This window comes from Myiozetetes cayanensis, unplaced genomic scaffold (assembly GCF_022539395.1).
Source record: "Myiozetetes cayanensis isolate MyiCay16 unplaced genomic scaffold, myiCay2020 scf1, whole genome shotgun sequence".
Lineage (NCBI taxonomy): Eukaryota > Metazoa > Chordata > Aves > Passeriformes > Tyrannidae > Myiozetetes > Myiozetetes cayanensis.
Genome location: NW_026086604.1, coordinates 121,598,775 through 121,654,923, shown reverse-complemented (window position 1 = coordinate 121,654,923; position 56,149 = coordinate 121,598,775). Strand labels below are relative to the sequence as shown.

Sequence of the window (56,149 nt, the reverse complement as noted above, 5' to 3'; positions counted from 1 at the left end):
TTGCCCGAAGAGTGATTTGTCTTTTTTTGATTGGTCAGAAAATCAGTATGGATCGCTGTTGTTTCCATCCTTAGGAAAAGTTAAATGGATGACTCAGAACTATAGAGGTTAATTAGATAATTAACTATGCACATTATACAGATATGCATGTACACATGCACATGTAACAACACATAGAAAAATAAAACCTAAAAGAAAGTTTGTAAAAATCTCTACAAAAATGTATTTGGAAGCTGTTACAAAAAACTGTGTTCATAAGCAGGGGTCTAAATCAGCATTTAATACAAATTCCAGGATTAATTAGTTGTGTAGACGTTTATTTTTAACTACATCATGAACAGCAATCATTTTACTTTCAGATACACATATAATACAGTGCAACGCTCAGGAAAATGAGACTTTTTTGGGTGCTTGCAAGGCCATTCCTACTGCTGTGCTGTCTGCAGACTGTCCTTCTGCAGGGAGGTCAGTGTGATTCTGTCCTCAGCAATATATGATAAAACTACGGTATGTTCTTGGTGCATGCCTCATATATTTCAGTGAGATTAAAATCACATGTTCATGGGCAGTGAGTACTTAACATTACTCAGCTGGGTAGATGAAATCCATCAGATATGGATTTTCCTGTTTGAAATTCACAGTGCTCTCTGATGGCTGCTAACAGCACCCGTTTGTTACAAATATACTTAAGAGAATTAAGAGCTTTGGATCACAGTCTGGATTTGGATTTTTTTTTCTTTCATAAATAATTAGGAAAACATGGTGCAGAAGCCAGATGGTGAACTCAAGCTAAAAAAACACAAAAATTATTGCTGTTCCTTACAAATATTCAGTAGTACCATGCTTTACTTAGTTGCTTGACTTACAAGGGTGAAACCAAAGCTCACAGTGACATCAGTCATTTAAACTTCCCTTTCTGTTTCATGATACGTGTATGTTTTCCTGATAAAGAAATGAGAGAGTTTGCATATAAATTTCTTCTTCTTCTGCAGCACTTCTCCCTGCAGATTTAGAGATGTATCTTTTGAGCTTCTATATTGTCTATCCAAACCGCATCCACTCAGGTTTTCTTCCAAAAAATATACCAAAATAAGTTTCCAAGATATTTGGATATGGGACCACTCACTCAAACAATCAGGTTACATCCTTAATTCACCTTAGAATAGATGTAGAAGTAAACCTTGGATACCCATTTCTGAAATCTTTGTCTCAGCTCAGACAATTCATAATTGTAATTTTACATATTCTTGCTGATTGGCTTTTCAGGTCACACCTAAGAGCATTTTGTAGTTTTAAAACCTGGAACAGAAGTTCTAGTTACTCCCTGGTGATGTGAAGAGATAATGAGCAGGTAGGCTCTCACTCACACTTTTTTAAAAATTGGGTTTTGTCTAAAAATGCATCCTCAAAACCAAGCCCCCATGCACTCCTTGACTCCAGTCTCAGATGTACCTCCATTTGCTTTGCACCTTTGCTTTCTCCTGGTTTTGGGAGATGCTTTTCCACATAGCCTTCTGAAAGAATTATTTCCTGCAGGAAACTCAATAATTCAAATACAGCTACTCACAGGGGCTTCCCTGTTAGCTCAAACCCAGTCATCTCAATGCAGACAGTTAAACTTTTATCTAAGTCAACCTTGTGCCTTATTAATGAAGAGAGAGGGGAGCTCAGCCTTTCCCACAGCTCCCTGCTTGGACCCTGGGACTGTACCCAGACACTAAGTTAGCTTCTGGCAGTTTATAATGAACAACTTTCTCCACCTTACTGACTAAAACCTTCAGGAATTGCCTCAGAGAGCTTGGAACAAAATAGGACTATCCCAGAAGGTTTTTCCTCTTTTGCTATTAAGATACGCTAGACCCCATTACCATTAATATTTAAGACCTTCACAAAACTAGTAATTGGATTTTTAATATGATTTTGATTCCCCCACCTGAACAGGTGCCTTTGTTCAGTAGGTTATGCACAAATCAGCACAGCTTCAGGTGATTGATGTTATAGCTGTTTTGAAGGCATTCTCCGAAGTGCTTTGTTTTTCCTTGTGTTTTGTAATACATAAGTTTTAGAATTCAGTTGTTTCTCCTAATTTCATAATAAACACATGCTTCAAAGTCTTATGATCCAGTGCTCAGAATAACTATCAAAGCTTTAAGTTGGGTGAATGAGCAGTAATGAAAGAGACGTATAGTCAATCCCACACTAACAACGCTGAGTCAAAGCCAGAGACTGGGCCAAATCTGGGAATCAGCAAGCTTCCAGTGCTCCTAAAGTAGTAGTATATTGTAAGATACAGTGACTAAAAGCAGAATAAATTTATTTGAGAACCGGTCAAATTTCTGTTGTCAGTGCTTTAACAACATGAACTGATTAGTAACTTTTTAATTCCCCAAAAGCTCTTTGGAAGAAATTTGACTGAAATTTTCTGGAAAACCTTACAACCCAAAATTTAGCAGCTGAGACACCTCTGACACCTATGACAGATGGAGGTCCCATTTCATTTCTCTCTTCCCCTGAAATAAGTCAAATAATTCAATAATATCATTAATATTATAGGTAGGTGCCATCTGGATTGGGATATGCCATCATGTTTATGTCCCCAGTCATGCATGTCAAAACCGTTTCTTTTGTATAATAGCCATTTATGCTGGAGCAGGCACCAGACCCCAGATACCCCACTTCCCAGCTTAGCTGTGGTCTGTTAGGCAAGACAGCAATTTTTCTCACATTGTCTCAGGCAATGTTTGCTAATACATGCAAATGGAGTGCACACTACCAAGGGAGAGATTAGGAAGAACTTGGTGTCTTATAAGTGGTGAAGACATTCTCCTGAAAGATGGAAGACCATGGTTCAACCATCTCCTGTCGACTTTGTTTTCAGTACAAAGCCACATTTCAATATAGGGCTAAAAACTCAAAAGTTCTGCAGATTTCTACTCCTGAACACTTAATGGTAGTAACTGGAGTTCAGATAAATATCTGCTAAGAATCTGATGATTTGTCCTGAAGGATGATGCTTTCCCAAAATTTGTCAACCCAACACTTTCCTCTTTTGTATTGATTGAATTACTCAACTAACTTGCATTACCTGTAGTTTATTGGTAAGACTTTTCAAATTGGCTAGCAGAAGAGGTGGTAAGAATTTAAAATACGACATTCTGATCCTTAAATCTCTGCTCGCAAAATGAAAGACCATTCCATGAGGATTTCAATATCTCTGAAGGCATTTTTTTCACTTACATGTGGATGTTTGTAATAGAAATCACCACCACTTGATACAGGCTGGCATGGAAAGCGTGGGTTTATCATGTAACCAGTTCTTATACCATACTCTGTTTTGAGCTCTGGAGTACTGGGATGTCTGGGAGGCATTGCTGAATGACACGTTTTAAAATCACTAAGTCATTTGAAGACCCATATTAAATATACTTGCTCTTGCATTGTTTAATGCCCTTTTTCACACAATAAGGAAGCTGTCATGGTCTGTTACACCAAGGAGTGTCAAGGTTTTCAGCATATGTGGGACTTAATTGCTCAGCTTGTGATTACTAAGAGAAAGCCTGGCAGCATTAAGATTTAACTTTGAGATGTTTTGTTCAGTTCAACAGCAAGGCAGTGAATGAGTAAAGAGGGATTCTGTGATAAGAGGAACTGGTAAGGTGGAGGTCTACCACAGAATGTGAAGAAGACTGTTTATCTGGTCTTTCTAACTGGGAAAGTCAGTTATGAACAGCAAAGCTTCATGCCTGAAATTCTTGTACTTAAGTAAATGCATTTTAAGTAATTGAAATGACTAAATGTGTCTGAAACCAAAAAGTTTGCTGTACTCCAAGATTAAAGCCAATGACTCTTCCCCTGTCTGGGCAACTGATATTCAATTTTGAGTATTGCTTGAAATCTGTAAGCTAGAAGTTTCCTATTTTTGATATACACAATATATGACAATGGTGGGAAGACCTTAATGTTTTGGACAGCTTATTTTTGTACTTAGTATCACATGGACAGTCTTTAACAGACAGATTTTAATTAACCCCTTTCTGTTAGTTAAGCCCCCTTCTGTTTCTGGCCTGCTGTGGTCCTTGGATGATAAACTCTGTTACAGGCAAGTAGCTGAGTCACAATGTCCGTAATTCAGTGAGTCTTCTGGAGCTGCCACCTTGCTGTGATCTCTCTGTGTGCCTCCTTTGTATTCATTGTTCTTATTTCAAATTTATGTTTATTTATCTGTATCCCAAACTCTCTCAGTTTTCTAAATATTTTACTTCAAAGATCAGAAAACTTTGGTTTCCTCGTGAGTACCAGTGACACGATGTCCCACCTCTGACTGCAGAATTGGGTGTCCTTCAGTAGTAAGGGATAGGAGTCTCTTTATTCTTACTAACTCACCTGAAAGTTTGCAAAGATAAAGGATTCCATCCTGGTTTGGGTGGTTTTGGTGTTTTTTGTTTTTTTTTTTTTTTTTTTTTTTTAAATGAATGACCAGTAAATACATCTGCTCAGTGAAATGCCAGCTGAACCCACTGGCACAACTTCTTTCTTAGCCTCACTGCTGCTTGTGTGCTACTGTCACATTATTTAATATTGATTTTGCTTTGGGGTCAATATCCCAATCAGCATTACCTCTGAAATGAAGTGTATGTACATTCTGCCAAGTTTCTCTCTGTTCGTGATAGTGTTGATCTTTTCCTCCAAGCTGTGCAGACTCTTGTGGTGTTGACACCCTCTGGCCTGCATGATGTGCACCACAATACCCTCCATCTTCTCCCAGATTCTTGACATTTCTTGACATTGGCTTGTGTCTTTGTCACAGAATGTGCAGTTTCAGTCAATCACAGACTGCACAGTTTTATGGGACTCCAGTGTTGAGGTTCAGCCACCTTTGTGCAGCAGATCTCACAGTTGTCATGTCTCAGATGTCCTATCATGTGCCCATTCTGTCCATATCACAATACTGCTTTTTCCCTCTCCTTCAGTCTGGATGAGGATCTTTGCTTGGACAGTGCCAGTTGCCTTGTCAAGTTTAAAACTGGGATTTAGCAGTCTCATTTCTGAGTTGGATTTATAAGATCATGAATATTATCTTTTTTTTCTGCACCTTAGCCCCTGAGTTGTAAAACTAACTATCCAGATGCAGACCAGGGATGAACTTCTTTTTTCTTTTTCTTGTGTGTGTGTGTGTTTGTGTGTGGTATTTTGTTTGGGGTTTTTTGTTTTGTTTGTGGATTTGAGGGTTTTTGAGGTGTGTAGGAAATGTTTTTTTCCTTTTTTCTGCCCTGTCCCCTACAGTGCAGTACTCTATATTTCTGTCCAGTGTAACAACTGACCTCCTCTACTAAAATTCAAGAAGATGGATGGGCTTGTCCAATTTGTAGAGGAGGATGGAGGACTATATAATAGCAGCCTGCAACTACATGGGTGCTGTTTAGATGAAGGATCCAAACTCTTTCATCAGTTTGAGGACCATGAGCTGTGGCTTGGGAGGTTTGTAGTGCACACCAGTAAAATTATCTTCATGAGGAGGATAATGTAGCACTGGCATAAGTTACCCAGAGAGCTGGTGGGACAACTCTGCTCTCAGATTTCAAAGAGCTGTTTCAACAAAGTTTGATTATTAATGCCATTATTCAGTGGTCATGCAGAGGGATGGGGCTGGAAAGCGTACCATCATCCTGGCTGACCTTCAACTGTTTATAATGTGAACTTTGAAATAACACAGCAGCCTGCTACAGCCGGTTCATGCTGTGGGGTAGTTCCTAATGCAGGATGCTGAATGTACTTCTGAAGGCTTCTCACTACAATCCTTGCCTGCAAATATTGACATAATGTAGTTCCTTTTGTTACACAGTATCCTAATGACGTGTTACAGACCACTGCTTTGTCTTCCCGTTGCATAAAGTCATTCTATTGCAGAATGCCTCAAAATTCAGATTTTCTTTAGGTTTTTATTTTTAGGTTGCTCTCCTACAATTATATTCTGGCTCTTAAAATAATTGTTTATTTGCCAATTTAACTGAAATGTTAGGGACATATACCTTGAAAAGTTCTTAACCAAGATCACCTTTAGAAATCCCTGCAGAGTTACAAATCCTGACATAGTCCCAGAACAGAAATGCTCCTCTGTTTGAATTCTATGACTGTGCAAGTAAAACCTTTTGCTGAATTTTCAATGTTCCTCCTGCCTAAATCCCACTTACTGCAAAAATAGTCCATCCCAGAAGGCTGAGAACCTTTCCCTCTATTTCTTTAAAGTATAGTATTTTGCTGCTAATAATTTCTTAGCATATGTGACCCGTAAACTACACTGAGTTTCTTGCTAAGGAATGTGTTTGTAAAGAAAGCTAGCACAGGAGCAAGATCAATGACGGTGGCTTCTCAAAGACCATTTTTCTGGAAGGAACTGAGCCATTTTCTGAGTCAGGGAATGTATCACAAGACAGTGACGTTACATGAGAGAAGGTACATCTACCACAACATCACCATGGGAAAACCAATAAACTATGGACTAAGTAAGCAGAGTGACATGGACTGTTAGGGTTGTAATTGGCAACACACAAGCTGGATGCCAGTCCAATGGTGTACTCCAGGGGTCAATAGTGGAGCAAATATTATTTAATATCTTCATTAATGGATGGAAAGAGTGCACCCTCAACAAGTGTGAAGGTGACACAGATCTGGGAGAAGTGGTTGATAAAGGAGATGGTTGTGATACCATGCAGAGGGGCCTTGACAGCTCAGAGAAATGAACCCCATAAATTTCAACCAAGGGCAATGCAAAGCCCTGCATCTGGGGAGGCACCAGTGCATGCTGGGGATCAACCAGGTGGAAAGAAGCTTAGCAGAAAATGACCTGGGGTTTCTGGTGGACAGCAAATGGGACATTAGACAGTAGCACACCCTTGCAGCAAGACAACCAATAGCCCATAGGCCTGCATTTGACAAAACATTGCCAGCAGGACAGAGAAAGTGAGGCCACTTCCAGAGTGCTGGATCCAGTTCTGGGATCCCCAGTACAGGAGAGATATGGATATACATCTGAACAAGTCCAGCAAAGGGGTTCAAAGATAGTAAAAAGATGGAGCATCTGTCTTTCAAGGAGAGGCTGAGAAAGCTGGGGCTGTTCAGCCTACAGAAGAGGTGGCTCAGGGGATCTCATCAATGTGTATAAATAAATACCTGATGTGGCAACCTCCTTGTCTGGAGAAGGGACACAAAGATGATCATGGGGCTTGAGCATGTCTTTGAAAGGCTGAGAGCTGGGGTTGTTTAGCCTGGAGAAGGCTCAGGGAGACCTTATAGCATCTACCAGTACTTAAAGGGGGCCTACAAGAAAATTGGAGAGGGACTTTTTCCAAGGGCATGTAGTGATAGGATAAGGGAGAATGGCTTTAAACTGAATGGTTTAGATGAGTAGGTTTAGATTACATACAAGACAGAAATCCTTTACTGTGAGGGTGGTGAGGCTATGGAAGAGGTTGCCCAGAGAAGTTGTAGATGCCTCATCCCTGGAAGTGTTCGAGTTGAGGTTGGATGGGGCTTTGAGCAACCTGGTCTAGTGGAAGGTGTCCCTGCCCATTGCAGGAAGGTTGGAACTAGATGGTCTTAAAGGTCCCTTCCAACCCAAACCACTCTATGACATGAAGTGACAGGATGAGAGTTAATGAGCCCAAACTGGAACATTTAGGAAATTACATGCAAATATAAAGTAAAATTGTTTTTTTCCTTTTGTAATATGAGGGTGATTGAAGACTGGAACAGGCTGTCCAGAAAATTGGAATCTCTGTCCTTGAACATATTCAAAACTCAGTGGGGTACAGCCCTGGGCAACCTGCTGTAGGTGGTCCTGCTTTGAGCAGGGGTCTTGGACAAGACAGCCTCTAGAGGTGCCTTCCAAATTCAACAATTCTGTTATTTTGTGACTTTACATATGTAGTATATATGAAAGAAAGATTAAATAATATAGAGGTGAACTTATACCTGAACCCACACATATCCCACTCTCAGCTACAGCTGACCTGTTGCCCAGTATGAGCTACATTAATGGAAAGATGCCATACTACATTCACAAATGAGGATATTATTGCTGGAACAGTAATGAATGGTTATTAACTTTTACCCATGAGGTGCTCATGTTTCACCACTGTGTGGTCATACACTGTACAAATACAGTTGTAATATCCCTATCAGTATAGCTAGTTGGCTGTTCAGGCCAATCAGAGGGACTTAAGGCAACGTGTACTTAAAGTCTTGTTAAAACGTTATGGCCTGGACACGGTAAGCACACTCCCGCAGGTGGTGACACTAAATAAGCAGTATCAGTCACAGGGAGCTGATAGAGGATGGGTGTTCCTATTCTCCTGCTGGCAAAGTTCCAGCTGGTGCCTTGATGATAACGTGGCTCTATCTTGCCATTCACATGCACAATGCTCATTTAAAATTACTTTTTTTTTTTCCCACCTAGCTGGCATAAGCAATGCTATCCCAAATCTTGGGAAATGCTTAGGTTATAGTGGTGCAAGTGCTGAGATATATATATATTTCAGCTATGCTTAGCATACAAGCTCAGAAGCTGAAACAGAGCAGCTATATCTCATTTGGTCTCCCTCTCCATAAGGTGATTCCAGCAGCTGTGGGAATGACTGAAATAGAAGCAAGCTTAGACAATGTGGTCTTTTTGCATCCAGCTGTTCCCTGTATGTAGCTGTATCCCGTGGAGATTCCCTGGGAGGCAGGGAGTTCCTACATAGTGAAGGTGATTTAATCTCTGTATGCCAAAAAAATTATGTGGAAATAGATAGGGGTGGGAGTGTGATCTGAAAATAAACCACTTAACACTTCATGAGGAACCATACATAGGTAAAGAATGCACAAACTAGAGTTGCTGTGTCAGTTGTCTGTTAGGAGCCATTTCTGCTTTGAACATGTCTGAATGAGAAGAAGGAATGAGGTGTAATTTCTTGTTTTATCTTGAAGGATCTGTAGCTAACCTGCTTTGGCTAGCTGAGTTCTCAGAGTTGAGAGCATTGAGCCATCATGAACACCAGCAGGTTGGGGTTTCACTTCCTGCACTCATATTTTATATCATGCAGCTGCTGGAGCTGCAGACCAAACAGGCAGCTGGCAGAAAGCTGCCTGCAGCTGGTGGCCTCCTACATTCTGCAGGTGTTGCTGGGCAGAAATAACCAGGGACCAATTGGTAGCACCCACCTGCTTTCTGGCATGGGCGGAGGGGATATAAATCAGCAACAGAGGGGGAGTGGGGGAAGTGCCTGTCTTTGCTTGACTGTTGAGAAGGTCTGGTGTCTGCTGCTTTGGTGGGTTGGCTAGCAGTGCTGAATCCAAGTTGCTAATTCCATATACAGTGCTGCTCCATCCAATGACTCGACGTTTTAAATGTCAGATATCTTATCAAGAAGTTAAAAAGCAAACTGAAGGTAATGAATAGCAGTCAGGTAGATGATGTCAGTTACTTGGAGAGAAGCAGTTATTCAACGCTATACTCACATGGGTGCCATATGGCAAAAGACCACAGGCATGAGAGCCTGTAAGTAATATTATTATTATTTTCATTAAAGGTTTATATGCTAGGTGCTACTTTCATTCGTTTCATATGATGATTAAATAATAAACTGTAGACAGCTTGTAGGCTCCACCATCTGTTCTAGGTCCCCATACTTCCTATTTTAAAATCCTGAAAAGGTAAAAATTATTTTCAGTTTTGGATGAGCTTCGTGTGGACATTTGGACATTGGAAATGTCACACTTGTGTATGTGCAAAGCTGTTCTCTGTGGTTAGGAGTTGAGACTTTTGGCTTGATTTCCTGTAAAATCTTTCTTTTTTTCTACTCTTTTAGAAGATACTGAGTCTATTGGACAGTGGGTTCAACTAAGATGCCCTTCATTGTTTTGAGAGGTGTTCGTTGTACTCAGGTTTCTTTTCTCTGTTGACCAATAAGATTGTTACACCTGTCTTTCCTTGCAAACTTCCTGGTTGATGTGTGCAATAGATCAGCATCTAGTTTGCTTGACTTTGTCTCTCATGTAGCTGCTGTGCAGAACCAGTCCTGCTTTCCACTCTTAACTATCCTGGCTCAGCCCAAAAAATAAATAATGTTCTTATAAATGGTTAATTAAAGAAGAGTAATCATAAAAGCCTAAGAATTGATGTAAGCAGTAGCAAGCTGCATCTTGAACTATGAGACCATCCTTTTGGTGATTGACATTGCTATGTTACTGAAACTTGAGCACGAATGCATAATCATAATAAGAAGTTTCCAACTGTCTCTTTGAGGAAATCAGATTGGTTTTGAAGTATAACCACCCCATTTTTTTTCTGTTACATACAGAAAATGTAGGAATATAAAACTCCTAATATGAGTAGCTCCACCTTTTAACTATTTCAGTTGCAGGCTGTAAGAGTTTCTGGGAGCTGACATATTGTTTGAATCCATCTGTATGGGCTTGGCCTGCTAGAACCTGTGGTGTGAAAATGTCTTGTACTACATACATTGTGAGGTGCTCCAGTGAAGTCAGTGGGGCCATTTGTTGCACGTGTATTTGTCTGGTAGAGCTCGGGTCTGCATGACTCACAGTCCTTTTAGTTCCTTTGGACTTGGAAAATGAGGAAAATAAGAGTTTAATTTAACAAATCTTTTCCAGATAACTGACACATGCCTTGAAAGATTAAAGATACTTAAAGGGGCACATGATGTGATTCTTGTGGGTGTCCTGTTCAGGGCCAAGAGTTTGACTTTGATGACCCTTGTGGGTCCCTTCCAACACAGAATATTCCATGCTCATGTTAAAAGATTAAAGATGTTCATTTAAGGGAAGGAGTGTTAAATTTACAGAAGTCCAGGGAAAATGAAACCAGTGGTTTGTGTTTACAGGTAACTTAAATTAAAAAGAAAAAGTATCACAGGAGTATTATTTTTACTGCACAATCATGAGGATTTCTTCCTGTCATTAAAGTTGCTCATTAAAGCATAATGACTCCTTTTGCTCTGCAGCATCTGATTCTGTTAGCAAGGTGAATCTGTTAGCAAGGACCCCTCCAGGAAAGTCACAAGGGTTTTGCTTTCAAGAGAGCACACCATGTTGCCATGTTTCTTTCCTGTTGCCTGTTTGGTGAGCAAACAGTCCTTCTATGAGTTCATCCAGTGATCCGGTTCACACTAAGCAGAGAGACTTAACCTTCAAACTTCTATATCCAACTATCTCTTACATCTGTCTTACTGCATTTTCTAAAAATTTTAGATTAAAAACAAGCTCTGTTCTTGATGCCTTGTCAAAAGATCTGTTTTGTTTGGTTTTTTTTTTTTTTTTGTACAGGAATGCTACTGCAGTGATCTATTAGGGCACTTGAGTCCTGAAGCATCTCAGTTTTTACAGGTCAGCCCTTCTCAAGTGAACCTCAAACTGAATACCCTTTACTTTTTCTGACTGCACCAGCTAGTATGATAAATTCAACTTTCTTTGCAAGCTGGTTTATATAGAAACCAACCTTACTTGATAAAATGTTTTGGTTCAAGCGGAAGATACGTCATGGTGAGAGCTGAATTCTGTAAAGCCTTCTAGCCAGTTGCAGGACAGTGCTGCTCTCCAGTTTGCTCAGTTTCATTGGATTTTGCCTGGTAACTGAGTTTCACCCAGGATGATTCGCAGAGCTGGCGAGCAGGAATCTGTAACAGCAGCAGCCCTGGGTGTTGGTTCTCTGCCCTGTGGTACCATAGCAATTTGGGAGTGGCTTTGTTTAATTAATAATCAAAATATTTTACTTGCTGCCTTTAGTTTGACTAGGGAAGTGGAGAGAGAGCCTACCTGTGGCTTAACACAGTAATGGGGTTTAAATATTATAGCAGATAAATGGCAAAGACTTTGCTCTGTCCATTAAGGAAGACACCCTTTTCCTTTCTATGTGTGTGTTTTTTCAAGATAGTATTGCATTCTGAACATGCTGGAGAGAGCATCCTAATGCAGGAATGGAGTTCTCAGCCAGCAGTTTTGAGATGGCTAAAAGTTAATGCTGGGTTTGTTGTGCTGGTTAAACAATAGCTTGCAGCTAAGTTGTACAAAGAGTATGACTGCAATTCTTCTAACAGGAAGTGAACTGGATATAAAACTAAATGCAAATAAAAGCTCCACCCTACAGTTTTGGGTCTTTTGTTATATTATTCTATGTTTTTAAGATCGTCTTATCCTCCAGTTCATGCTAAGTCAGGAACTTAGGAAAGATTAATGAAAGACCCAGCAACATCTCTTTTCCCATTAGCTGCAGGTGCCAGTATTGATATTTTGGAAAAGAAATGCATATTTGGAAGCTGTAATAGTAACACTAGTTCTTTGTTTTGGTCAAGATACCCCTGCCCTTTGGCCTATTCATTCACCCTGCAAGTTCAAAATAACAGTGGAGTCAGATTCAGCCACTTTTTTTTCATTAATTCTTTTTTTTTTTTTTTTTTACCCAGACTTTTACAGAGGGATGAAAACTATGATTTAGGCAAGCTTTTTGTAAAGGGTGACTGTAGATCCAGAGTTATTTATTGTCAACCAAACATTTTAAACAAAATACCCCTACTCATAAAAAAACCCCAGTGAAGCTTTCCACTACTTACTTCACAGTATAGAGGTCCAGTCTGAAACAGCTTTACACTGGTATCACAAAAGTGTTTTGGGGAATACTAATATTTTTGTGCCTAATATTTGAGTGCTTGATCAAAGACAGGGGTTTTTACTGTGTCAAATTGTCATTTTGGAAAAAAAAAATAACCTGGATATGAAAAATAAGAGTTTTTCAAAAGTTCTCATTAAAGAAATAAAATTTGTTTAGAAAAAGTAATTATTTTGGCTTAACTTCCCAAAATGGCATTGTTTTGGAGGGAACTGCCTGTGCTGCCTCTGCTTGTGGAGATCCAGTAAGAACTGAGAGTGTGAAGAATTCTGTGTGAAGAATTCTTTAAATGAAAGCATGAATCAGTTACAAGGTCTGTTTTAGAAAGGATTTAAGCAGCTGAACAGTCTGTTGGAAGATTGGTTAGGTGAAATAGTTTAAGTCAGATGGTAGGGTAAAATATGGCATGACAGATGAAAGTTGTAGTTTTCCACAGGAGTCTCCCACCTTTGGTAGAAAATCAGATAGCAGAATTTTTCCTTGGGGAGTAAAATCAAGAATTTAAGTGCTCCTTGAAACTTAGTGGGGCTTTTGAAAATGTTAGAGCAGTAGATTCAAATTTTGAAATTATTTACTCAACCTACAACTCCAGGACAAAATGTCACTGAAATTTGAGCAATTTTGGACCCAAGACTTGGATGCACAACCCAGTTTTGCATTTCATGCCTACTATTACTGAATATACTCAGGACTTTCTACTAAGTCACACTCATGTTCTTGTTGATTAGAAACACTTTGTTAAATATGGGTTAGTTGTTTAGCTCTGCACAATAAGTACAGCTTTTGCCATTTGAGAGGAGTTTGTTTTGGATGTGAGCACAGGTCATTCTAGAGTCCTTGTGGGGCATCGCAATACAACATCTAAACCTTGAGTCCAGTTTTTCTTAGTACCTCTACCATTCAGGTCTCCAAAGAGGACATCAAATAACCAGCAACTGTAAATCTGTAAAACCATTCACTTAAATCATTTATGAAACTGTTATTATTACAATAACAAAAAGGGAAGTAATATACATGGAGATGTGAGAGCACAGGGTGCCTGTGAGGTTGATGGTGTCTCCTATGCCAGAGCTGCCAGAGCAGAGTGATGCTGTAAGTACACACATCAGTAAAGGAAACAGCAGGTCACAACACAGCTACATGGATGTTTGGAAAAGCTTTTCCTTTTGAGTGGTAAATCTTGGCTTATCTGATATAATACTGTGTGATACTTTAATCCCCAAAGGAATAAAATTGGCCTATACACCACTGAGGTTCTTTGGGGGACAGAAGTGATCATACCATCATTTTGACAGATGGAATGTACTGGCCTCATCATTACAGGGGATCAGTTAACTGCTTAGCCAGGTGCCTTCATTTCCATACTGTCCCTTTCAGTCAGTGGAGAACTTCCCTTTTCTTCTTGGGTGAGCTTTGCTATATTGCTGAGGAGCCCTTCCTTTGCCAGGACTATAAATAAAGTTTCACTTCCACCAGACATGATTTTGAGGTTAAGCTGTCTGAGGTATGGCCTGTGTGTCATGTGTTAATGCTCAGTTGTGTCCTGGTTCCTGTCCGGTTCCTGGAGACTGGCTTTGAACTGAGGCACCAGCTTAGAGTGAGATCTCAGCCTGATCCCTGAATGATCTGTGGGCATGATAATGCATATATATATATATATGTGATTATAACTTCTGGTTTAAAAAAAAAACAAACATGGCAGGGCAACTTTTTTGTTACCTGACTGAAGTATTTTTAATTAATTCCTTCATGTTTCATTTCTCCCAATTATACTGATGTCAAGATTTAATAATCTTTGAAATACTGTCCCTGTAGCACAGAATGTGGAAATACAACTCTGTATAATGCAAGGGTGGAGCAGGCATGTGTTCAGGCATCCTGAACAGGATATGCTGGCAGAAGTGTCCTGGAACTACCTTTCTCTTAATTCCTGCATTTAGCTCACTTGCAAAGCTAATTGGATATAGTTTCTTCATGTAAGCAGTAGCTTGGTTTGTATTTCTACTTTGTTTAATGACTAATCTCTTCCAATCTATATATGTTTAATCAGGAGATGACCTAGGTCAGATAACAGGTCTGCTGCAAATGCTGTTCTACTTGCAGCATGTTGTGCTAAGCAACAGCAAATCTGTTGAGAATTCTTGTAATGCAAATCCCTTTCAAAACACTTTTACTGATGGAGAGAAAACGTGTCAGATTGTGAATGGCTGCCTCCCTACTCATTACTGACTTCATGTTTTCAAGACCAGTTTAAGGGTTTAAATATACCCATGCTATTTTTATCCACGACGGTTTCCATTTCTCAAGCTGCTGCTAATTCAAGAACTTCCTTTACTATTAAGGAATTATTTATAGGTTGGATAGTTTTACATAATTTGTCCTAGATCTCAGACCTATCCTGGATCTTGTGTACTTTCATTCCTCTTCTTTCCTGTTTCTATAAATACAAATCTGATCTACAGATATCGAATTGCTGTGTCTGCCTGTCAAATCTACATTTTTAAAACATCTGTCTATGTATGATTATATTCATGTAGAATCCAGAAAGGACAAGGGGTCTTACTGAAGCAGTGATGCAGAAGGCCTCTTTTTTCAGTTAATATTTGGGATCAGGAGACAAGTTTTTTTTGCATGGCCATTTAAAACCTTTGATATCCATTAAGACTGCTGCTTGCTGATGCAAAATTGAAAAGTCCCATATACTTTTCTGCTTGTTTTGTGAAGTTTGACATTAAGAGGATCCATCAGAGAGTCTTTCCATCATGGACAACAGGCAACCCTGCTCCTCTAAAGGTGAATCTATTCCAATCTAGTAAGTCATGGCTGGTAGTGGGGACTGTCAAGTCGGATGAATCTGCCCACTGACAAAGGGCACACAGTCTCGTTATGATGCCTAGCGTGATGTCCATGATGTAGTCCATGCTCCGTGAGATCACTGCCTCTCTGATGAAGAAGAGGGCAGGGGGTTGACTCTGCCAGCCCAATGCTGGCTCTAATTGTATTCCTGTGGTGAGAAGCTCAGAAATGAGGCACAAAACAACTGTACTGAGCTGCTGCACTGGGGGGAGTATCGGGAGATTTTTCATGTGGTAGCCTGGTCAACAATGCCCCTAAATAGACCCACACAGGAGGATGGCTGTCATTCTGACCCAGGCTATTTGTTTCCTTCTTGCCTGATTATTGAAGATTAATATTCTACCTTCTTACCCTTGTAATATTCCGGGCTTGAAGGAGCATAGGAAACAGTGTATCCTATCAAACGAAGTGGTAGGGAATGATTTTTGAATGCTTGATCATTCTTGTCACACTGTTTGACCACTCTTTTTGTGTTGTAAATGTGCAGTAAGACCTTTGATCCCTGAGCTGGTCACATTAAGTTCACTGCTTGGGGTGAGGCCCTGGTGTGCATTCAGTGAAGCTTTTGTATCTGTGGAAAAGAATTAAGGGACACAGACTGCTTTGTGCAAACCAACCTGGGAGAATAGATGTGTTCTGGAATTAAGTTTAAGCTGTGCCTCTGCAGAGGGAGTGGCATTGCTGTTCAGGCTGGCTGCTGCTGCAGCTGAGTACAGCTTTGCCTTGCCCTGTTTGCCTAGCTGGGTGGATGCTGGAGACATGGGGAAAATGGATGGGAGCTTGGACTGCTTTACCTGCCATGCACAGGATCCTCGATGAAACACAGGAGTCACCATGCTGTGAACAGGGGAGAAACCTGCCCTGTGCTTTCTGTGACAAAAAGGGAGGGTGTGATAGTCACTAACAGCTCTTCCTGGCTGGATGCACTTCTGCTGGAGGAGGAAGTGAAGAATTAGGGTGGTGATACACACACTCATGGTGTGAACTTCCTGCAGAGTAGGAAAGGATGCTGTTATCTCCAACAAGGCCTCCCACAAACCCTGTGGGAACAATTGCAGCCACTCCTTACTTGAGTAACCTTGAGTGACTGCTTAGTGCAGTCCACGGTGAATAGCTGCATTGTGATGGGCTCGGCTCATTTCTGTTCTCCCAGGTGTTTCAGAAAGAAGAATCTCTAAATGAAGATAAATAGAATCAGTAATATAATAAACCAGACAATGACAAAGATGAGTTGAGCAGCAATCAAAACTCTATGCAGGGACTGGAAGTTTGCTGTCATGGATACATGCTCATTTCTGGGTTATTTTAATTTGTGCAGCTGACTTTATAATTCAAAAAAAGACAAAGTGCTGTTTTAGTGGAAAAAAAACCCCTATCATACCCATTGTTTTACCTAAAAATAAATGTGTTAGTTATAGCAGTTTTTCTCTGATTGTGAAAATTGACTTATGAATATTACTTAGATGATGATAAAATAATTTTCTAGTAACTTTTGAGAAAAATCAGCTGAAGAAGTTATTTCCTTATTTATATCCCTTGCTGTAGAAGCTGCCACTCTTACCTTCTTTGATTTATTTACCAGCTCAGTTAATCCAGGTGACCTTCCTTAGGTTATGCTTATAATTCCTTTTCTTCTTCATGCTGGGAAGGACCAAGACATAGGCACAATCTGCTTATGTAAGGAAGCTGCATAGTCTGGTGATATGAGAGAGAGAAATGTGTAAACACTGTAAATGGGGAGGCCAGATTCTTGAGCTCCTTCCTTAGCAAATCCATGCTGGAAAATGGCAGCTTAAGATAACTCAGACCAGCATCTTTGATGCAAAGAATTTATTTTTTTTACTTCCCAGGTAAATGGAGAAAAGAACCTAGAAAGGGCACATTTTGCATGTTGTTTTTTACTACCAATGATAATTTTTTTCCCTGTCACCCTATCATTTGTTGAGTAGGACAAGACTGCAGGTTACAGTATTTCTTTTAAATATCTGTCAGTGATTACTCCCTCCCCTGGGCAGCCACTGACAGCTGACTCATGCTTGTCTCCTAGAGAAGAACAGCCTCAAGGCTTTAGTTCCTGGCTTCATTTTGGCTCAACTTCAGGAAAATATGAGATATAAAGAGAAATTTTTCAGTGAATAACTTATTCTTTCTTTCTCCACTGTTGTTCAAATTTAGCCCTAATTTGACTTCCTTTCTTTCATGTTTTTCCTCTTAAATCAAGGGAGGATAAAAATCTTGTGCAGACAAGGTAATAATGACCAGGAGAATTGAGCTGCATGTGCGCTTTTTAAAAACAAATTAAGAAAATTTATCACTGTCATGTTTCTTAGTATGAAATGTTTTGCAGTAAATTAACTCACGGTTTAGTAGCATGGGTTGCTAAATTATCATGCCCAACTATATTCTCTCCTGCTGTCTTATCCAAATAACGAGTTGAAATATAAAGAAAAAATTTAGGTCCATGAGGTATAAGTGGTTTTGTCAAGAAAAAACAGAGCTATAGAAAGAGAATAGATTTTAAGTTTAATGTGTAGAATGGCTACACTTATGTAAGTTACTTATACAAGTCACCACTTATTTTCATGAATTTGAACCTGAAATTAACAAAGAAATCTGTACTTCCATTCAGCATCTACTTTTTGCCTAGCACTGTGATTTCAATGGTGTAAAACCTGTCCTTTTTATTTTAAACAAGCTAATCTCTATCTTCTGTTCTACTTTGTTTCACAAAGTCTAGCTTATATAGGAGATAAATTTGAAAATTTTCTGTAATCATTGCACAGTGATGCCTTGGTAACTGTGTGGATAATTAGAGATATGTTTTGTTGCCTGAAGAGGTGCATGGAGGAGTGATTAATGCTAACATATACCAGGAGGAGGCAGCCTTTCTATATAAAGATTTTTTAAGGAGATTATAACCACTCTGACAATTTAACTGCAGAAACACATGACAATGTGTTTGATGTTTCATACAGTAAGTTTATATCCTTCTTACATTATAAACTTAGTAATTAAAAATACTACCACCCATTACAGAAGAGATTATATGTTACAAGTATGCACCTAAATTGTATGAAATCACTTGATGTATAGGTAAATCACACAGAGAGTGATAGGTCTTCATGGTGCTTGTGCACACCCACCTTCAGGTAAAAATGGGGAATTTAGGAATTTGTTCTAATCCAAGCACTTCATGCTAACACTTACTCTGATTTTGCAGTAATATTGCCAAGATTAGAGAAAAGAACTTGTAAGGCAATCTCAAGACTTGGCTGGAAACGAGATGCACCCTGAAGGCCAAGGCTCTGCTCTGAGGCAATTGTTGTTCTCAAAATAGAAATTATAGAAGTTAACTTCATATTTGGTAGATACAGTGCCAACCCCTCACTCCTCCTGCAGCTTGCCTTGGGCTGTAGTGGATACTCTGCCTTCAAAACATAAGCCTCGCCCCTTAATTTGGACAAGGCTCACTAGCGTTTAGCTACTTGTTAAACTTCAGATAAGCATTATGATTATTGTTTAGTCATGTGTAAAAATGAACCAAGAAGAACAATAATAGCAGCTACCAGAGCTTCCCTTCATCAAGGCAGAGCCAGTATTGTCTACTGGGAAAAGTGCATTTTGCTTGTGCATTAATCACTTACCTGAATTACCACATGAGAGGTATAATGGTCAAAAAGGGGAAATGTATTCATGTCAGCTTTAGGTTCTGCTGTTGGGGCCAAGTTCTGTTCCTCCCCTCCCCCCACTTCCCACCATGGAATCATAGAATGATTTGGATTGGAAGAGACCTTAAAGATCATCCAGTTCCATGTTGCCTGCCATGGACAAGGACTAGACCACTAGACCAGGTTGCCCAGGGGCATCCAACCTGGCCTTGAACGCTTCCACTGCAGTCCTAGTAAGGCCAGCAGTTGCATGCAGACCTCTAATTCCTGCTGTTTGTTCCCCATGCCATGTGTGTCAGTGGAGAGGCAGTTTCAGAGAGACACTCAGTTGTTCTGGTTACCCACAAAAGGCATGGAAGCCATAATCATGCCACCTGTCTTTCCTCCACCCCTGCATCAGCAGGCAAAGCAATCTACACTTCCACAAACGAAATACCCTTAGGAGTACACTTTTTATTCCAGATTTTGCATGTGTATCCAATGCCTTCAGAAATTGTGCATGCAAATAGATGAGTTTTTTATTTTTCCCTGCACTGTTTTAAATTACAATAATTATTTTTATGGCAGATTTTACTTGGTTTTCAACTTTGCTGTTTCAAAATGTGGCTACCAGCCTCACAGCTTTTTGGCAACTTGCCCATGTTGTCCCTATGTAGTTTGAATATTTCCATGATATATCAGCATACCACCAGCAAATGTATTAGGTCTATATGACTGAAATATACACATTTATATGTGTGTGTAATACCAGAGTATTTACTGGCACTGGCAATACTTGCTATTGTCAATCTTGGACCCACAGTTTCTTCTTTAAATGAATTTTAACTTTACCTGGAGACACGGTAGCTACTAAAAAACCTTTACCATCTAGCACTGTGGAATTATGTTTACCACAAGTATTTTGGGACTCTACTCTTTCTCAAAGACGTTGATACTACTGGTTTTGTTGCTCAGCAGGCCACGTTATGAAACTATATAGCAGGAAGAATTTTCTTTAGCTTTCTTGGTGAGTCATCCTCTCTCTCTAAGGACACGTATCCTTTGATTTGCTTCACTGCAGGAAGAAAAGGCTTTAAGGTTTGTGTGTGGGTTACAAAACTGTGGATGCTCTCTTTTATTTTCCTCAGCACAATACCTTTTCCCCTCTTAATTTCAAGAATTCAGATGACAAATTGAACACATTTAACAGTCAAGAAGAGGCAGTGCTAATTAGTTTCTGCTTATTTTAATCCATATTAACTGGATAAATGCACCTTCAGTTCTTTGTCTAGCCACATGCTTTTTGTGTCATCTTAACCTACCTATGTTTTAGTTTATTCTGTATAAAAATATGTATAAAATTCTTAGTATAAAAACTAAGCATCCTTAGCTCCTGTGACTCTCTTTAGGGTAAATAACCAAAGGAGCTGTCACTCTCTTTATTGTGACTTCCGTATCATAGGGAACCTTCAGGCAGCACACCTGCCAGTGGGTACAGCTTGGCCTAATGCTTAAGATGTTTGGTCCTTTGTGCTCCAGAAATGCCCTGTAGCTATACCTAGGGCTGTACAAGCTCAGTTCACCATCTGTGTAGACAACACCTTTGGTCAGGAAGGGCAGCCTCGAGGTATCCCTTGTTGTCATAGTTGCTGGTGTTTATATAGTGGATACCACATAAACACTTAAGAGAGGTTCTTAAGTGCAACACTCGCACTGTTGCCTTCTAGAAATAGCATATGAAATAATACTTATTCATTTAAAATTTTCTGTGAGATATCAACAAAGATGTTTCTTGGCTTTTATAAACAGCAACCAACCAAACACTAAAGGTTTCTTTCTCTTTAAAGGAATTGTTCCATATCCCATATCTTTAGTCAAAGAATGCAGGAAAGCCCATAATAGGTTTTCACTGGAGTATGACTCCCTGTGTATTCATTTGTTTGGCAGGTAAATAAGAAAGGGCGTTTTTCCAGAGTGGGAAAGATTAAGTCTCCAGGCCCAGGGTAACTGCTGCTCTGAATCTTTGAATTCCCTTTTCGAAATTCATTATGGCATTTAAGAATTTTTGTCTTCTGTCAAGGTCAAGAGTATATGAATTAATGAGAACCAAGCCATTGAGGCCATGAGGGAATATTTTTTTCAATTAGGGTAAAAATCCTTCTTACTGGGAACATATATGTGAAAGTACTTGATAACAGTAAGGTCTGTTGGAGGTGGAGTTGTCTTCCAAGTGAAGCAGTGAAGGTCTTGAAGATGTGAACTTTTGTTCCACTCTTATGGTGCTCTGTTAGAAGTGCTCAAGAGCTGTTTAAAATCACAGACACACCTGCTTGTAGGCTTGAAGCAAAAAAAAACCCACAACAAAGCTTAGCAGAGCAAGGCTCCTGTTCTTTTCATCCTGTACAATAACTCTCACCTTAGGGTGTAACTTCTTCTCCTTGCAGTTCCTGTCCTCTTCCCTGTATGTGAGCATAAGCAATGAAGCCAGTAGTTTGTATGTATCTGGGAACTTGTTTCTCTGCAGCTGGCTGAACGCTAAATAACAGGGTGTGTTCATGTGTGCCAACCTTTTACAAACACTTGAGGATATGTAGCTGGGGTGTGCAAAGCAGTAAGGGGTGAGACCTCAGAAAGGTAACAGAAGACACAGTGGGTCTTTTTGAAGCACTTTTAGGTTCTTTCCTGAAGGAGTGACCAAGTCTAAGCACCAAAACACTCCATGAGGAGTGTTGTCACATGAGTGTTATAACCTTAAAAAATTATTGCATATGGTATCTTTTCCTCACAAGTCATACTTAGATGTGTACAAAGGGTGACTTGATGAATGTCTACTAAAGAACAGAAGGAGCTGGAATTACTGGGAAATGTCAAAATGCAGTGCTTGATATGACAGCATGTGCTAAAAAATGATTCCACTGTATTTGGGTTCTTTCATATTATAGAAAGGTAGGAGAAGCTGTTGTTGTTGTGTGTCTTACCTTATTCTGAAGAGATCAGCAAATAACTGATACCTCCTAAGAGAAAACAGCATGCTGAAAGATTCACTTCTATTGACTAGTGGGTCAGTTACTTTACTATACACAGCAGCAACCAAAGATGGCAAGTGATGAACATGAGAACCCTGAACATCAAAAAAAAGCAATAAATATACAGACTGCAAATTCTGTACATTTTCTGATGAAAAAGTAAATGTTCCTCCCCTTCTGATTGGTGGTTTTGGTCTTTTGAATTGCCACAGACTATTAATTTCCACCTGAATCATACTGTAGATCTGTACATCCATTTGAAAAAAGGAACAAACGAAAGGAAGCAGATCAATGACTTGGCTGATCCTGCGGAGGACACCTCAGCATTTGGAAATTTCTCTGTGTCAGCTTTTGGCTAGAACATGTGTAGTACACGAAACAAGCCAAATTATATCAGTCTCATTCTGCAAGATCAAGTTACTTTTGCATTTTAAGTGCTGAGGTGTCCCACAGTCTCTCACCTCCATGGTACACAAAGGTACGGTGCCTTTTCTTTTGTTCTGGTCAAGTGCAAATATTTGCACACGGGAAAATGTTTTAGCTCTGCAGACCAATAGATCAGCCATCTGTCTGGAAAAGGCAACGCCTTTCTGCACTGAGACGGATACATAGGGGAGGATCCTGTTCTGTCAGTTCTCAGATTCCTGTGCCTCACCTCGCTGACGTTAAGGCCACGTTTGTTTGACTACTCTTGGTCTGATTACAGCAGATAAGTCCAGACAGTAAAGTAGATGCGGATATGTGAACAAGTGGTAATAAAGTTTGCTTCCCAGAATGTGTCATGCTCACAGTAAAGGCAGGACTCACAGAAGTCTTTTTGTGTAAAACATGTACATCCACAGGTGATGCTGTATTATGCTCATGTTAATATTAACATCCAACATATAGAATACAGGATATGAATTCTGTAAAAGCACACAGTCTGCACAGGTAGGTTTTCTCAGCTATTGGTCTTTATACTGTGACTGAATTTATTCAGTGTAAAACAACTTCTGCTCTCACATCCACATTTTCAGTCTTAATTTCTCCTCCTTCAGCTCTAACACAAACAATGGAGGTTAAACAAACCTGGTTGGTTTAGTTCCAGATAACCAAGGAACAAAAGGAACAGTTTCCAACTCTTTCTTAAGAAAAAGGGAAGTAAAGAATATGGATAAAATTCTGCCCACTAATATTGTGAATAAATCTCTGCGGCATGCAAGCAAACAGAAAGGGAAGAAAAGAGGGAGTAGTGTGTCCTGCTATTTATTATACTGTTTATTTCAGAAGACAAAAGTCTGAGTGTCTGCTCCATCAAAAGAAATATTACCCGGCAAAACAGTCTTCAAAGAGGAGAAGACAGAAATATAGTCACAGCTTGAAAATTAAGGATGAATATTGGAAGTATGTGTGCAACATGCAGGGTTTTTTTAACCTGAATATCTAGCTCCACCAAAAGGCCTGGATCTGAATCTTTAAGAATCAGAAAGATTTAGTCTCATTTTGGAAGGCTGAGAACAGATTTCAGCCTGCCACCTATGGGGATTTTAGAAAGGAAAGAAGAGGGTGAAATCCCCTTTAGCCACTCAGCAAAGAGATTTCATCTGACACAGTGGTACTTATGTGCCTGTGACATCTCTGGAAAGTGGCTGCTCTCTGCTTGAATAAGTGGTTTGTTAAAACGGTTACAAACTCCTATTTCAGTAGAAAATACTGTTTTAGATTATAGGTGTAATCAGTATCAATAATACCTTTGGAAATTCATCCAGATTTTCTTCAAATGTTAAAACAACATGCATTGCAGTGTAGATCTAAAGGCTAACTTTTGTTCAACAATGAAGTCGGTGATCAGTGTATTATTCTGAAAATGTAGTTATTTATTCTATTTAATTCACACAGTTTATTTCCTGTCTGCTGACTCAATAGCAAATGTCAAAAATAAGCAAAACAACAGTAGCTTTTCAGGCCCTGGGCTTGCATTACTTGTTTCTTCCACAGTCCCAATAAGTGGTAATTCTACCATTTATTTTCTCTTACAGCACTGAGGTAAGACAGACTCTATGGAGTTTAGCTTTCCTGAGCCCAAGCAAGTTCTGGACTGTGGTCCTGTATCACAAATTTTTTGGGATTCCAGCTCTGTGGATTCTTAACAGACATCTTTTTGCTTATGACCATGGATCCAATTTTAAACTAGATTTGAAGAGGGAAGGGGATAAAACCATGTTCACTAGAGAATAAGCCTGGTAGTGGCACACAAATGTTTGAGGGACAGTGTGCTAGTGATGTCCTTTGGTCTGCCCTCTCAGTGGTGGTAGGGGATGGAGATCCATGCAGCAGCAGAGACACAAGGGTTATTCATGTGTTAGAAAACGTGGAAGTGCCTGAGAATCGTCACGCAGGAATTAGGGCTTCTCCCTCAAAAATGTGGCAGGATCAGTAGCCCAACTGAGGTGCATCTACACGACACACGCAGTGTGGGACACAAAGAGAAAGAGCTGGAAGACTGTGAAGCTGGAGAACTATGGTGTAGGTTGCCACCAAGGAAACATGGTAGGATGACTTGCACAACTGGAGTGCTGCAATGCATGGCTATAAGCTCTTCAAAAGGGACAGGCAAGGAAGGAGAGTTGTTGGGGGAGCCCTGTTTTTTGGGGAGTTTTTTGATTGTCTAGAGCTTAATGATGTCGATGACAGGGTTGAGTGTTTATTGGTGAGAATCAACGGGAAGGCCAGCAAGGCAGGTGCGTGTCCAGAGAAGGGCAACAAAGCTGGTGAAGGATCTGGAGCATGAGTGTCATGAGGAGTAGCTGGGGGTACTGGGGTTGTTTAGCCTGGAGAAAAGGAGGCTGAGTGGCTGTCATGGCTACCCTGTGTCATCTCTGGCAGCTAGCTCACATCCCTTTCTCCTGAACATCGCTGGCATGCCTGAAAGAGCAATGCCTGCAGACTGGGAAATGTTTCCAAATCTGGAATAGATAAAGAGAAAAATGAGTAGAGCTAAATCAAAGGAATGTGATTTCCAGTTTAATTTTACTTCTAGCATTTTCCCTACAGGTTAAAAAAGTCATTTGACTGATTATTAAGATATTGTTATTATTAATGACTAATACAATAATTCTTTTCTCTTCATGTACAGGTAATTTATCACCACTCTGTTGGAATGTATACTTATATCCAAATTTTAAGTAATTCTGAAGACATAGATAGGTGCAATATAACTAATTCATGACAAATAACCAGTAGGTATTATAAATCAGCACGGCTGTGCTGAAGAGGTCCTTCCTTCATCTTTTATGTGTGCATTCAGGCAGCACCACAGGAAATGGCAGGTAGAGCAAATGACACTGGTGTTTTGCATGTAACACAACATACATGGTCCTACTGCAGGTGAATTGATATCTATTTTGCTATAACAAAAAACTACATTGCTGGGATAATAAACTACTTCAGCTTTTTACTCAAACAGGTGTCCACCCTTGCATACAGTGATCCCAGGGAAATTTTGCAAAGGCTTTTTATGTACAGATTCTCTCAATAAGCTGCCACCTTCACAGTGGAATGCTACAGAAAGAGGGAATGATCTGGGATGAGATTTCCATGACTCAAATGCACTGTTTAGATGAAAAGAGCTAGGACAAGCCTCCTCATTTTTCCCATACCAGACTTCACACTCATCACTTATCCTCACTTAGGAGTGGGGTTCTGGGACTATCTCCTTCCATCTCTCTTGCTTCACTGTATCTTTATCATAGCAAAACCTGTAGTTGCTCTTTGATGGTTATCACCTCACTGAGACCACATGCTCAATCTGGAATGTCTGTCCTGTTTTCAGCTATCAGAACAATAGTTGAAGGATTATACAGGGGAAAGCTAAACCCAGATAACTGTTTTTTTACGGTATAAGCTATTCCAAAATCTATCAGAAGAACTTTCTTGTCTGATTTGACACCAAAGTTTATTTTCTTTTAATGAGAAATAAGTGTATAAAGCAGAGGTACACCAACAACTAACAAGCTTCTTGCAATAAAAATTAAGATGGGGAGCCAACATGCAGCTATTCACTTATGTAGTAAATTGCAAGTAGAGATCCAAAAGGTTGTTTATAATTCCTGGTCAGAAGTCATAACTGACTTAATAGAGTCAGAGTTAGATTGATAAAGTACAGCTCAAAGTTTCGGTACCTTAAGCCATCACTCTCAGTTATTCAGATAACTAGTTTCAAAGTGTTTAGTATATTTCTCCTCTTGTTTTGCAAATGGTTATGATAGTCCTTCTGTATTTGTTCTCCAAATTGTTCTTAAGAAATCTGATATACCAAACTGCTTGGTTAGATTTCAAAATTCTAGTAGAGACAGAGGTGCATCTTCACCTCGTAGAGGTTTTGGTAATTTCACTGTTGCTGGTTACAGTTCAGTCTGAATGAGGCGTAGTGCTTTCTTCATGTTCTCTATTACTGAAAGAAAATTAAATAAGAACTGTAAAAATGTATTAAAAGTGCATTCGTACAATTAAAAATTCCTACTTTGATTTAGTAAACTGTTCGTATTGAAATTAATTTATGGTCACACATTATATTTTAGAGCTTTCTATTGTGAAAATTCTGGCATTGTTACTAAAGCAGAAGGTAAAAAGTTTAATGAATCAGAATGTTTAACTTAAAGAGATTTGACAAGGCTCCTTTCAACTCCCTCCTTTCTCAACAGCAAGCCTGGTAATCAGATGTGATGTGCATATTTGTGGTGAGATATTGCACTGGAGTCAGATAGATGGTATAGAGTAAGAACTGGCTGAACCTGAAAAATCACATTCCTTTCTGAAATATGTGTGTTAGGTGGTACCGAGGTAAGCACCAGCATTTCTTTACTGATTCCCTCCCACCACTGGCTATTTATATTGTGCAGTTGGATACTTTTGAGTGTCCAGGTATGACTTGCATAAGTATAACTTTCACTGTTCTTCAGCAAACTGCTCAGATCTTGATCCTGAAAGTTCTCACCCATGATCTTTCAATTTTTCTTACCTGAGTAGTCCCAATAAATTCAATGGGACAATAGGTGTGATTGTTCTGCTTGAACAGGTTAGACCATTATAATTTATTGCAGGTGCTCACGCACAGTATTTATTCTTTACTTTGAGATCCTACTGGATTCTCACACACAAATGACTGGGATGGGGTATCAGGCTGCTTACAATGTGAAACGCAAACACAGCAAAGGGGGCACTTACAGAATGGTATGTCTTGTGGTTCATACGTGTAGAGCCGGTTGGAGTACCTTCCTGTGATATCAGCTCGTACTGTGAGAGATGGGTCTGGAAAAGTAATCATATTAACCACTGCCTTCCATTCCCACAACAGCTGTGGGTGATGGTGTGGCACTGCTTTGTCAGCCCTGCTTCTGATTTCATCAACGAGGCAATTAGGAGGCCGTTACGCTCTGTTCCAGACAACTGCTCTTTACTAGGAGAAATCCTGAACAAAAGCTTATGTTCATTTTTGTATTATGCAGCTATTTTTAAGCGCTAGGTTACACATGCATTTCATCCATAATTGAAGGAAAATATCCTGTTTTACAGGTTCTGGGTTTACATCAGGAGAGGCTAATTTTACTGGATGCATACACAGTGAGGGTTATGCATCCCTAATACAATATTAGCACGACCTGCCTAGAGACTTCAGAATGAAAATCTCATGATTTGTAACGTTCCCAGCATGGAAACAGGTTGTTGTGGACATATCTTTTTCCAGTTTCCCTTCCAAGCTTTTTCGGTAATTAACTGACTCCTGTAACTGCACTGCTCTCTGTCTGAGTGTGGTCTTCATCTCACTGAACTTTGGCTGCCACCAAAGAGCTGGTCACTCTAGGCTCCCTGTACAATCAGTGAAAATGAACAGGCACTCTGGGGCATAATTAATTTGATCCATTCCAGAAGCCTGCTTTACAATGGGATAAATCATTCCTTAGAGGCCACTAACTATTGATTTACTCTGTGGTAATATCCACACTTTAGACATCTACATTCAGTCGGATATTTGACTTTTTCAGTAAACTTTGTCTTGTAACAGCACTAGCAAGAAGCACTAAGAGCAAAAGCCCAGATGTTAATAGATTTTTAAACATCTTGTCCCCAGGTCAAAATTAGGTACCCTTCGGAACACATCTCTGATTTAAGGAAGTTTACAAGGGTCAAAGTATGCAACAGAGGCAGTGAGCTGTTTACTTTTTGCAAAATGAATCATTCTGGTGTCCCCAAAGGAGGACACTGGCATAATTCAGATATCACAGCCTTGAAGATACATAAATATCGTACATACCTACAAACATGATTCGAGGCACGTATTGTCCATCAGGCGACAGGTTTTTATCTGTGGTTTCATGCTGGTAGAAAAATTAAAGCTGTTTATTAAAATATTTCTGTAAATTTTGGTAAGTAGTACCACCTGTGAATAACCTCGTACCAGAGGACAAAACTGGATAGGTATTACTTGTGTGTGAATAAACATGCACAAGTGCCTCTACTTATATAAATAAAATGCCAGACATATTAGCTAAAATGACATGAAAAAGCAAGACAGAGAAAACACAGACCATGAAAAGACACCAGTCAAATCGCCCCAAACCCTTCATACCATGAGATTCAGCATAACAAAATTATTTTGGGCCATTTCCTGTATTTCTTCATTTTCTGCAAAAGCTTTCTTCAGTGCTAGAAAAAACAGAATAAACGTTGAAGTCCATCTCAAACTCTGCCTTTCGGTCTGCATTTGGGCACCATATTGGCCAGAGACTGGCCACATTGTTCCTGTCTCTGCTGATTCACATTCCTGAGGAGACACTTAAAGTCTCTATCATTGCTTTTGGGGGTTTTTTGACCCATGGCAGTACAACCTCCCGGCTGTGAAAATGGAAGCTCTCTTCTGTTATTTATGAAGCCTGTCGTCTCAATGGATGCCATGTCTTGGCTTGACAAAAGTGCATTATTCTCAGAAAATTCTTGTTAGATCAATTTCAGCAGCCCCATCCTCGCCTCCTTCTTTAGTTACCAGTTCAGGAGACCCAAACAATATTAAATCTGTTCAATGAGTCAGTAGCAAATCTCTGCCTCTTAATTTAAACTGATGAGTGCTGCATTTGGGATAGCAGTACAGCAGCGCTGAGTATTTTTCATGTTCTTTATTGGGTAGTGGAGTTTTTGTAAATAACGGTAATAAATTCTTTGAGTTTCAGATAGATTTTCATTTGCCTGTTTCTTTAAATAATTTTCACTAAGTACAAGGTAAATATATAGGTAGGCTCAGTTTCTTATAAAAATATTCACAACATTTTAACACACAAAAAATCAAAATTACCTTGGCAGTATTGACAGTCTTCCAAATGATGAATTACCATCAGTGGCTTGTTACTTTATTAATAATAATAAAAGATGTAGTTAGATGATTTGACAAGTATGCAAATGGGTGATTTTACTAGCAGACTGAAAAAGGCAAGTTGTGTTTAATCTTATGTTATCCCACAGTAAAACCATACAGACATTCTGTAAAATATTACAGACATTTTTGAGCAAGGGAAAGGAGCATAAACACTTCATAAAAGAGAAATAGAGAAATAGGGCTTCTATATCTAAATAGGTTGTCTGTAGTAAAAGATTCCAGAAGAAAGAAATAACAGCTCCTTCATCATTTCATTCCCAGGTAGTAAATAATCAAACTCAAGAGCTATTTAATGTTGCTTACTTATGAAGTTCTCCATGATTAAGAAAATTAAAATACTCTGTATGAACAGGAATAAAATAATTTTTATAAGATTTGGTTTATCATCAAATACTCCCCATGAAAAGTTTCATGTGCTCTAAGCTTTCTTTCTTGAATAGTAAACAGATATTATTTTTTCTGTAAATATTTTAGTAAAGTATCAAAATTTTATATTTGGGATGTCAAAACAAAAAATTTCTCTGCATTTTCTCCTGTATTTTTTTAAAACTATATTTACTGTTCAGCATTTCACAATTACTAATCCTTGGTCTGCTATCACTGTCAAGAGTTGTTTGTTTGTAGCCATTTTCACCTAGGGTACATGGTATCAATTGTCTTTTATTTTAAAAATAATTTGCCTTCAATTTAACAATAGCTTATGCTACGCTAATTGTGATCTAAAATGAACTGTAAAAGATATTTAAATAAGCATTGTTATGAATTCTCAAATTTATTTTCAGCTGAGTTCCAGAGAAGATTCAGATTGGAACTGCGGTTTCTACCAAGACAGTGAGAAACTGTGAGTATATCATGGACATATTCCAACTAATAAAGTGCTGTGGAAAACATCAGAGGCAGCATATCTCCATGCAAGAACAAATGCAACTGATGTCAAGGAAGTAATCAAAGGTACATGATATTGAAACACAACAGATGTAATTGAAAAAATTATGGTATATCTATTTATCATTGCTAATTCAAATGACAACACTGCTCTTTTGACAAAGAAATGACAACATTACATTGTCAGCCTGTAAAGTTACTTCAGAGTCATAAGATTCCTACAAGGGCTTTTATTTATAGACACAGTCTGTTTTATTTAGCTGGGTGGTCTGCAGATCAGCTGTCATGGTGTTTCTTTGTTCTGCTTCATTATAGTTTATTCCAGCATGTCTGAGTAACAACTTTGTCTTCATACTACTTTTTAATCTCTTACCTTTTTTTTGCTTGATAAAGCCCTTCTTCGTAAGTTTGTACCCAGGTAATTTCATCTCCCCACCCTAGAAGTATGACAAGAGGATTAAATTCCTTTTTTTTTTTTTTTTAAATATTTATCAACACTTGTAGACAGATAAGATTTCGGGTTTTTAGTCAAAGATTCTCTAACATTATGAATATACTAATTCTACATCTCCTGATAGGTACACTGAAAGATTAAAAAACTCTAGCCAAACAACCAACCTCCCCAAAAATCTCTGCTGGTTGTGCATCCAGCTCAAGTCCTTTGACAGACTAGCTGGCTAACTTTCTGAAAGCTCAGAGGTACCTAAATGAGATCCCAAATCCTTTTTATCTTTATGTTGTCTGCTCCATATTTCATGTAGACCCTGGGACTTAAAGACAAGTTGATACATAAAAGAGAGAAAAATAAAATATGACAGCTCAAATGAGATCAGCTTTAATGTGAATGTCATTAGAACAGTCTTGGGTTATAAATCTAGCTCCAAAGTAATGAACTTCAGTCCCTGGAGTTGCAAGTATGTAATTTAATTAAGTAATTTCATAAAAGAATGACTGTTAAATAAAAATCTCCACCGAAACCAAATTCCAGTGAATCATCAGCTTCATAGCTCATCTGTACCACAGATCTCAAAAAGCAAACTGTCCAGTTGGTTTCACGCCTTCAGCTCCCAACCCCTGTGTAGCAGATCCCTGCATCCTAGGCAGTGTGGCTCCATTCATGACAGCCCTCATGGGAACTGTAGAACAATTTCTGGATTTGCACCACAGTGGAGCTCTGTTTCTTCTGCACTGTCTGGACAGTGCTGGGACCAGCTCAGATTTGCTGTTAAATTTCTCACAGGACAATTGCTTGTGATGTTGGTGGATCACCTCTTCCTTCAGTAGACAGATCTTTCTGGCTGATGGGATTCTGGCATGCTGACTGATGCCTTCCCAACCCCAGCTGCAGTCAGCTGCTGCTGAAGGCATCTACACAGAGGAGTAGGAGTCATTTTGGAGCAGGTTTAAGTGTTCCCCTTTGATCCGTGAAAATTACTTGTAAAGTGTGCAAGGCATCCTGAAGGGCCTGAAATCACAATTAGAAGAGTGACACCTGCTTTCTGTCACTGCTTTTTTATTTTCAAAACCGCCAGAATGTAAGAGGTTTTGCTGTCTTCCGGTGCATTTGTGCTTAGTGGGAAAATAAATCCTGATCTACATACTGGGTTGATTATAAACTTTCTCCCAGGATACTGCTTACGAAAAGTGATTTGAAATTTCTCTTTGGGTAGTCCAGGTGTTACGTGATTTTGTCAAGTGGTCTTGGAGCAATCAGGCTCAGATGGAATCTCTGTGACATGTGCAACTTTACCAGAACAAGGAAACCTCAGAGGTGAGCCATGGGATCTGGAGGCTTGCACAGCTTGCAGAAGAGGTCAGGAAGGGAGATGGAGATATTTTGTGCTTAATAGTTCCAAAAGGAGATGGAAGATGGAGAAGGGGAAAAGAGCTTCCTGAGCTTTTTTTCTGCTTGTATTTCTAAGGATTGATCAGACATAAATAACTTAAAACAGGGTCTTTATTTAACATCCAGGTTGAAAATTATGCACCACGAGGAAGTGAATTACTCACAGTCATGCTTTGCAGTGGATATCTGATGAAAATCAAAAGGAAAAAAAAGTCACATGGAAAACCACACCAAATGGTTCAAATGGGTTTGTGTACAAAAATGGGTCTGTAGAAAAATCGTGCCACAGCAGCTGAAGTTGTGAAACTGTTTCAGCAGTTGGTAAGTTGCCATAATAAAATATCTCTCAAATAGTATATGAAAGAATATTTTTTCACTGATAGTCCTATAAGTACATCCTGATCTGAGAGACTCAGTTTGAGTTATTTGCTTCTACTGTGTCAGTGTGAGTTACATAAATTATGCAGCTTATATGAGGCCCTCAGTCATATCATTAAGAATAAAATGATGGAGTGAAATGACATGAAATAAGAACATGCATTACTCAGAGTATCACTTAACACTAGAGAAACACACCTCAGTAAGTATGAATGTACATTTAAAAGAAAAACATTTGCTGGCCTATATGGTGAGGTAAGGAGGTAACTACATACAGTAAATATACAGTACCTCTTGACAGTGTCTGAGGTGCTCGTTTTTCCTTTTTAATTGCCATTGCAAGGTTGGAAGTGACTGCAATTAGCAGGAGGGACAAGGCCAATGTTGAATGGAGCATTATTTCCCTTTCAATGCAGCAAGGAAACTGGAAAACAAAGCAACAACTTTAGTCACGTGGATTTGTCATCTGGCACAGTGTAAATCAATGTGTTAGTGGCATTCTAACAATCTATACTTAGAGAAAGCTTTGGTTATTTCTAGAAATACCAGCTTTTGTGAGAAAAATGCAAAATTAAAGACAATGCTATAGGTTTCTTAGTTTCAGTGAAACATAACAGCATGGGGGTTTTTTATATATTAGGGTGTTTTTTTCTGACAAAAGATGTCTCATGATATCCTCCTTAATAAAATAGGAAAATTGGCAAATATTTTTCTCCAAGTATGATACATTTTAAATTGCCAAATCCATCAAAAATGTTGAAATTGCCATAATATTTTAAGTCTTCACTCTGTGAACCAGGATGTTAAGGACTGTGAGATAAATATCAAAGAAATTTTCAGCAGTTTCTCACAATGAAAACTTGAAAAATTTCCCTATTCTTCACAGCTTTTTTTACACTGAATTTCAGCTGAAGTCCTTCTGAATAGAACAATTCCTCTGTGCTCCTGGCTGCTTTAGTATTCTCTTCCTGACAAAGATCATTATAAGAAATTTAGTAACGTCTGTCCTTGATAAAAGTCAGAGAACAGAAGCAAGCGTTGAGGAAAAAGCATTAAAATCTAAATGTTTTTTTAATTGATAGGTCTTTCTGTCCAGTACAAACATATTTAGGCATGAAAACTCTGATATTCAGGTGGATATCTGATGGTTTCAGCTGAGTTAAAAATGTAATGCGTATAGCCCAGAATATCATCCAGTCTTGTTAGTTCTCACTGGAGGAATGGTATCCAGCATAGAATTATGACCCAGAGCACTGGCAGAAGGAAAAGCTTCATGCTTTTTAGGACTCAGAAGCAGGAAAAGTGACACTTTAATGAATATCTTAACATCACAGAATCACTGTGAGCAGTTAAATTTCTTGTGAACAAATTAAAACTCCATTTCCAATAACTGGCAATCTGAATCCAAGAAAAGTGTTGTGGAGAAAAATTTGTATAATAAAATATGCAAAAATTTAGGAAAAAAAGATCATCGTGTTGTAAGAATCTCATATTTCTGAAAAATTTCCCTAGGTTGCTAAAATATGTAGTATATTTATCATAATATTTTTCTCTTCAGTCGTGTTCTGAAATGATTCCCTCTACCTGCACATGGCATCACAACTGTAGAGTTGTTCTTTGTTTTACTTACTCCACTAGACTCATTCATGTTGGCTACTCTTGACTGAGTTTTACAAAGGAGTCTCCTTTGGAGCTTATTTATTATGCACAGTAATTTGATGATTGGAGATTATTGATGTTTAACAAGAAAATGAGACATTTTCCAGTGTTTCCTAAGGACAGACTGTAATTTTTATTTAAGTCGGGGGATGAGGATTTTTGAATAAATCCTCAACAAAAATTTCATTCATGGTTTCCCCATATTTGTGCAAATGACTAACTTCAGTCAGCTAAAGCAGATCACTACACCATACTTCCATAGTCTTGAAAAATGAGTGTTTGTAGCAACTCTATCTGAAAATCAGCAACTACCTTTAGTATCAGTTTACCAATCAGATGTTAACAATCAAATTTAGCATTTCTATTAACATGGTAAGATTATATTTAAGCATGAATAGATATGGCATTGAAATCACATCAGATAATGTCTTTCTAAAGCAGACATGGAATGTGCAATTCGGATCTTTCTTTCATTAGGTATTCATAAGAAAACCAAGGTGTAAATCTCCTCAAATCACAGGTATATTTATCTGAAGCTTTGATTATCATTCTATTGAAAATCAACAGGGGTTTGGAAGTATAATTTATGGAGTTGCATCTGGAGGCAGTTTAAATTTAATAATCTGAATTTTTGATACTGCATGATACAACATTAGTTAATTGATTTGGAGAAAAAAATGACAGAAAATGCCATATAGATTTCCTTCAACTCTCTGCCAGAACAAACATTTGCTAGCTAATCTCCATGCATCTACCATGCAGTCTTTTCGAATAACTAAGTTTTTAAGGTATTTGTGAACCAAACCTCACTGCTGTATTAAGGAGAGTTAAGAATGAGAAATACTTGCTCACCAGCAGCGATCAATTCTCCTGATCGAAGGTCCTCTTCCTGGAACTGGTTAGTTAAAAATCAGTGTGATAGAAGCACAGAACACCTGAGCTGTCCAGGTCTCTGTGTGGCAACAACAGTGCATTCACCTGGGAAAAAATGAGAGGAACCTTTGAGCTGAAAACCAAATTAATGTGTTTCCACCCTCCCCCTTTCTTTTCTGCCATCCTTCCAACTTTCATCCTTGTGAGTTCCCATGCTTATACACTGAATCCTTGCATTGCTCTTCATCTTGCTTGTATCAGGTATCTTGTTATGAGGACTGGAAATAAATAGTGGCTTATGTGTGTCTGCTACTTCCCCCCTCAAACAGTTCGAGTCTGGCTTATATCCAGTGTAAAAAGAAACTGCCAATGAAAGCTGGAACTGTAGGTGCTTTTGTTCCCAGAGAATGGCAGGGTTCACTGGTGCTTGAAGACAGGTATGAACCTACTAGGAAGACACAAGGGTTACTTTGTGTAGAGAAGTGTAATTAACAAATAAAACAAACCTATTTTTTTTGAGACAGAATAAATAATAATTATTTATTTACCATGTATTTTTTTATATGGACTGTATGGTTACACTTATAGTTAGAAATATAGAAATTTTGCAAAATAACTGAAGTCTATTGTTTCTTATCCCTGACATATTGTGTTATTCATCCCTGAGGTATTATGTTTTTCATGGCACAGGTTTCTTACTTTGAGAAGCCAAGGGGTAGATATTCAGTCAGCCTAAAATTAGTGCTGAGCTACCTGTGAGTGCCCTTTGGCAGGACGATGTTCAGCAATTTGTCTCTATATTTGAAGGTCAGAATTTCAGCCTTTGTCAGTCTTGCCACAGATAGATTGGCAGCCCTGGTGAAAAAACCTTGTTAAGGTTTAATGCTGAAAGGAAATGACTGTAATAATTTATAAATCCAAGCTGGATGCCTTCAGTAAACCTGTTTAGCCACTGCTTGTTAAGTGGGATCTTATTAGCTCCCTGTCCTTAATTTCTTCTTCATATGTTCAGCATCAATACATGCCCAGAGCGTGAAGCCAGAGCTCCATCCCAGCCAAAACTGTGCTGCCTGGCACTCAAAAGGCTGACCTGTGCAGCAGCACCTACCAGCCAAATATTGAATCTCTGAAATGTAGAGCACGTTTCTGTACTCCTTCATTTAACTAGCAGCTTTTGCTCACTGAACTTGGCCAACTTAGTCTCCAGGGGAATGTGGGTGGAAGGTGTTTGCATTTTTCTTCTCTGCTCTAAAAGATTAATTTTGGAGGTACAAGTAATTATGGGTTAACTGTGTGTATACATTTCTATCCAGATCAAAATTAGGAAATGTAACAATTAGCTAAATACAGGGCAGAGCAAAACAGCATTAAAGTATGTGAAGAGGACAGACTTTTAGAAAGAGAAAGATGTTGCAGAATAACTGACATTTGAAATCACAGGCTACTGTTTTCGTGTGAGTCATGCAGCAGCAGATTTAGGTACATAGCCATACACTGGACAGCCCATTTATGAAAAGTGGAACTGACTTTAAAATTTTAATTTACATAGTGCTGCACAAATGACATTGCTGATGAAGTTCTTACTCTGTCCAACTCTGCCTCAGCTCACGTGTGAGCAAGGGATAAGATCACAGCTCCTGTGACAGGTGTAACTCAGAGTCATTCCTGCAACCTCTGTTGATAACTCTGCAAAGGCTTTTACACATGATCAATGTGTCTCTGCAAATCAATACAAAGTTAATTAGGAGATTACACAGGGAGATTGTAGCGTGGCCTGAAGAGGGGAGATGCACCACCACAAATGCCCAAATAAATTTTACACTAAACAGCAGGAGAAACCTTCACAGACACATACTTTCATGGATGAGAGGTATTCTGGCTCCTAACGCAGGTATTTAGTGTGGAGTGTGTCTGGACCTCAGGGTACATTCAAGCAGCATATGATACCAGAGCAGAGAACTACAGGCTAAGAGTGCTGAGCATTAGCTTTCACTGCCAAAAAGGAATAAGTGGAAAAAACCTAAAAATGTCTATTGGACTCAGGTTTTGATGGACAGCCAAAAATCATTACTAGAAAATTTCTGGATCATTTCAACAAAGTCATTTAGAGATATCTAGATATGACATGCTGCTTTGTTTCTGAGTGTGTCTTTTGAAATAGCCACAATTGTGGAAATAGGGCTTCTGGTATTACTGATTTGCAACAGATGTACTTTCCCCCAGCCCCCTTTCCTAAAAGGAAAGCTCCAGGTACTGCTCAAGTGAACAAACTACTTCAGTGTTACCTGTGCCCCAGCAGGTTGCTTACACTGGAGCACTGTGCTTTTTTAGTTTTGTATTCCAGTAAAGACTTTGTTATGGAACACAAGCATAATAATATAAGTGGAAAACCATTTATTGAGTTAGTTTTTACAGTGGTTTATACTGGCTGCAAACTGTATTCTCCACTTCCCAGGCCAGTGTCCAGGCTTTCACTTCTAAGTCTACAACTTGTTCCAGTATTGTCACCTCCAACCCCCTCCAGAGGTTACTCTGCATTTTTTTGGAAACTGACCCCTCTGTCTTTAAAGTGCCCTGTGGCACAGCACCTGGAAAACTTGGTTACATGCTAAATTGGCACCTTACTTCAGCTGCTCTGCAGCTCTGTGCCTCTGTGAGTCACTACTGTCTACTGGCTTCCACTTCCCAACAAGATTATTTTCCTGCCCTCTAGGCTTCTCAGATTTCCCAGAACTTTTTATAGACACAAAGCTTTGAAGACTGCAAGTGGAAAAATGTAATTTATTATTTTCCATAAATTTTGCTGAGATTTATGGAATAAATGTATTCTGGTAAATAAAAGGAAACCAATGCTAGATGTTGGTTCCTCCCTTCAGTCCAAAAGTACAAACTGTTCTGGACTGTTTATTTAATGCTGTGTGAGCCCTGGAAGGCAGAGCTTGCCCTTCTACCAGTGGATCTTCCTCTTACAGTGTGGTTCTAGTCGTGCTGGGGAAGCCTTGGAATCCATTCTGGCCTCCAAAGTTGTTGGTGCACCCCAAGGCACACACACTGACAGCCCAGAGAAGGGGTACAGTGCACTCCATGCCCATAGCTGGGGAGATCCCAGCTGCTGAAAAGGGATGTGAAGGCTCGCCACTTTTCACAGTCCTTAATTAGAAAAAGGGAGAGTTCTATTTCTTGCACGCTGTAAGTCTGGAGAGGAGTGGTAAGCCTGTTGCATGCTCAAGGCTCTCAGTTCTCTCCCTGCCGGCAGACTCTGCCTACACACAGGGTTGTGTTTGACATAAGGTCATATGGCAGTGGAGGGATGGGGGCAGCCGGAATGACTCTTTCCCCAAGGCTTCGTTGGATCTTGGTTGGCATGAGGACCTGCAGAAGGTCCCTGTCCTCCTCTGTTCCAGCTTCCTCTTGCTGCATCTTGGGTAGCTGTGGTTGCTGATGTTCCCCACCATCGTGGGCATAGAAGGGAAGAGAGCAGGGGCAGCAGTGTGGGGCCCAGGCAGCTCCAGTCTGAGCGTGGTGCATGAACATCGATGGCTTTGCATCAAGTCTCCTCTCATACAGGGAACTAACAAGCACATACATGTCAGGGAACCACATGCAGCAGGTTGTGGCTGAGCCTTTCTGGTCAAGGGCATGTTGTCTCTATTTTCAATCTTTCAATCTTTCTCTCTTTTCAATCACTGCTTCAGCTGTGAACAAACACCTTCCTCAAAGTGTATGTTATCTTACAGAGCTGAAAGCTTATGTAGAAATTGCCTTTTAGACCACCTGAATAGACTATGATTTCTTTATTCCAATAAATTATGAAGTCTTACTGAAATTGTGGGTTGAGAAAATAATATCTAGAATTTAGTTTGCCCTCAAAGCCATAATTTTTTAATTTATTATTTTTTTTTAAACGTTTGCAATGTGTTGTGGAGGCTTATTTCCAAAAGCTGTTAGAATGGCTCAGTAACTCTTTGAGGAACCCAAAGAGTTTGATATCTGACTTGATTATATTTGAGTTTCTGGATGATGTGTTGAGGTGTTTGGATTCAATAAGTGGCATACCGAAGCATCAATATCTAAAGAAAATGAAATGCAAGTACCACTGTAGTTGGAGGACTTGGGTGGGATTTCTGTAGTGCAAATACAATATTTTAGTATTTATAGGTATGCAGCTCTTTACTGACATGGCCAATAAGACAAAAATTCGATTGTTACCAATGCCTCTAGTTGGCAGTGTTGCATTACTAATAGCAAAAGGACAACTCTGTTTCAGCTTTGCTGGATTCCAGTTATAAGTTCATAATACAGATCATTTAAACATAAAAGCGATTGCATATAAAAATTCACAAAGTTGTGAAAAACAGTTAAAAATTAATTTTGAAAAATCAAAATGCTTTTTTTTTTGGTTTTGTTTTTTTTTTTAATTTATGTGCACATAAAGTAATTTGAGAGGTGACAGTGGTAGAAACCCAGACCAGATTTTAAGGAAGAGAGCCAGGAAATTCAGCATGTGTTTTGGAAGGGATTGAGAGCTCAGAAATATTCAATGAAACTTTCTGACTGCCACAAGAAATGAAAAGCGGCTGCATTTCCCTGCAGTCAGAGTGTCCCAATAAAGACTTCACAAGCAAGAATGCTCTCCAGAAACACATTGGACTACTTTGCTGCAGCTGTGAGAGTGAGTCAACCAGGCCTCTGTTGAAAGAGATCCTGTTGCTGCAATGTTTTTGTGATGTTTTCCTGCAGTGACATCACTGTATCTGCTGTAAAATGTACTGCCATCTGAAAATCAAAAGACATTGTGTGCTGTAAAGTGAGTGTTTACAGTATCTTTTAGTGTTTCAGCTTTCTGCACAGGTATTCCTTTAACTTTTACTATAATGAGGGGTTTATCCTAGGGCTTGCTTCCGTGAAGGACTGACGCAAGAGGGCATGAGAGCAACTCAGTATCTCTCAGCTTTTGTCTCCCTTTTTATTCTCTGTTCTTCAGCCAAACCTTGATCCTGTAAATTTTTGAGTCCTTGGTCCCATTCCAGAACAGCACTTGATACATATTTAACTTTAGGCACATTAGCAACCCCATTGATGTCCATAGGACCACTCATATGCTTAAAGTTAAAACATGTTCTCAAGTGTCTACAGTGGATCAGAGAATATGGGACTGAGGTCTCTGGCAAATCTCCAGGCAGGCTTCTCCTAAAGAAGACAGACAAGCCTCTCTTCTGATGCAGACCTGTCCTGGTGCAGCCGTGTTTATCCCCAGCAGCCAATTGCTAGAAAGGGTCTCTAGCAGATCATTCCTCACTGACTGAGCAGACCATGCTGCTTTACCAACAGAAAGGTTTCAGTGTTGGCCATCACAATGCAGAACTGCTCACCTGAGCAGCTCTTAGAGCTGCAACATGAAGTCCCTGCACCAACCCCTTTGGTGACGTTCACCCATTACCCCAGGTCGGAGCTCATGCAGGGCAGTTGATCTGTGGAGCTGTCATCCCTTCATCTGCAAACCATAGTCACACTGAGCACTTTTCTTTCGGTCTGAAAAAGATAAGTGACAAGAGACTTCCATATTCCTAAAATGGCATGCTCCTTTCACATGTATTATTCTCCGGAATATATAAGAATATTTAGTATATTCAGAAAAATTGAATCAGATTTTTTAAAAAACAAACCAAACAAAACCTTTATGGCTTGTTATGGCTTCCTGTTATTACAGTTCACATCTGAGAAGCAAAATGAATTTATCATTGCCTGATTGAAAACAATTTCACTTTGAGTGGCAGAGATGGATATGGGGAACATGTAAAAATACATAGACTATTTTGAAATGTTGACGGATATCCCAGGTCTAGCTTTTTTTTATCTCCATGGCCGTTAAAACCTGTTAATTATCACAGTCTGGCTTCCACTGAGTAACAGTTTGCTTTTAGTGTTGGAATATATTTTTAGCCTGGCCAAGCATAACCTTTTGCTATTTTGTTGTTACATTTATAGCCCACATAATTGATGCAGAAAAAATTTTGCTTCAGATTAGCTTCTAGCTACAGTATTTTCTTGTTGTTGCTTTTTTAAAGCCAAGGATTAATAGGAGACAGACAGAAACATAAGACTGAGTCATCAAGTGCTGTCCTCCACTGGAGGCAGCCACATCATAATATCCTGCTTATATACGCATTAAAATTACTTAGGAATTTTGTCATTCTTCTTTCTCAAGCCTGCCTTTGAAACTCACTTCTTTGGAGAAACACTGATTTAATTAGCCTGAACTTACACTTGGCAACTTCTGATCAAGTGTTCTTTTGCCAGCATTACCCCAAATGCTGTTTCTCTCTCTGTCTCTTGTATTTCTTCAGGGAAATCACATCTCAGCTTGATCTTCTTTCTTCTAGATGGAAAAAGAAAGGATTTTGAGTTTCTTCATTCATCACATCTATTTGCCCTTTTCTGCATCTGTTCTAGCAGGAGTTCAGAGTTCTTGAACAGAGACATACCACTATGTTCCAGATATGGTCCTATATGGGTCTGTGCAACTATTGTCTCTCTGAAAATGTTGTCTTACACCTCCTCCTGTCCCATTTGCCTCTCTTACAGGTTCTTTTTAATATACTAACTACTAATGGCCAATCTATAATATGATCTGACCATGATTACACCCACATATTTTTTCTTCCAGGATTTTTTCCAATTGACAGGGCTCAAACTTTGAGAATAAATATCTCCCAGTAGTCTCCGTAAAGCGAATGTTTTATATGAGTGCCTTTTCCATCTTTAACAATCTTTATAAGATGTGGATGAGCTGGCCTTGAGGCCACTGAGGAAAACTGAAACATCTTGCATTTTCCTCTCCATGCCTAGCCTAAAGCAGTTAGTCTCCCTAAAGCCACTACTTTAGGCAATGGAGATGAGCAGAGACGACTGCAAACATATGGATTAAGTCTACTCTAAATCACCATCTGGAGAAGCCAGATGGGACCTGGATGGGAGGCACCAGATAAAGACACCCTAGGAGACTGGCTCCTATCAGCTGATGTTAGTCTTTTTAGATATCTTTCCAGTCACGTCTCTGGAAGCTCGCATTATATCTGGGTTCTTCTTTAGCAAGTACATCAAAATAGATTAAAAAAAAAAAAAAATTCTTAACAGATTTCAAGCCCAAAGATCTATGTATTTGAAACACTAAATTCTGTGTTACTGATACTGAAGCTAACCTTAATGAGTCTGTTATATGCCCTAGCCATCACCATACACCTGTTTAACTGATATCCTGCTGACAAGCATTTTCAAGGCCTGCATAATAGCTTCCAGCTGTGGCACATTCTGTAAACGTTTTTTCAGCATAAAGGATGTTCTTTTATTTGAATTAGTAAGGAGTCTCAGTAGACAGGCATAACGTGACAGTTCTTGGTTATTTATGATGGTGATGTTGTACAAAAGATGTTAGAAATTCCAGTGACTTTATCTTTTCCCCTTTCTTGAATAAGAAATAGGTTATTTTTACATATACATGTAAAGTGTTGCAACTGGTATTTGGCTGAGAGATTTGGGTGCAGTGGTTCAGGAAGCGTGGTTTGTGGGGTACTGCTCAGCTTCTGCCATGTCGCATTTCCAAGATGAAAAGGAAATTATTGAGCTTTCTCTCCCAGCTTACACCACTGCACATGGTAGACAGGTCAGAAAGAGACCAACATATTCAAGTTGTGAAATGGTAGTCACAGTTCTTTATGTGGCTAGAGGGGATATACTCTGCTAGGCTGAGCTAGACTTGTTCTCAGTTGCCCTCTTGGAAGATCCTACATTTCTCATAAGACAGGTCCTGAGAAAACTGGCCTCTTCTGTACAGTGAGTCTTGGACTGTCTGACTGTAGAATCCTCCATAGTCTGCAAGGACTGTTGCCTAAACAGAAAAAAATATGTTTGGGAAAAACATGTGATCCCCAAATATATGGGTAAACATAGATCACTGGAAAGCAAGTAGGTCTTGTATTTATCTTCTTTACCCAGATTTTGGGGCTATTTTCAGTACTTTCATTTCAACAAAAAAGAGTAAAACCTTGGTCTCACTACAAGAAAAAAGCAACTTTCTCCTTTATGCCGTACTGTCACCTTCAGCAGTCTTTTCTAAGCCCATCTTTTACCAGCATATACTTTTATCCAAAAAGTTTCCTAATGTTTTTTAAAAAAGTTTTAAAATTCCTTTTCCCTTATGATTTTCTTAAGTGATGGAAAATCCTTATTTTAACCACTGTTATTCAGAATAATATACAAGAATAGTTCTAATCTTGACCCTGACCCTCTGTAAAATGGCAAAACTGGTTTTTATTGGTTGTGTGGTGTTTTTTTTTTTTTGTTTTGGTTTTTTTGTTTGTTTTGTTTTTTGTTTGTTTGGTTTTTTTTTAGAAAAAGTTTACAGGGTGGACCACTGGAAGAACATGGAGGCACAATTTTACTTTTCAACTGAGAAATGTTTTCATAGTTTGTCATTTGAGAGGTGCATACAAATCACACAGTGCTTTGTAATGTTCCTTAGGGCTTTAAGACAGAAGAAAAATTACCTAGTTTTCACAGTATTTGTAAGATTGCAGTGGTGAGACTGGAATGAAAAGGAGTGTATGCCAATGGCTGAGTTAATTTGCTGATGTTGCAAGAAACATAAATTCAAAAAATTAATAAAAATGGAAAGAAAATATTTAATTACAATATTTAATTTTGTCAGGAAAATCCAGCACAAATGACACAGCAAAGATCAGTGGAAACATCTGTTGTTTGTCATAAGAGCATGAACTAGGCTGAAGGCTGAGCTGGGTCCACAGTGTAGCGTTACTGCAGAGGTAACTGGCACAGCTCATCATCAGTGGGAACTGGACTGTGTAGGAGAATGCCAGTGGCTTACAAATACTTTCTTCTTCTCTTGCATGTTGATTTAATTCTAACTTAGCTTGCCAGTAGCCATAAATTGCATGGCAGTGCTATATAGATGCCATGGCACAACTGACCATGCTTTTGTCTTCTAGCTGAGGTGGGAGCTGTGGGAATATCCCCTCTGATAAATGCAGATACATGCACTAGGTTAGATGGCTTCTGATGCAGAAGTCTAAACCAGTAGGTAGAGATCTCTAAATTTTGTATTTACACTGATCATAAGACACTTTCATGAAAGTTGACCAACTCAGATAAGGAAGTCTGTACTGGGGACATCTGTAGTAAAGCTGTGTGGAGGGAAATCTACCCCATATGTTTGAACTGTGGATGGCAGAGCAAGAGCACAGTGGAGGAGCCTCTGAAGAAACCAACTACCAGAATGAACCCATCCTCAGGGACAGAAAGCTGACCCTGGGCTCTTACTGAAGGGAGGTTTCTAGGACTGACAATATCCACCAAATTAAAAAGGAAGCAAAGGCACAAGTCACAACAGCAACAGCAAAATTCAGCTATTGCTTATACTACACAACACATTTCAGAGGGACCACATCAGCTACAGTGCTGAGATGGCATTTGGGTAACAGGATGATGCTGTAAAACCTAGCAATTTCTTGCCTGTTTATTTTCCTCTCATCTTTATAAAAGTCTCCTTCTTGGCTGTCAGGTCATGCTATTTTGACTTTTTCCAAAGCATGCTTTTTAAAATGGAGAAATAAAGGATTTCTTCAACTATTTAAAGAGAAGTGTGTTTCCTGTTTCCTAGCTGAATCCAAACTTGTTAGTTGTGTTTAAATACAGAAACATTCAAGTTGGAAATGGCCTTGGGAGGTCTTCAGTCCAATAGCACCGAATTCAGACCACATTGTTCAGGGCTTTGTCCAGTCGGGTCTTGAAAACCTTCCAACAAAGAGATTCCATTACTTGTGTGGGTAACCTAATTAAATGTTTAATTATCTTCAGAGATCTTTGGTTTTATGTGTCTTTGAATCCAGTTAGGACCTTCCCTGCTCCAGTCTACATTTTTTCCCCCAGTGAAAAGCTTGTCTCCTTTTAACCCCTGAGTAAACACTGTCAGGCTTCTGTTAGGTCCTCCCTGAAACATCTCTTCCCCAGGCTCATCAAGCCCAAATCCTCTAGGTTTTCCTTACAGGTCAGTTGCTCCAGCTCTTAACTCTTGGCAGCATCTTGCTACACACCCCGGTCAAAGTCTGCCTTCATCCTTCTTGTATTTGTTGTTACAAAACTGGATAGAGGTTTACATGTGCTGTCTAATAAATGCCATGAAAAGGGGAATAATCAGTAGCAGGACTCTTATTAATTCAGTCCAGGATGCTGTTGGCTTTTTTTTCCTGCCAAGGCACACTGTTGGCTCATGTTGGGCATATTGTCAAGCAAGACCCCAGTCCTTTTCAGCAGGGCTGCTACTAAAGCAGCTCAGTCTCCAGACTACACCACTGCATGTGTCAGCTCATCCCAGGTTCAGGAATTTGCACTTTTATTTTGTGAATTTCATGATACTTCTGAAATGTAATCACATTAAGCTGGGCTCAGAACAAAGCACATCTAGTTTCTCACCCCACTCAAACAACTAGCAGAAACGCTGAGAGTGGAAAAGCAGAAATGGTTAGAATAGGACAACCACAGAATAAGACTTTGTGATTAAAACCAGGCAGGGACCTAGAGGCAATCTCTCAGTTTCATTTAGCAGTTCACAATTAAAGGTTTAAAGCTCCAGTCTGCAACATTACATCCATAAACATTCTCTTTTCACAACCATGCCCTAAACTAATGAAAAGTGTTTGGGTATGAGAAGAACCAAACTGGTTTTATGTTTTGTACATGGCACAACCTGTAAGCACCTCTTAAAACTACCTCTGATATGCTCATGTCTCACATATTAATAAAAGTGGATGAAAAATGAGTTTTGGAATTCATATATATCTATGACATGGTCCTTAGTGCCATGATATAGTAATTAGAGTTGGATCAGGGGTTGGACTTGATGATCTTGGAGGTCTTTTCCAACCCAATCTATTCTATGATTCTCTGATTCTATATGTCCTATGTATCTCAGAATTTATCCCAGAGGTGACTCTCAAAAGCATTTTTAACATTACAAAGAACAGAAAAACCTGGAAAAAAATCATCTCAGCAGGTGTAGTTGAAACTAGTAAACTGTGCTGAGAGAAATGCTATTGCAAATGTATAAAAGTAGGTATTATATGGAAAAAATAAGGAAATTTTATGTAGAATTGCTCATCTCAGACATCCTGAGTACCCAGTCTTCCTGTTTTTGCAGTTATACTAGTCTTCCTTTGCATTTTTAGATCCATTCCACTATTCTTTGGTTCTGACTTTTGCATTTTATCAAAATAACGTATGCAATGTCTTTGGTAAGCATTGTGTCTGAATTTTATTTATTTATCTGTGCAATAGGGGCAATAATGTAATTTGATCGATTTTTTAATTGTTATGCACAGCAAATAATAACTATTTTCAAAATCAGTGAGAAACTATACAAATGAAAAATAAACAGGGGAACATTTGGACAAAGCTATTGCATAGGGAAGAATGAAGGTAGAGAAAGACAACAAAAATATCAAATACTGCAGCCAAATTTCAGATTGCACGGTGCTTCAGGGCCAGAGTGCAAGTACCCTGCTTATAAGCTATGATTGTTGCAGAGACTCCTGAATAATTCACAAAACAAACTCACAATATCTAAATATAGTGTTGAAATAACAGAACTGTTCTATTTCTTCCCCAAGTGAAGTAATTAATTCTAAAAATGATGGTTTAGGTTAACCTAGCTCAGGTTATTTGAGCCATCTCTCTGTGTCTATCCAAAATGCACACAAGAGAAGTCTGGAATACAAAAAGGTTCAAACAGCTCTTCCAGCTGTCACATTACTTTATGCATGACACTCCTAAATCACAGGTGCCTGCAATACCACAACACCAACACACAGCACAGGGTTACTGTTCCCCAGTCTCTAGCCATGCCCTGTTTCTTTCAGTATAAGTTTCATCCTACATCAGCGAGGCCACCTGTGCTGTGGAGGAGGCCTTAAGCTGGTGACTGATGAACTACGTAGGCTACTTGCATGTCTGTTCGATGTCACGTGGCCACTGTAGGAATAACCCACTGCAGGATGAGCTGGTGGGTTGAGGGAAGCACAGGCGATGCAGTCAATTGCACAACAGGCGAATATCAGGCTCTGCATTTCCTTTGTCTATGGACAAGACTGGGAGTGAGAGCATTTTCTTTTATTCTCAACCCTAAAGGATTACTGCATAAACCAATACAAGAAGAAAAAAATTAAAATTAGTGGTGAATGCAGACATGTGAACTTCTTCGGTGATAATTGCCACTCCTCTGCTTACTGTTTTTATATAAAGATAACTTACATCAGTGAAGAAATAATTGAGAATGTGCATTTGAAATCCATGTATTCCTGCATCTTCTCTATGACCACCTTAAAAATGCATGAACATCTTGATAATGCTTTATCTTTTCTACGTTAAAAGTGAAGATCTAAGGTAGGTTACTTATGACCAACTTCTATGAAACCAGCCAAAAAGCTATATAGTTTTCCTGTGACTCCTTATTTCATTACGTTGCATACTTTATTTCATAGTATTTTATCATATTTACCATTTCCTTCACATGCTTCTGATCCCTGACATTTGGAAATACTTCTTGAATCCCTGTCCTTGTGACTTTGATATTTTTCTTTCTAAAGAATTGATTAATCTTCCAAATTTCATGTCACATTTTAACAACAAATCAATATTTTATAATTTCTGTGGGTATATTTTTTTGTTGTGTAACATTGGTTTAAATAATTAGCCCTGTGTTTGCCTGAGCTATACTCTCTGTTACTCTGTGGTGATGTCTTTTGGTTATACTCATGAGGAGTCTCAGGAATTGCACTTTCCACTACCTGTGAGCTATCACTTTCATAAATTGTTTTGGAAATACCCAGTTATATATTATGATGTCACAGTATTTTTGGTGTGTTTGTGCCCCTGGGAAATGAATTATAATACATTCATAACATCTGTGTCATGATGACACTGTCTGCCAGTTCTAGCTATAACTGTTTCATGCTTTGTGCTATGACCATCCAAGCTTTCACTAAGCAGTTCTGACACAGAGATGTAAAGTCCAGATAAGTTTCTATAGCATATTTTATTGTAGTTCAGTTTCATGTTGAGCAAAGAGATGATTCCTGGAAAGTTGAAAAAATCATCAGTAATATTTTCACTATTAGTGTTTCTTGTAACAGATGAACTGTAATAGAGGTTTTTAATGTGAAACGTTTAATTAATTTAATTTGTTCCTCATCATGTGAAAACTTCATCCTGATTATTCATATTCTAATGGCAAATGGTTCTGATAAAAACAATTACCTGAATACAAACTGTACAAGGAGATGAGACTCTAGAAGATAATGCAGGTAAGGAGCAGTATTATAAGACAAAGCGAAATGCATTCTCTTGCATTAGTGAGATGGAGATTAACTGGCAAAGTATCTTTAAGAAATCTCTGAAAAAAGATTGCTACCTGAAAGTTCCATGTGCAGTCAGTTGTGCCTCTGCCCAGCTAGAAGCACACTTAGTACAAAAAGTTAACTTGTTTGTAGCTTTTTATAGTTAGCTTTGCTTCATTCTTCTTCGGTTCAGAGAACAGGATGTGCAACAGAAGTCTTACAAACCACTACCTTCATCAACCAAACTACATTTACCACAAGGGGCCCTAATTTTTTTTTTTAGAGATTAATAAAGTATAGATATGTCTAAAAATGTCTAGACAGAACTTCCTTTTCAGAACTATGGCAGTATTGTGATGCAAAAAGCCACATTTTTGATGGTTCTAAAAAATTCATATTACAAAAAAAGGAAGGACAGCTTTAATTTTTAATAAGTGTTTAAAGTTTGAGTTGATTTGTTAAAGCCACTGGTTATTGGCAGTTCATCCTTTCACAGGTGGAGTAGATCCCTGGTTCTGTTGTGGTTTTAGGTAGTTGCATGAAAGAATGAGCGAGTTTAAGGAAACCTACGTAAAGAGCTCTGTACCTGCTCCTGTGGGACAGATTTCAACACTGGCGTGTTTACAAAGATTATCCTTTTGAGTAAGCAGGAGAGCCTTTATTCATGGACCCGTTTAGCTTTGTTAGAGGCTACAGATAGAGAAAGGAGTCTTCCTTCCTTTGGAACCACCTCACGGGCAAGCTTTGCAGCTGAACTGAATTATTCCACTTTGCAGGAGGTATTTAAATTAATGAACTAACAGAAGTTAAGTAATACAAATCTATGCCTACCTGACAGATTTGGTCTATGTTGTGAACCTCAGCAAGATTTCCTAGCTGTCTCAGGTTTCTCAGGATACATGTCTTCCAGATCCTTCTGACTCCAAGGATGAGTTTTTTAGATTGAAACCTAGGGAAAGAACTGAAAGAATAACAGGTTTTTTTGACATCTACAATGGCCAGCCGCTTATGTTTTCTCTTAAGTTCTTGGCTAAATCACAGAAGAAACCACCTCATCCCAAATTCTTCATTGTCCTTAAGACTCCACTGACTTTAGAAGGTGTTGCCTTTGGCCCTTAAGAAAGCACACCTGTTAACCCTCACCTGTCTTTGCTGGGAACACTGGCACGGTGTAACTGTAGTTCTGTGGAACTCCAGCCACAGTAATACACGTCAAATGAAACTAAACTGTCCAGTTCAGGTGTACCCTTGTAATAATTTCCATCCTTTCAGTGGTGGGCTATGTATCTGAGGTAATTCTCACAATGAAATGCTCTTTTATGTAGGCAGTCTGATTTTCCTTGCCTTCTGAGACATGCACACACAGAAAATTTCAATAATCATGAAGTCTGCCTCTTGACGTGTAATGTGACCCAAGCAGCAGCCCTTTAAGTAAGAAGTTGTGATTGAAAAAGCATCTTCTTGAAACAAGTAATTGAAACTATCTGGCCTCACTCTTGACATTTATGGTAGCATACTGGATTTTTATAGGAAACATGAAGGGATGACAGGAAACATTTTCACATGTGGTTGTGGAACTCTGAAGGCATTTAGAGGAAAACAGTTCACAGAGTTCCTGCATGTGGAAAACAAACATTTTTTCACATATTTCCGTATGCACAGAAAATGTAATGCATTTTGCATCTTTTTCAAGCCATGTGGCATTATTCAGGAAACATAATGCTACACTGTTGAATAAATGTGGAAAAATCTAGTATGTACTGTGATGATACCTGTAAGACCCATTCAGTCTCAAGATATCTGTGTCCTAACCTCAGAAACTTAATTTACCTTGAAAAGTGACAGAGACCTTGTGCCAGCCAGTAAGACCATGTCAGTTTGAATGGAGAGCTATTTCCCCTCACATGAAACAAGAATTGTTAGAGAAGGAGTGCAAAAGAGGAGAAAGATGGAAGGAGTGAAAGGAGGAGCAGATAAAGGGTGCAATAGACAAGACTCAGTAGGTATTTGTCCTGACAATTCATTATTAAAAGGATGAATGCAAATGTGTAGTTTGTGTACATGATGTATCACAACACTGGGTAGAAAGATATAAATTGTTTTGTGTCAGAGAGTTATCTGAGCTTCTGCCTTTGTGCTAGTGCAGTTTATGCAGGTCATAGCTTCACAAGGGGGTGGTGCAGCTGGCATTAAATACACTCACTTCTGACTTCCACCTTGATTGCCAGGTAGCCACTTCTAAGTTGTTTTACTGTGGTCAAGGTGTGAAGCTTTGACTCATCCCCTTAGCTCTTGCAGTTAGACCTCAGCTAAGTGGATTTATAAACACTGCAAATCAGAAGAGAGATATTTTGAGTGTGATAAAAAAGTTTAAAATCTGACTGTTCTGCCTCTCAGGCCTTTCCTGGTTTCTGTGGGTAAAATGCCTTCTTGTAATGCTGAAGACCACCAGAGCTTCCCGACTCTTAGCTCTGTTGAGGAGCCTGTTATTAAACAGAGATCTCAGCAAATGTGTTTGGCTAATATGCATCAGTACTTAGCAAAACAAATAGGATGCTTGAATGCAGTAAATTATGGCTGCGAAAAAACAGAGAAAGTGTTATGGACTCAAATGACATGAATTCATGTGTTGACACGCAGTAAATCTCTTCTCAAGGCTCAAAGACTTTGCTAATTAAAACACATTTGGAGGGGAGGAAAAAAATAGGAAAGACACTATTACTCCAGATTTTCATAATGCTAAACTCAAGTCTGGAGACTGTTCTTGAGGGGATGGCTGGACAGTGTGAAATATGTGCAACACTTTCTGAGTTGAAAAAGAAAAAGGAAAACCAGATGTAATTAATGCATTTTTTGAGATGGCTTCTTAGTGTTTTAGCTCGCATATTTATTAGCCTACTGGGGCTGGCAGAGACTGAGAAGAGATTTGTGTTTGAAGCATCTTGAATAAAGAAACTCACTTTTTAGCTGGAACTTTGAGACGGTCATGTAGTGCAACTGGTAGCCAGTACCAACAGAAAGGTATTCAGTTGTGGTGAGTTAATCATGCCCAGCAGCCAGACATCCTCAAACAGCTTCTCGCTCACTTCCTCTCCTCAACAGTACAGGGGATAAAATAGAATTAAAAAACTTGTTGGTTGAGATAAAGATGGGTAAACTACTTCCAGTTCCTGTCTCAGGCAAAACAGACTTGACTAGAAGAAAATTAATTAAATTTATTGTCAATGAAAATATATTTGGATAGTGAAAAGCAAAACCAAAAATTAAAGCAACATTTTCCCCCTCACTTGCCCAGTTTTTTCCCAGGCTCATGTCACTCCTGTAACTCCTATAAGCAGTGCAGGGAGGATGGGCAATGTGGGTTTGTGGTCAGTCTACCAGAGTTCCTCTGCTGCTCCCCTTTCTGCTGTTCCTTCCTCCTCACAATTCTCCCGCTGCTCCAGCATGAGTCCTTTCTGCAGGCTGTGGTCCTTCGGATAAACCAGCTTCTGGGTGGCTTGCCCACAGGCCGCTGTTCCTTCAGAGAATGTCCACTGACGTTGGAATTGGATGCTCCATGATCTGCTGTGTGGACACCAACTACAACAACCCAGCAGATAATCCTTGCCCTCTAAATAAGAGCATCTCTCAATACGCATAGATAATGGTCACCACTGTACCAGCCTGGGCACGTTCAGGAAACCAGGTGTTTCACACTACTGCAGATGTGTTTCACTTCTTGAATTCAGATCCCTTGTGTGTATGTGGTGCCTTCCATTGAAGAGGAGAATTACACAGAAGCCCAGCAAGGTGATCTTCCAGTATTTCAGTATTGATTTGTTTCAACTGAATGGACAGACAAGGGAAGAATGATGAGGCTGTCATGGGTAACCATGTGTGGTCCTTGTATACCTTTATCTGACCAAGAAACAGCTGATTTTTTCTGTTTCTGCTCAAATGTAGCATTTGGTTGAGTTTTAGCAATCCTGCCAACATATTTTAGACTTTCTGAAGGTTTTCTTAGACTCCATATAGTGTCATTTCTGCATTTCTGTAATCAATTTGTGTGGAACATCAGAAAAAGCAAAGGAGAAAGGAGTGACTTGCTGGAACAACAAAGTAAGTAAGAGAACTAGTTAAGCTTACTATCTCTGGGATTATTTGTCCCCTGTTTCTGGCAGGCATTCATCTTTCCAGGTGGGCCAGTTCTCTGATCTGACCACTGTGTTGCCTTCTTGAACACACTCTGGATTTATGCCATTTCTCATATTTGTTTTCCAATAAAGAAATGACATAAAAATTTGGGGGATGGGTGACATGAAATATATTTATTTTCAACGTGCTCCACCAAGAAAGAAAAGTACATAAATGAAAACAAATGGTCCCAAGAGAATTTCACTGTTATTAGAAAACAATTTTTTGTTAAAAAAGTAATTTCACTGAAAAAAAAATTAAGCATTTGTAATTGTGTTTTTGTTGACTCAGAGCATGCTGAAGCCAACTGGGAGCTTTCCCACTGATTTCACTGATTTTGAATGGGGTCTCTTATGAGCTAATGATGTGTTCTTGATTTGGTATTTGTTAAAAGAGAAGCCAGAACTTTCTGAAACTTTTCCTCAGAGTCGTTATCCTCCACTCTGTTCATTTCTGCATTTCTTTGATGAATGTATGCACGACATCAAAAAGGACAAGGGAGAGATGAGTATGAGTTTAAATTTCCCTTTTCCAGAACTTGCAAGGAAATTTCATTTGTTGTCTGTTGTTTTAATGTATAGCAGGCTCATGCTGCTTTCAAGATGGAAGCAGAGATTTTCATTATTCTATAGGAAGCATATTCACTGCAAGATCCTTTGAACATTTTCCATTTCAGACTAATGGGGAGTAAGAAAAAGCCATGGGATACCACTAGAAAATCTGATTTAATACCATTTTAAAAAGAAGACTTTCTTCTTTTTAATCAGTTTCCTAGAATCCTGCTGAGGACTCCTCTTGACATTTCGTCATCTTGTCAAAAATAAATTTTTTTTTGCCTTTGCTCTGATGGAGGTGGGGCCACTTTTACAGATGGCTTGGAAGAGTGAGTAGGAGCCAAGAAAAAGGGATAATTATTCATAAATGACATTTCCCATTTCTGTGAGTTTTCTTGAACAGGACAGATATTCTAATGTTCAATTCTAATGATAGAGAAGCATTTATGGTCTCTCTGTCTTATCTCCCGGGAGTGTAAATGCTTTACTTTTCAGTCTTGGAGATGTTTCAATTTTTTTTTTTTAAATCCCAAGTGCATCCTACTTTAATTTTGGCATTTATCTCCAGTCAGTGTTCAGAATCCTGACTGTGTGAAGTCAAAATATCAGATAACTGGACAGCTGTTTAGCTTTTCATAACAACAACCTCCAGGAGCAAACCATTTTAATGATACCGTTTCTTAAGGTTAAGCTGTACTGGGTCTGAAGCCTTTGGTCACACTGTATGTTTATTTTCAAACCCAGGAGGTGTATGACGGGAAGTGTTCCTTTCCGGGACTCCGTAAAACAGGTACATGGTCGTGGCAAGACAGACAGATGAGTCACAGGTGGGAAACAATGGTGATACTGAAGAATTTGACTGTAGCCACTTTCAGCATTGCCTCAGTTTGAGGAGACTTCCTCTACCCACACTGTACTGTTCATGTCTGACTCACCCTGACTCAGAGAGATAGACCTGCAAGTTGCCACGCAGATTCTGTTGAGCTAGAGCAGAGAACACTTTACTTCTCTAGGTACATGCAGCTCGCAGGACTTAGCACAGCTGTTTTCTCCTTCAAGATGTGTGGATTTAACAGCCAAAGTAGACCAGACGGAATTAGATGAATTAAATTAAGGTTTAACCTTTTGTGACTTGGTTTTGTAGCTCACTGACTAGAGACATGTTGCACTTTGGGAAGTCTGGAAGGTCCTTGAAGGCTGAGCATCTTCTCTGTAAGCTGTATTTGAGGTCTCATCTATTGCTTCAATGAAAAGCCTATCTTTCTTCTTATGGTATAATACTCACTAAAGGGTTGAGAGTGATCTAAGTCTCGATGATGATAAATGAGGGACAGGAACCAGGGAGCTGTACAAACTTGTTACTGAAAGGTGAATTTAATAGAATAGCAATCTCCTCCTCTCTCTTTCCTTTAAAGGAAATGGTGTATCAGGTATTAAAATACCTTATGGCAGCTACACAGAGGGGACTTTCCTTACTTTCTTGTGCACAAGGAACTTGGAGATCTCATGTGAAAGTCTTATCTTACCTAACAGGCCTAGGAGAGTCTCAAGAGTTTCCAGTAACTCATTTAAAATTTATAGACAGCATTGGTAAAGTCCACTGATGAATCATGGGAAAATAGATGCAGTCTGTTGTATCTTAAACCCTTTCAAAGAAAACCACAGGAGATTATCACTGTTAATTTTGAAGGGGAACTCAAGCAGAAGAAGAGAAATACCCACTTCTCCATTCTAAGATCATGACTCATATAACTTTCTTTTCTCTCTCCTCTCTCTTGCTTCACTACTGTTATTATTTAAGGCAATCCTTTCTTCCTCATATACGAAATACAACTCCACTCCACAATTTGCTATGTCCACCACAGTGTGATTTTCTTTTAATCTAACTGCTGAAAATTCAGAATGTTTTGGTCTCCTCATTTTAAATCTTTTTCCTACATAAAGTACCTGTAGAGTTCAACTTCTGTAATATAATCCTCAGCTTGGTGAAAAAATGCCTACATGGTGCTCTACCAAATATGTTGTCTTTTATTTGGTAAAAACATCTTCTTAGAACTATTTTCAAGGAAAACGATTGACTGGAAAAAATAGAAGAGCGAGAGAGTCATGAGCTACATTATCTTTGTGAGAATGGGGATTTTCAGCACTCTTTCAGAGCCAGCTTCCTACATGTGTGATCATCGCCTGCCAAACACATAGGGATTGTATGAAGGGAGAGTTTATTTAGTGAATTAGCTGCTCATGGAAGGAGGCACAACAACAATGTACTTATTCAAGAAGGATGTGTACTAAAGGCAACCACAATGCAAATAAAGGTCCCGACTTCTCCAGTGCATTTAACATGTGATGAATGCTCTTCACTGCTAAGGGAGAGACAAACTGTGCTTCAATACTTGCTACAGCTCTGGCCCCTCAGCTGTCCCTGCCAACCTACTAACCTACTATCAAAACTCCCTGGTTTCATTAAAATGCATCTGTGAGAGGCTGGTTTGTGCCCACAGCCACATTTCCCATATATCACCATATTACCAGCAAATACCATTCACTGTTGACATGAAACAAAATACTACCAATAACTTAGGGCTGTGTGTTTCCTGCTCAGTTCCTTTGAAGCTAATAGATGTTATTGCAGAAATTGACTATTTTTATGCTGGTCTGAAACAAAATTATTTTAAATGCAGGAATTAAACAAAGTTTTTAAGACATATTGTTAAAGTACAGTGACTGCCTTTGTGCTGGATTATCAGAGCAGGCTCTATTGTACAGGTTTGAAG

General features: G+C 39.0%; 1 protein-coding gene across 3 annotated transcripts; it reads right to left on the bottom strand.

Annotated features, from left to right (window-relative positions):
* Positions 1-26,287: 26,287 nt before the first annotated feature.
* On the bottom strand, positions 26,288-41,576 carry AGR3 (anterior gradient 3, protein disulphide isomerase family member). 3 transcript variants are annotated; one of them, XM_050317841.1, is made up of 10 exons: positions 41,508-41,576; positions 40,615-40,774; positions 35,222-35,347; positions 33,002-33,134; positions 30,860-30,923; positions 29,521-29,573; positions 28,801-28,877; positions 28,486-28,549; positions 27,399-27,482; positions 26,288-26,625 (listed from the first exon to the last, which is right to left on the bottom strand). In XM_050317841.1, the coding sequence occupies exons 4-10, from the start codon at positions 33,105-33,107 to the stop codon at positions 26,576-26,578; spliced, it is 498 nt and encodes a 165-aa protein (XP_050173798.1). In that variant the 5' UTR covers positions 33,108-33,134; positions 35,222-35,347; positions 40,615-40,774; positions 41,508-41,576; the 3' UTR covers positions 26,288-26,575. The 3 variants fall into 3 exon arrangements, with proteins under 3 accessions (XP_050173798.1, XP_050173815.1, XP_050173807.1); XM_050317858.1 differs by lacking the exons at positions 40,615-40,774; positions 41,508-41,576 and adding an exon at positions 40,470-40,531; XM_050317850.1 differs by lacking the exons at positions 40,615-40,774; positions 41,508-41,576 and adding an exon at positions 36,788-36,806.
* Positions 41,577-56,149: the final 14,573 nt, after the last annotated feature.

What these genes read in the sequence shown, in the direction of transcription:
- AGR3 (XM_050317841.1), bottom strand. Translation starts at nt 33,107, where the DNA reads ATGCTCCATTCAACATTGGCCTTGTCCCTCCTGCTAATTGCAGTCACT. An exon ending in ACCTCAGACACTGTCAAGAG is followed by an intron (nt 30,924 to 33,001) that starts GTACTGTATATT and finishes TCATACTTCTAG; the next exon opens with GGTGGGGAGATGAAATTACC. An exon ending in CTTTATCAAGCAAAAAAAAG is followed by an intron (nt 29,574 to 30,859) that starts GTAAGAGATTAA and finishes TTATTAATAAAG; the next exon opens with TAACAAGCCACTGATGGTAA.